Source organism: Neovison vison, chromosome 8, assembly GCF_020171115.1.
Source record: "Neovison vison isolate M4711 chromosome 8, ASM_NN_V1, whole genome shotgun sequence".
Lineage (NCBI taxonomy): Eukaryota > Metazoa > Chordata > Mammalia > Carnivora > Mustelidae > Neogale > Neogale vison.
The window spans coordinates 26,671,131-26,743,219 of NC_058098.1; the positions used below are offsets into that span (position 1 = coordinate 26,671,131).

At 39.2% G+C, this 72,089-nt stretch overlaps 2 protein-coding genes across 2 annotated transcripts in view; one reads left to right on the top strand and one right to left on the bottom strand.

The window, feature by feature from the left end:
* The first annotated feature begins 30,239 nt into the window (after positions 1 to 30,239).
* On the top strand, positions 30,240 to 36,581 carry DEFB116 (defensin beta 116). Its single transcript, XM_044262353.1, has 2 exons — positions 30,240 to 30,306; positions 36,343 to 36,581. Exons 1-2 carry the CDS (start codon positions 30,240 to 30,242, stop codon positions 36,579 to 36,581), a joined length of 306 nt encoding a protein of 101 aa, XP_044118288.1.
* A 32,737-nt stretch (positions 36,582 to 69,318) lies between these two features.
* DEFB115 (defensin beta 115) overlaps positions 69,319 to 72,089 on the bottom strand; it is a 14,679-nt gene continuing 11,908 nt past the window's right edge. Inside the window, exon 3 of the mRNA XM_044262194.1 lies at positions 69,319 to 69,401. Within this exon, the coding sequence (XP_044118129.1) occupies positions 69,330 to 69,401 (72 nt within the window). The 3' untranslated portion in view covers positions 69,319 to 69,329. The remainder of the gene's footprint in view (positions 69,402 to 72,089) is intronic.

The following is a 72,089-nucleotide window of genomic DNA, read 5'->3' on the forward strand; positions in this document are numbered from 1 at the left end:
TTAACGTCCACATACCTGTTTGGCCATAGAAGTACTAATAAACCTTCAGAGGAAGCACCTGATGCTCTTGGTCTAAACGTTTCCAGGTGGTTTATTTCTCTTGGTCATTTGAGGGGTGGTGGGGGAGAGCAGTTTCTTTCTAGTCTTAATAGACTATGGTCAGAAACTACAGCCTGTTATTCTTCAATTTTGGGAATTTTGTAATGATTTCTTTCCACCAATAAACCAGGTTCTTGGTAATGATCTGGGACAACGTCCCCTATTAAATTAAGCTTTTTTACTCTTAATCAAATTCTAATATTCTTACTTAATTTCTATTTACATGAACTATGAAATACTCACATAATTGTATTAAAATCCCCCAAGTGTAACTAAGAATTTAATCAAATTCTTCTATTAGATTTTACATTACAAATTAATTTTGTTGCTTTATTTTCTGCAGTATCAATTTTATGACTGTTACAACTTCTGTGTAGATTTTGAATTTACTTTTATTTATGTATTTTAATTAGCATAGAATGTTCTATTAATTTCAGGAACACAATATAGTGATTCAACAATTCTATATAGTACTCAGGGCTCATCATGATAAGTGAAGATTGTGAAACTTACTTTTACATAATAATCTACTTTGTCGTGTCCTTGAATTCCACTTTGACTTTTTAAAAAAATTTTATTTATTTATTTGCCAGAGAGAGTGAGGACAAGTAGGGGGAATGGCAGGCAGAGGGAAAAGCAGATCTCTGCTCAACAAGGAGCCTGATGTGGGGCTTGATCCCATGGCTCTGGGATCATGACCTGAGCTGAAGGCAGACGCTTAACTTACTGAGCCATCCCATCCACTTTGACTTTTGTATTCTGGCTGTGCATTTGATTTAGCACTTGCGGTTCTTTCAGTAATCTATAAAAAATTATTGTACTGTACTTCTGATTTCCAGAATTGCAGGTGAGAAGTCTGATGTTAGTTTGATCCGTTTTCCTTTGTTGTTATCTTGTTTTCCTTTGTTGTTATCTTGTATTCTTTTTCCTGGAAGATCCTGATATGAACTTTCTATCCTGAAAATGTAGATTTTTTGGTGATGTTGTTTTACCAGTTTATGTCTAGCTGTGTGCTTTCTCTCGTGAATATGTGTGGGACTTGGTGAATCCTTTCAAGGTTAAGAACTCACATTTTTCTTCAGTTTGGGGGCATTTCCTTCTATTATGTTTCTAATTATAAATTCTACATATTCCTCTTCTAATTCTTGGGCTCATTATTTGGAGAAGTAGCATGGAAGTGTTCTTTTTTTTTTTTTTTAAAGATTTTATTTTTATTTATTTGACAGACAAAGATCACAAATAGGCAGAGAGGCAGGCAGAGAGAGAGGAGGAAGCAGGCTCCCTGGCTGAGCAGAGAGCCTGATGCGGGGCTCGATCCCAAGACCTCGGGATCATGACCTGAGCTGAAGGCAGAGGCTTTAACCCACTGAGCCACCCAGGCACCCCGCATGGAAGTGTTCTTTAAAATACTTTTCCCTCCTGGAGCGGGTAGCAGAAGTCTTCCCATGAAAGCACGAGGAAAGTACAGGAAGCAGTCACTCTGTTAACAATTTTAATTTTGTTGTATTTTGTTTTGCATTGTAAAATATCTCTTCCATTTTATCATGGAGACCACCAGTTCAGTTCTTCTTGTGACCATCCATCCTTTACTTCTTTAAATACGATTTTAAACTGACCATATTGCTTTGAGATCTGGATGGCATCTTCTGTGTGTGTTCCATTATGTGAAAAATTAAATTTTATTTGATTCTTCCATTAACTGACTTCAAAGAGAATGTGGTAGGAGTAAACTGTTTTTGTCTCTTGGGGAAACTGCCTCCCTCGGTGAACCTGCTAATCACAGGACCATAACCTTATAACTGCTGGGGAGGACACAAGAGCTGTAATGTGGGAATGGGTTTTCTGTGTGGAATTAAGATCTCAAGAAGAGAAAACATGGAGACTGGAGGTCACATGTCCTCATGCTAGAGGGATGGGAATGCAGAATTGTGGCCTTCCCAGCTCAGGGGAAGGAGATGTGCTCTCTCACCTTGTCTCATAAGATACAGAATTACTCAAACATAAATTGGTTCAGATTTGGGGCATCAAAAACAGATGAGGGGCATCTGGGTGGTTTAGTCAGGTGTCTGCCTTTGGCTCAGGTCATGATCTCAGTGCCCTGGGATTGAGCCCTGTGTAGGGCTTCCTGCTTATTGGGGAACCTTCTTCTCTTTCTCTCTCTCTCTCAAATAAATAAATAAAATCTTAAAAAAAAAAAAAAACCAACAGATGAATGACCACTACTTCCCTTGATGTAGTAAGTGTCAGAACCAGATTCAGGCCCAAGTCTGTCTGACATCAGTTTTTGGTCACTAAAATTATCACTATGATACACTTACTGTGAAACACTCTTATTTTAAAAAAGAGAATGTTCTCGTGCTGTTCAGAAACTGTTTAGTTTGATGTAGTTCCACCTATCTATTTTTATTTTTATTGCCTGTACTTTTGGCATCAATTCCCAAAGATTATTGCCAATACCAATCTCAAGGAGCTTTCCCATATGATTTCTTCTAGGAGTCTTATGTTTTCAGATCTGACATTTAAGTCTTAATCCATTTCAAGTTATTTTTTTGTGAATGATGTAAGCTAGGGATCTAGTTTCATTCTTTTCATGTGAATATCTAATTTCTCAGGAGTCTGTCTTTTCACCTCTAAGTATTCCTGGCTCTCTGTCAACTATTAGTTGACTGTATATATGTGGGTTTGTTTCTGGGCTCTCAAGTCTGGTCCACTGGTCTATGTGTCTGTTTTAGGCCAGTTATCATACTATTTTGATTATTACAGCTTTGTAATATAGTTTAAAATCAAGAAGTGTAATGCCTCCTGGCTTATTCTTCTTTCTCAGGATTTGTTTTGGCTGTTTGGGGTCTTTTGTGGTGTCATATGAATTTTAGAATTGTTTTCCTACTTTTGAAAAAAACACCCTTGGAACTTTGATAAGAATTGCATTGACTCTATAGAAGGCTTTAGGTGGTATGAATGCACTAACTATATTAATCCTTTTAATCCATTAACATGGAATATCTTTCTATTTACTTGTGTCTTTTTCAGTTTCTTTCATCAATGTCTTAAATTTTTCAGAATAGAGATCTTTCACCTCCTTGGTTAAATCAGCCACTCTATGACTTTTGATTGGAGAATTTAATCCATTTACATTTAAAGTACTTATTTTTTTTAAGAGTTTGCTTATTTATTTAATTGACAGAGAAAGAGACAGTGAGAAAGGGAACACAAGCAGAGGGTGTAGGAGAAGGACTTCTCGCTGAGTAGGAAGCCCAATTCAGGGCTCAATCACTGGACCCAGGCATCATGACCTGAGGTGAGGGCAGGCATTCAACAACTGAGCCACGTAGGCACTCCTATTTAAAGTACTTATTGATAGGTAAGGACTTAACAGTGCCATCATATTATTTTCTGGCTATTTTGTAGTTCCCTTGTTTCTTTTTTCCTCTCTCACTGTCTTCCTTTGTGGATGGATTATTTTCTTTAGTGGTATGCTTTGATTCCTTTACCTCTTTCGTGCATCTACTGTAGGTTTTTGCTTTGTGGTTACCAAGAAACCATGTTTCTATGGGGGATGAAGGCTGGAAACTCCTATTCTGCCATCTTGCTGGTATTATCTCTCTAAATGATTTTCTAAATTTCTCTATTCTGTTTAGTTGGCATTTTTTATTTTTATTTTTTAATTTTTTAAAAAGATTTTATTTATTTATTTGACAGAGAGAGATCACAAGTAGGCAGAGAGGCAGGCAGAGAGAGAGAGAGGAGGAAGCAGGCTCCCTGCTGAGCAGAGAGCCCATGCGGGACTCGATCCCAGGATCCTGAGATCATGACCTGAGCAGAAGGCAGCGGCTTAACCCACTGAGCCACCCAGGCGCCCCTAGTTGGCATTTTTCTATAAAATTAAACCTTCCCTCATCAACTGGGTTTGGTTAACCTGACATACCATTACAATTGAAAAGTTGAATAAATACGTAATTATTTCCCTCTATTGCCAGTTTTCAGAGTAAGAAGTAGTTCAGTAGTCATTTCAAATAATAAAGTAATATCCAATAATTTTTGTTTAGAGGATCAGTATACATGAATTCTCATGATTCAATATCCTTTTTAAAATGTTAATTTTATTAAGGACATTGTTGCTATGAACATTGGGGTGCAGGTTTCACTACATTTGTATTTTTGGGGTAAATACCTAGTAGCACAATTCTTGGGCTGTGGGGTAGCTCTGTTTTTACTTCCTGAGGAATCTCCATTCTGTTTTCCAGAGTGGCTGTATCAGCTTGCATTCCCACCAATGGTGTAAGAGGGTTCCTCTTTCTCCACATCCTCGCCAACATTTGTTGTTTCCTGTCTTGTTAATTTTAGCCATTCTGACTACCGTGAGGTGGTATCTCATGGTGGTTTTCATTTGTATTTCTCTGATGACAAGTGATGTTGAGCATTTTTCATGTGTCTTGGCCATTTGTATGTCTTCTTTGGAGCCAGGCTCCCCTGGCTAATTGAACTTAAATTAAAAAATGTATATTTTATATTTATGCAATTCATGGTTTCCTCTGTATGGTTCTGTGACTATTATAAAATAAAATAAATCTAAAATAAACTTCATTTTTATTAGAGCTTTAGGTTTACAGAAAAAAATTAAAGATAGTACAGAGAGTTTTCATATACCCTACTCCCTGGTTTTCTCTATTAAGGTCATATTATTATGGTACATTTATTATATAATGTTGATATATTAGCATTAGCTAAAGTCCATACTTTTTATTTCCTTAGTTTTTACCAAATGTCCTTCTTGTGTTCCAAAGTCCCATCCAGATACATTACATTTAGCTGTCATGTCTACTTCAATAGACTTTCTCTGTTTTGGTGACCTTGACAGTTTTTAGAGGTACTGGTCAGGTTTTTATAGAATGCTCCTTTAATGGACTTTGCCGGCATTTTCCCCATGATTGGATGGGGTTATAGGACTTAAGAGAAGGATCAGAAAGGTAAAGTGCCACTCTCATCACTTCCTATTAAGAATATATTCTTTCGGGGGGCACCTGAGTGGCTCAGTGGGTTGAAGCCTCTGCCTTCGGCTCAGGTCATGATCTCAGGGTCCTGGGATCGAGCCCCGCATCGGGCTCTCTGCTCAGCGGGGAGCCTGCTCCCCCACCCCCACTGCTTACCTCTCTGCCCACTTGTGATCTCTCTCTCTCAGTCAAATAAAGAAATTAAAAAAAAAAAGAATATATTCCATCGGGCGCCTGGGTGGCTCAGTGGGTTAAGCCACTGCCTTCGGCTTGGGTCGTGGTCTCAGGGTCCTGGAATCGAGTCCCACATCGGGATCTCTGCTCAGTGGGGAGCCTGCTTCCCTTCCTCTCTCTCTGCCTGCCTCTCTGCCTCCTTGTGATCTCTCTCTGTCAAATAAATAAATAAAATCTTAAAAAAAAAGAATATATTCTATCAGCATGACTTATCCTTGATCACTTGGCTAAGGTAATTTGCATCAGGTTTCTTCTCTGGAAAGTTACTCTTCTGTCCCTCTTTCCATACTCTATTTTTTGGAAGGCAACCATCATATACAGCTCATATTCTAAGGGTAGAGAGTCTTGAAGAGTATTTTCATAAATTATTTAGGATTCTCCTGCATTAGATATTTTCCTCTTCTACATTTGTTAATTTACTTACACAAGCACAGACTTATGGATATTTATTTTATAGTTTTTGGTTGTAATTCAGTACTTCTTATTTTGTAAATTGTGCCAGTTTGGGACATTAGTATGTCTTTTGGTTGGCTTCTGTGCCCCTTTGATATACCTTCATTAAACTAAGTTTTGGATTTAAGGTACTTCCTTACATGTTGGTACTATAAGCTGCCTCCGGCTTATCTTATATAGTTACTGCCCAAGTTCTAGAAGCAACCATTTCTTTAGGGAGCCCTTGTTTCTTTTACAGAGAATTGTATTAGGAAACCAAGGTCTGAGCATTGGATATTCCTATGCTAAAGGGGTATCATCACTTCTAAGACCTCTCAGCCAATAGAACAAGAAATCCATGTATGCATTTTAACCCCCTCCCCCTATGTATATATAGAGATATGTGTATATCTCACTGTGGAAAATAATTTTATTAACCAGATAACTGTTTATATGCAGTTGCTTTTGCCTTTTAAAGACTCCATTTCTAAAGTTATTTAGGTCAGCTTTTATCCTCTCATCCCCTTTAATGAGGCTGTTTCACACATTGTAATACAAATTAGATTCTTTTGTCATAGTCTGCATTCCATCTTGGGAGGCCTTGATCTCCCAAATGATTTTTTTTAAAGTTTGTACACTCTTATTTGCATACCACGTCCTGAAAAATTTATAGGTTTTGACAAATGCATAATTTCTTCCACCCCCTCTTACAGGGTTATACAGAATAGTTTCACCACCCTAAATAATATTTCTCTGCCTAGGGGAAGAAAAAAAATAAACAAGCCACAGACTGAGAAATATTTGTAAATCACATAAGGACCTGTATCCAGATACATAAGCTCAACAATGAAAAATTCAATTTAAAAAATGAGCAAGACTCAGACATTTTACCAAAGTTATAAGGATGGCACATAAGCATATGAAAAGATGTTGAACATCATTAGTCATTAGGAAAATGCAAATTAAAACCACAATGAACTACCTCTACACACTTTGTAGAATAACTAAAATCCAAGAAACTAGCAATACTATTGTTTTTCACTTCCAAACTTTCCATTTTTAAAAATAGGGACACCTTGGTGAATCAATCAGTTAAGCGGCTGCCTTCAGCTCATGACCCAGGGTCCTGGGATAGAGTCTGGCATCAGGACCCTTGCTTGGTGGGAGTGTCTGCTTCTCCCTCTCCCTTTGTCTGTTTCTCCCTCTGCTTGTGCTCTCTCTCTTTCTCTCAAATAAATAAATAAAATCTTAAAAAAGATAAAACAGCAACTCTGTTTTATTAATGATATAAATGCTATGGGATTTTTCTTTGTTAAAGAGCAAAGAAGATTATTGGCATTTCCATATTTTCCACATGAATAGAAGAAAAAAAATGATTTGCTGTTTCTTATTTCAACAAAGTTTTGCCACTTGGGTCTTAAAAAACACTTCTAAAGAAGCATTTCCCCAAGAATCTATAAAGTCATTGGGAAAATTTTCTTAAAAAGTTGTTGTTGCTGATTGTGGGTTTATGGCTTTTGTCTCATGTATGTTCATGGAATATAGAGTTTTAGTTGAGGCTCCACTGGGAATGATCTCAGTGGAGGAAACCCTGTTTCTATCCTTCTGCAATGGATTTTGTAGTTTTGAGTGTTGGTTAGGGTAAAATTTTATCTGCTTCCAGGAAAATAAATTTTCTTTGTGAGAATGTGGCTCTACTGTTTGGGAACAAGGGCAGGAATACAGATGATCCCAAGAAACAAAACCTTAATTTGGAACTCTGCCTGTTTTCAGGATCAGAGAACTGCTGCCCCCTGGTGGTCAAGATTTGAGTCAGGATGCTCAAAGCAGCTAGGTAAGTATTTTCTTTTCTGAAGAGATGTTCATTTTTCTTCTTTTTCTTGAAAAATAAGGGTTGGTCTACAATATCCAACTTGCCCAGGAATTTGTAATTTCTTCTGTCGTTTGTGAGACTTTTTTTCCTATGTGTGAATATCATGTGAACCGAGAGACCGGGACTAGAGGATCCAGGAGGGGTTTGTAATCCCAGAGTCTCTGTCTTTATGATGCTTGTGATGTGACCGAATATAATATACTTGCAGAAGCCACACATCTTTGAATATTGATGTGGCATGGTTGAGAAAGGAAAGGAGTTTCCTTTAAAAGGTATAACTACTTTGGATAGATGAGGCTGCCTAAGGAGGTTATTGGTAACGGTGTAAAAGTTTTCTTAATGCTCAGGGGGGAAGAATTTAAAAACCACTACCAAATTCCTAATGCCTTAAGTCTGCTAGAACTTTAAGAAAAAAATCTTCAGCCTGGGAGAAAGTGGCAAGCACCTGTGGGACTGAACCATCAATTAAACCTTGTAACATAAGCAGATAGATTAAATAAGTTAAAGAAATCTGTCTTCAGAGGACTGAATGTCATAATGGTTTTTTTGTACATAAAAAGGTTCTTTGCGGGCGCCTGGGAGGCTCAGTGGGTTAAGCCTCTGCCTTCGGCTCAGGTCATGATCTCAGGGTCCTGGGATCGAGTCCCGCATGGGCTCTCTGCTCAGCAGGGAGCCTGCTTCCTCCTCTCTCTCTCTGCCTGCCTCTCTGCCTACTTGTGATCTCTCTCTGTCAAATAAATAAATAAAATCTTTTTTTTAAAAAAAAGGTTCTTTGCAAATGAAAAAATCAAAGTACTAAATTGTTTTAAAGAAGTCTTTTCACCAGAAAAAATATTACACTCTTTTTAGAATAAAATTTTAAAAATATATAAATAAAAATGTAAAAAGATCTTGCAAAATCATAAATTTATTTTTTGAAAAGATTTTATTTATTTGACAGAGATCACAAGTAGGCAGAAAGGCAGAGACAGAGGGAGAAGCAGGTTCCCTGCTGAGCAGAGAGCCTGATGTGGGGTTTGATCTCCGACCCTGAGACCATGACCTGAGCTGAAGGCAGTGGCTTAACCCACTGAGCCACCCAGGCACCCCGCAAAATCATAAATTTCTTAAAAGTGATTTAAATAGTGTTTCTGGGGGTGCTTGGGTGGCTCAGTCGGTTAAGCGGTTGCCTTTGGCTCAGGTTATGGTCCCAGGGTCCTGGGATTGAGCCCACTGCATGGGCTCCCTGTTCAGTGGAGAGTCTGCTTCTCCCTCTCCCTCTGCCTGCCACTCTGCCTACCTGTGCTTTCTCTCTGTCTGTCAAATAAATAAATAAAATCTTAAAAAAAATAGTGTTTCTATGTTCTAATATAAGTACTTCCACTTAACAATGCTTTTGGATGAGAAAAGGGAAAATCTAATTTTAGTTAAATGATCTGAGTGTTCCTACTAAGTATAACATAAAGAACAAAAGATATGGAAATTGACTTTAGATTAATAATGAGTAACTGTAAAAAGGCATTCTGAGATCTTCCGTGAAGTTTTTCCACATTACTTGGAGGAGAGAGAGATTTCACAGTTCCTCCTGTTCTCATCAGTTATCCCAAGCAAGGAATACATTTTAATTTTTAAAATTCTATTTATTTATTTTTAAAAAGATTTTATTTATTTATTTGATAGAGAGAGAGTGAGAGAGGGAACACAAGCAGGGGGATTAGGAGAGGGAGGAGCAGGCTTCCTGCTGAGCAGGGACCCCGATGCAGGGCTTGATTCCAGGACCTTCGGATCATGACCTGAGCTGAAGGTAGACACTTGTCCAACCGAGCCACTCAAGTGCCCCAATATATATATATTTTAATTGGACCAACGTCTCCTTATTAGAACAGTTTTCTATCTCTCTATGGTTTAACTGCCATATAACAGTTGGTGTGGCACCTTTTTCCAGTGAAGTCTGGACGGGGATTCTAAGGTGGGGCACCAGGGTAAGCACTGTGACATACGTAGTTGGAGACCTTTCTGGACCCTCTGGATGTTGACCAGTTAAGTCTAGTGGACACTCTGAAACAACTGTGGGAAACCAATACCCATGCTGTCCAGAAACTGGAAGAAACACTAAGAGCAGAAATGGATTTACTAAGTCATAGTTTGTCGGCTGGACTAAGGGGGTGTCAGTCTTGGGGATGAAAGGTGGAGTGGAAGCTGTGGTTTACAAATCCGTAACCAAAATGGGGGTCTTGAAGAAGGATGGAGGCTTGACATTAACGGATCTCTTGTAAAAGGTCACACATAAAGGAGATCTGGGCATTGACATTACCATCTGATGAAGGGATGATTCAGTTTTAGAAAGGTGTGAGGGAATGAAAGGAGAAGTGAAGGAGAAAGAAGTATGAAGGGGCCCTGAGGAGGGCGCGGGGGAGCTGGTAAAAGCAAAGTATATAATGAAGGTTTCTGAGTATTTGGATAAAAAAAAAAGGAATTAAAAAAGTACAACAGCTGTTCAGCTTGTGTTTTCTTGACTTTAAATTGTACAGTATAGGGGTGGCTGGCTGGCTCAGTCAGTGGAGCATGCAACTCTTGATCTCAGGGTCATGAGTTCAAGCCCCACATTGGGTATAGAGCTTACAAAAAATTTTTTTTAATTTAATTAAATTTTAAAAAATTTAAAAGTACAGTATAGTAATGGCATAAGAAGGAACCATTTATATGTAGCAGTGATACTTACGGAAGGTGACATAATTTGCAGCCCTAAAAACACCACAAACATTCTCATGTAGAAAATATTAAAGGGTAGTGCGTTCTAGGGGACCCTGGCTGGCTCAGTTGGGAGGGTGTACGACTCTTCATCTCAGGGTTGTGAGTTTGAGCCCCATGTTTGGGGTGGAATTTACTTAAAAAGGGGGGTTAGTGGGGCACCTGGATGGTTCAGTGGGTTAAAGCCTCTGCCTTCAGCTCTGGTTGTGATCTGAGGGTCCTGGGATGGAGCCCAGCATCAGGCTTTCTGCTCAGTGGGGAGCCTGCTTCCTCCTCCTCTCTCTCTTCTGCCTGCCTCTCTTCCTACTTGTGGTCTCTGTCTGTCAAAAAAAAAAATATATATATATATATATACATATACACACACACACACCATGAAATTACCTTTGTTAAAAAAAAGGGGGGGATAGTGCTTTCTAGAAAAAGAAGATCTCCAGAAAAAAGAAGCGATGGCATCTTGTGCACCTCAAGTCTAAAGGAAAGTGTCACTCAATGGCAAAAGAGAGGAGAATGTTAAGTGTAAAACATTACATGCTGATGTGGACAACAAAGGCAAAAGAAATACAGAAAAAAAAATTAAACTTCCTTACAACTTACAGCCTATTTTCAAGTACTTAAAACAGGCAGAGAGACCCTAGACATTAGCCAGACCTCCCAGATCCTGTGAATCTTCTTTAACATACGAAAATCCCTTTGGAAACTTTTTCTCTCTCTAGCCCCCCAAGACACAGGTTAGCAATCATCCTCCAAGCATATGTCCCACTGATATACATCTGAAGGGTCTCATGACTAAGGTTTTACTAGACAGTAGTAAATGATCTTATCCTAAAAAGAGCTAGCCCCTCAAGATCCTAGAAATATTCCTTTCAAATTCCTTAGAGACTTACACTATCCCTAAGACCCTCCCAATTTGAAAGTATATATGGGCCACTCCTCATGACCCCAGGGTAGCTCTTTCTGCCCACAGGTCCCGTCCCCATGCTTTAATAAAACCACCTTTGTGGGGCACCTGGGCGGCTCAGTAGGTGAAGCATCTGACACGATTTCGGCTCAGGTCATGATTTCAGGATTGTGAGACTGAGCCCTGCATCGGGCTCCATGATCAGCGGGGATTCTGCCTGAGATTCTCTTCACCCTCTGCCCCTTTCCCTGTTCATGTGCACTTTCTTGCTCTTTCTCTCAAATAAATAAATAAAATCTTAAAACAAAACTGAACACCCTTTTTGCCCCGAAGACATCTCAGGAATTCCTTCTTGACGGTTCACTCCCAGTGCCCAACAGTTCACATCACATGCTCTGTATTTCAGTAGTTAAAAACTCTTCCTTTGTAAATTTTCAACTGGCTTCTCTCTCCCTCTCTTTGTAATCATTGAGAGTCCAGGACTTGTCCTCAAAACTCTAACTCCTACTCACTGTTGGTGAAATAAATTTCAGCAAAGTAAGAAGAAAATGTTCCCTCCTCTCGAGCAGTCTGCTAGAAAAACAGATAATATCCAACTTGATAAAACCATTCATATGAAGATTAATGCTAACAAATTTCTGTAAACCACCCAAGCTTCAAAGTTTGTTGTTCTGTCTTATGAAATCAACCTTAACTCCAGCAGGTCTGTAATTCCAATTAGTTGTCATGTTTATTATATTTGTCCTGTATTATCTTTTCTTACAGATAAAAAAACCACAGGGGATCACTGGCTCTTCTAACTCCTCTCATGAAAGGAAACAAACAAAGAAAATGACCCCATCGTTTTCTCATCGGCACCAAAATTTTGATATATTTAAACTAATACTGGCTATTAAGAAAATATTGAATCAACAATATAATTTGATAAATATCTCTTCTGCTGGTTCCCACCTCACCCTATCTCTGTGAAGAATATGTACTTAAAGGCGGCGCCTGGGTGGCTCAGTGGGTTAAAGCCTCTGCCTTCGGCTCAGGTCATGATCTCAGGGTCCTGGGATAGAGTCCCACATCGGGCTCTCTGCTCCGCAGGGAGCCTGCTTCCTCCTCTCTCTCTGCCTGCCTCTCTGCCTGCCTCTTTGCCTACTTGCGATCTCTGTCTGTCAAATAAATAAACAAAATCTTAAAAAAAAAAAAAAAGAATATGTACTTAAAGACCTCAGATAAATCTGCATTCTCATCTCTGTTCTCAGCCGATGACCTTGGGAAAGTTAATACGCCTGTCTGAATTTTGTCTTCCTTATCTCTCTGCCTATAATTACTGCCCATGTTGTTTAGAATAGAGCCAGACACAAACAAGTTGCTTGATAAATATTAATTGACCTCACCTTTCTTTTCCCCTTGCTTCTTCCCCCCATCCCTCCCACCCCGCAATTTTTAAAAAAATTTTATTTATTTGAGAGAGAGAGAGAGAGTGTGAGAGTGGAGAGGTCTAGAGGAAGAGCAGACTCCCCGCCGAGCAGGGAGCCCGATGTGGGCCTCGATCCCAGGACTCCAGGATCATGACCTGAGCCAAAGGCAGTTGCTCAACCAACTGAGCCACCCAGGCGCCCCACCCCCCACCCCGCAATTTTTATTCCCACCTCACTGCCTTCTTTTTGCCAGAATGCGTAAGTACTCCATAACTGTCCCCTAACAGGAGGTGTTTACTTAAAAGTTTTCTTTTCTTGACAATTACCATATGATCTCTCTGATACGAGGAATTTGAGAAGCAAGGTGGGAGGTTTGGGGGGTAGGGAAGGAAAAAATGAAATAAAATGGGATCGGGAGGGAGGCAAACCATAAGAGACTCTTAATCTCACAAACAAACTGAGGGTTGCTGGGGGTGGGGTGGGGTAGGGAGAGTGTGGTTGGGTTATGGACACTGGCAGCAGGGTATGTGCTATGGTGAGTGCTGTGAAGTGTGTAAACCAGGCGATTCACAGACCTGTACCCCTGGGGCAAATAATGCTTATGTTAATAAAAATAATTTCTTTAAAAAAACATTTTGAGAGCAAGCACATGAGTATGGGTGTGTGTGTGTGGGGGGGTGGACAGAGGGAGAGGGACAGAGAGTCTTAAGCAGGCTCCATACCCAGCATTGAGCCTGATGCAGGGCTCACAGTCACAACCCTGAGATCATGATGAGTGGAAATCAAGTGTCGAATCCTTACTGGACTGAGCCACCAGGCACGTGTCGAATCCTTACTGGACTGAGCCACCAGGCACAATATTTCCCCGCAAATATTTCCATTGTTATTGCTGTCTCACACAAAAAGGCAAGTGGTTTGAATTTGTCCATTTGCCTTGCTAGGAGGGAGAGCCCACTTTTGTTCTGGGTGCCAGCCAGTATCCTATTCTGTCACTCAGTGCCTAGCTGTGACATATGTTCAATGTTGTCAGTCTGCTAGGGCAACTTCAGCTAAATTCCCTCCCTCTACACATCACTGACCAAAACTACTGTGCTTCAGAAGCAAATAATGTCAGAGTTCAGCTCTGCTGCAAAAACATTTTCCATCCTTCATGAATTAGTCACCCACTTCTCCTGGAACTCTGCAGCCATGGAGTTCCATATCCCGATCTCTGGTCTGTGGAACTCAAATAATACAGGACTCCCAGCAGTGGTCCTGATGTTATTCTAGGATACTGGTCTTAGGATAGTCTGCAGCTGAAGCCTGGTGTTAAAAGACAAAATTCAACCAAGTGAATTTGAGGATCTAATTGGTTTTGGTAAGTGATTAATGAATTGAGCAGCATCTCATCAAGTAAATAGAAGGAAGCTCTGAGATGTACAAAATGGGAGACTTTTATAGGAAAGGAAGCTATTAGCAAAAGAAAAGAAAGGATTGTTTTAGGCTACATCACTTTCCATGGCGGGGGGTGGGGAACAAGGGGTCCTACCATGCGGATTACCTCATCCTCCTTTGAGGGGCGTGGGGATAGAGAGGGCTCTTGTGAGTGATGACCTCATTGGTGTTGACCAGAAAATTCCTGACTGACTAGTTAAGACTGTATTTCTGGGGGAGGCTGAAACTGCAGTTCGGTTAGGTATTAAGCCCTGGGTTGGTGACATGGCTTAGCATAAGAGATTCCATTTGGGGGCCTGTCGTTTTCTCTGTGACGCTGGTTTCAGGCATCTTGGTGACTCTGCCCCCATGTCCACTTCATGTTAGTATCTCTTTCAGGCTCCTTTCTGCCAAGATGGATTTAAGAGACCGGGGCTGCCGTGCTGGAATGATAAGTGGCTCAGGCAGGTGTCTAAAGTTAGGGCGGACATTGGGCACCTGGGTGGCTCAGTGGGTTAAGCCGCTGCCTTCGGCTCAGGTCATGATCTCAGGGTCCTCTGATCGAGTCCCGCATCGGGCTCTCTGCTCTGCAGGGGGCCTGCTTCCTCCTCTCACTCTCTCTGCCTGCCTCTCTGTCTGCTTGTGATCTCTGTCAAATAAATAAATAAAATCTTAAAAAAAAAAAAAGTTAGGGCGGACACGGAGACCTACGCCACTTAGGCCGTTATCTCACAGCTTCAACTCCAAAGGTCGACATCCGCTTTGTGATGCCCGCACGCTGCGCAGGCAGTCCTCCTTTGCAGGTGCTTCCTCAGGCTCTGCCAATAGGGGGTGCTAGACGGACACTGCGAGGCTGTGGGGAGGAAAGCCGAGCTCATCCTATTTGCTTCCTAGGGACCTCGTCTATTTCCAGTCGTCAGCCGCACCGCCCGAGCCTTGATCTTCACAGGGCATTGGGATATTCCAGTATTTCCAGAGCCAGCCTCATTGTGCCTCATTGTGCCTGAAGGAGACACCAGCTCTGGCTGAGCAGAGCTCTTTCCTCAGAGGTCTGGGTTTCAGCTCTACAGGCCCCTTCAAGTTCCTAAGTTTGGATACTTCCAATCTCTTTTCTTGTTACCCCAGCCCTGGGAGTGGTGGCTGATTCCTGTGGTTGCTATCTCTGTGATAGTTTTGTGTCCTCATTTTTTTCAATTCTTAAGTGCCAAGTTAGCAATTCTTTATATTATATTTAATATTAAATTAGTTAATATTAACACGAATATTACATTTAAGTATTACATTCTCTCTGCTAAAACAAGTCCTAGGGCTCTGACTGATATAGTATGCACTTAGATCAAGGGCTAGGGGAGAGAGACTTAGTCTAAGCTGGGGAGAGGCAGGGATCTCCGAGGCATTACACAGGGCATGGACGGATGGACTGGGGAGGGCAGTGGGGGAAGGAGCTTATAGTTGGGAGATATTGGGATGATGGTTCAGGAGGATTCTTAGGTGGGGAGTTGTAGTAGGGAAGTTAATATGGTTTGGGGTGGTGTGGATACAGGATGAAATTTAAGGCCAGATGAACCTGTATGTGGGGATTAGGAGGGTAATGGGCCATGTTGGGGCTAGTGGTGGTAGTTAGGTTGTGGTTAGTTTAAGGTTAAACCTGAGTAGATACAGGATAGAATGGAGTTGGAAGTTGGAGTAGATATTGTGGTCGCTTGCCAAACCATTTGTTTTCACTCTGAGGCCAAAGCTTTTCCCCTTAATAAGTGTTCATAAGCTGAGGGCTATATACATGAATGGAGAAATAATGTCTTTATTGTCAAAAAACTCTAATTTAAATTTAAGCATTTCCTTGGTTTGTGAATGTGGACAACAAATCTCAGGGTGCCTGGGTGGCTCAGTCCATTACAGGTCTGTCTTCAGCTCAGGTCATGATCCCAGGGTCCTGGGAACAAGCCCTGAATTTGGGCTCCCTGCTCAGCAGGGGGCCTGCTTCTCCAGATGCAGGGCTCGAGCCAGATTGAGCCAGATGCGGGGCTCGATCCCAGGATCCTGGGACCATGACCTGAGCCGAAGGCAGAGGCTTTAACCTACTGAGCCACCTAGGCGCCCCTAATAAATAAAATCTTAAAAAACAAAACAAAAGACAAATTCATTAGTATTGGCTCTTCTTCTGACCCACCAAAAGAATTAAAATAACCTTGTTATATTAAAGATGTTGTATATATTGTGAGATATCATTTATGTTCACCACTGTTTTGAAGCTGCACTAGTTATCAGACCTGCTGTTTGAACTTATTTAAGACATTAATAAATATTTATAGTTTCATTGCGGTATTTTTAAAAGTGTGAGATCATAAAGGACACAGGACCCTGCTGGAAGAAATTTCTACTTACTAAGGATAATCTGGGCATCAAAAATAATGTCAAATATAATGGATTGAAATACACTGAATTAATGAAAAGACATAATTGCTTAATGATACTCAGAGATGGATAATCAGAGAAACTCATATGTCCCTCTTTGAGGCAGCCACAAAGCAAACTTCTTACTTTGAACACCAGTAGCTAATTTGGATGAATTAAGTATTCATCCTGCCTCTCTAGTAGGAGCTGTATTTCTAGTAACCAAATAGCTCTAGTTGGTAAGGGAAAGTTCTATTTTACTGAGTTGTATCCTGCAAATCTTAAAGAATTTGTTGACTCAGGCAAGGACTATAATTTGTGTTAAATCCATTAAATGTATGATTGACATGGGATGAGATATTTGTATAGGCAAAGTGGCACATATTGATTACTTTCAATATAAAAGGGGAAAACTAGCACTGCTCAATAAAAAGGACAATCATCACTCTAATTCAGTTGTGAAGCTAAATATTGAGGAACATGCAGATATTAAGTGACTCATGATATATTGTGATGTCAAGAACAGAGCTTCGTCTCTGATGTATTTTTGCCAAAAATATCAATTTGAATCAATAAAACCATTAAAACCAACCTCGTTTTTACATGATACATTGGTCAGCAAGCTAAAGAGAACCAGACAAAACAGAAGATGGGTCACTGTAAGAACAAGTAGCTCAATGTCTTCAAGTCAGTGTGTGACAAAATGGGGACTGTGCTAGGGTGAAAGAGGTTAAAGGGATATAAAAATCATGGTGGTTTGGGCATGCCAGCTCTACAGAACATTTTGCTCTGAGATGAACAGAAATGCGTAATAAATTTAAAAAATCCTTCAAAGAAAAGCAATCCATCAAGAGTACCACTGGAAGAAATATAAACCTGAATAGATCAACCAAGCATGAAGACCTTGGCATGGTACGGAGAGGACTCTCCTCCCACTAAGTCTCAGACTCATAAAACATTAACACTGAGTTCTAGTTTGTCGTCCTTAAAATAGTCCTTGTACACGCTCTTTTGCCCTAGCATAATTTTAATAACACTGTCCTTTATTCTCAAATGTGTCCTATTTACTTTAATTATGGTTGAGTTAGATGGTCCTCTCAGATCCTGTAAACTTTGAGGGAACAGTTAATTCCTGTCTTACACAAGTTGTTCCAGAAAATAGAGGAAATGTAAGAGCCAGAGTGGCCCAGATGATTTTAGGAGGTATTATCCTGATTTCAAAAACAGATAACAATTATGAACAGAAAAACAACAGAAGACTTGGTCTATTTCTTCAAATAGAAATCCATCTAGTTGATTTCTGAGAAAGTGGCACAATAGAGTATAGGAGAAAGGACACTATTTTCAATAGATGGTGCTTTGGATCTCCATATAGGAAAAAATGAAGCTTAGCCTCCCACACCATCCACTAAAATCAATTCCATGTGGATTATAGATGTTAATAAGAATGTAAACACTTTTTACTAAGTTTCTGGAAGGAACATAGGAGAATATGCTTATGACCTTCGCATAAATAAAGATTTTTAAACAGGACATAGAATATACTAATTGTAAAGGAAAAGAGACAAATTTGATCTCATTAAAATTACGAACACTTGTTGAACAAAAGATGTCAGTAAGATAGAGAAAAGAAAAGCCATGAAATTGTGGAAGTATTTTTATTTTTATTTATTTTTAAGATTTTATTTATTTGTTTTTAGAGACAGCATGCACGCATGAACAGGGAGGTGGGGAGAGACAGAGGGAGAGGGAGACGCAGACTCCTTGCTGAGCAGGGTGACGTGGGGCTCAATTCTAGGACCCTGAGATAATAACCTGAGCTGAAGGCAGAAGCTTAACTGACTGAGCCATCCAGGCACCCCATTTTTTTTTTTTAGTTTTAGAACATACAACCAACAAAGATATTCTATCTAGACTATATAAGAATTTGTTACAAATCATTAAGAAAAATTCAAACCACACTACAATAGAAAGTCAAAGTCTTGAGCAGACTTTTCACAAAACAAAAATAGCCAAATGACCAATAATCATAAGAAAAGTCTTTCATGGTTACTCAAAAACCAAATTAAAACCACAATGAGCTACCATTACATGTGAACACCAGAATGGCTAAAACTAATAAAGACTGACAATAGCAAATATTGGTGGGTTGTGTTAAAATGGTACAGCCACTTTGGGAAACTGTTTGACTGTAGCTTCAGAAGGTCATCACATGCACATCTATGATCTATCAATTCCTCCAACAAAATGCCTATATATGTGCATAAAAAGACATGAATAAGAGTAGTAGTATTCATAGTAGCAATATTCATAATGACTCTGAGCTGGAAAATAGCCAATGCTTATCATCACATGAATCTCAGAGACATAATGATGAGCCAGACACAAAAGTATACTTATGTATGATTCCATTTATATAAAGTTTAAAAACAGGGAAAACCAATCAGGGTATCTATGATAGAACTAAATTTGGGAGTGTGATTAACTTTGGTGAGGGTGTATGGATAGTGACAGGGTAGGAACAAAATCAGGCCTTCTGAGTTGGAAATAATTCATATTTCTTAACCCAAGTGGGGGTTACACAGTGTGTTCACCCTGGCGTAATTCCTGTGCTATACACTTCTAACTTGTTCACTTTACTGAATGTAGTAAACATACTTCCATAAGATAGTTCATTGAAAAAGTGAGCAAATCTGAATGAATGGTAGATATATTGCAGTTCTTTTTTTTTTTAAGATTTTTTAAAAAAGATTTATTTTTCCCATTCCGTGGGTTGCCTCTTTGTTTTTTTGACTGTTTCCTTTGCCGTGCAGAAGCTTTTGATTTTGCTGAAGTCCCAAAAGTTTATTTTCGCTTTTGTTTCCTTTGCCTTTGGAGACATATCTTGAAAGAAGTTGCTGTGGCTGATATCAAAGAGATTACTGCCTATGTAGGAATGGGAGAAGATATTTGCAAATGACAGTACAGACAAAAGGTTGATATCCAGGATCTATAATGAACTCCTCAAACTCAACACACACAAAACAGACAATCATATCAAAAATGGGCAGAAGATATGAACAGACACTTCTCCAATGAAGACATACAAATGGCTATCAGACACATGAAAAAATGTTCATTATCACTAGCCATCAGGGAGATTCAAATTAAAACCACATTGAGATATTACCTACACCAGTTAGAATGGCCAAAATTAACAAGACAGGAAACAACATGTGTTGGAGGGGATGTGGAGAAAGGGGAACCCTCTTACACTGTTGGTGGGAATGCAAGTTGGTGCAGCCTCTTTGGAGAACAGTGTGGAGATTCCGCAAGAAATTAAAAATAGAGCTTCCCTATGACCCTGCAATTGCACTCCTGGGTATTTACCCCAAAGATACAGATGTTGTGAAAAGAAGAGCCATCTGTACCCCAATGTTTATAGCAGCAATGGCCACAGTCGCCAAACTATGGAAAGAACCAAGATGCCCTTCAGCGGACAAATGGATAAGGAAAATGTGGTCCATATACACTATGGAGTATTATGCCTCCATCAGAAAGGATGAATACCCAACTTTTGTAGCCACATGGACGGGACTGGAAGAGATTATGCTGAGTGAAATAAGTCAAGCAGAGAGAGTCAATTATCATATGGTTTCACTTACTTGTGGAGCATAACAAAAAGCATGGAGGATATGGGGAGTTAGAGAGGAGAAGGGAGTTGGGGGAAATTGGAAGGGGAGGTGAACCATGAGAGACTATGGACTCTGAAAACAATCTGAGGGGTTTGAAGTGGTGGGGGGGTGGGAGGTTGGGGTACCAGGTGGTGGGTATTATAGAGGGCATGGATTGCATGGAGCACTGGGTGTGGTGAAAAAATAATGAATACTGGTATACTGAAAATAAATAAAAAAATAAATTAAAAAAAACTAAAAATGAAAAAAAATAGATTTATTTATTTATTTTTTTGACAGAGAGAGAGAGACAGCAAGAGAGGGAACACAAGCAGGGGGAATGGGAGAGGGAAAGCAGGCTTCCTGATGAGCAGGGAACTGGGTGTGGTGTGGGGCTCAATCCCAGGATGCTGGGATCATGACCTGAGCCGAAGGCAGACGCCTAATTAATGACTGAGCCACCTAGGCGCCCATAAGATTTTTTTTTTAAGATTTTATTTATTTATTTATTTGAGGAAGAGAGAGAGAAAGAGAGAGAGAGAGAATATGAGCAAGGTGGGGGGAGGGGCAGAAGGAGAGGGAGAAGCAGACTCCCTGCTGAGCAGAGAGCCAACGTGGGGCTTCATCCCAGGACCCTGAGATCATAACGTGAACTGAAGGCAGATGTTTAGCTGACTGAGCTACCTAGGTGCCCCTAAGATTTTATTTTTAAGTACTCTCTACACCCAACGTGGGGCTCAAACTTACAACCCAGGGATCAAGAGTCACATGCTCTACTGACTGAGCCAGCCAGAAGCCCCATGAATGATGTGTATATAAAACAGTAATATTAATATCACATGTATTTAAACTGTAAAAATATGACAAAAACCAGGTATAATTTGGAAGGGGAATATATGGGCTAACTTGTCGTAAAGCTCTTACATTGTCCAAGAAGTGGCCAACTTCCTAACTTATATTTTAAAAACTCGAGGATGTATATTTTAAGTTTCAATGGCACAACTAAGAAAATAATGAACGAATTTTTATGGACAATCTAATAGAGGGGTAAATGGAAAAATGAAAATACTTAAACTGAACTACGGTTTACTTTTAGCAAACAGGGGCTATCCAATTTGCATCAGTAATTACACTGAGCTCACGTTCATATCCTGTTTTTTATAATTCCTGATCAGGCTTGCTTTGATGTTCTAATTTTTATAATTCTTCATATTACTTCTCATGTTTGCCTCTGACAGTGTATGTAGCACCTGAGATTAGTCACATTTTTCAATATGCCCCAATAAGGTTTTATTAAGTTCAATTTCCCTACAATCTTTTCTCCTTAGACACTATCTTGTAGTAGCAGATGCTTCATGAAATTGGCACTGTAGTGTTGACTTCTCTTTGCACTCTTAATTAACATTCTATACATCCAACTAGCCCAAAGAAGCATACATAATAAAGCCATGGCTAATATTATGGTAGGATGATTTTTAAAAATAAAAGAATATTGGTTTTAAGTAAAATAGCCTTTGAAAAATATCATTTTAGAGATGTATAGCTAAAGCAGATTCTTGATTAGCTATGCATAAGAATTCTCCCTTGTCAAACTGTTGATTAGTTTCAGTGGCTTGTTTTTCTAACCGTTCTACAATTTGTGAGTTATTCATCAGCTCTCCTTTTAGCTTAACCCAACTGATACCTAATATATTATCAACATACGAGGCTTGGTAGTCTAAAGCTTTCTGTAGAAGTTTTTCTTTCATGGTCCAATATATTTCTTGTGACTATCCAACAATTATGCAAGTTATATTATCCTTACAAGTTAAACTCCTGCCTATAGAAACAATCTCATCTTTCCAACTAGGGTTTCTAATATAATACAATATCTTATATTATTATTAAAGTTTGATTATGAGGTGCTTATTGAAGAATACATGTAAAACTATTGAGTTGAAAGGAATTTGGCTCAGTTTCTTCCAAATCTTGGGGACAAATGTGTTGAGTCTGCTGTTTCTAACATCTATCAATATCAAGAGTAATATCTGAATTATAGTTCCTGTCTACCGTGTACCTGTGTCCTTGAACAACAGACACCCTTGAACACATGTGTTCCACATCAGTATGGGAGAAAACTTACATCTTTTAGTCACACTAGTTACATTGGTTCTATTTTCAGTAGTTTTGATTTGCAAATACCAACTTTCAGCTTTCATATCTATCGTATGATCCACATTGTTATACCATCCTTTAATCTTTCCATAGACAGTTCCATGCCCAGTACCAGTTGTTCCCATTAGTAGTACAATCCTGTAGTTCAGTCCAAGTAAGTATATTCTGTAATTTTTGAATAGCTAGTTGTTTGGTTATAGGGGTGAGGGCTTGTGACAATTCTTTAGCAATGTTTTGTTGCAACAGAATTTCATTTCAAGCTGTCCCAATTCCCAACTCTTCCTTGATTTCATTCTAATTTTGCTCCTACTGTTAATCCTGTATTAGACTATGATTCCATCCTTGTTGCCTTTGAATGACATGTTTCTGCAATTGCCCCAAGCTGTTAAACTGTTGGTGAACAAATATTTCTATACTACAAGAGTTTGTGATTTGAGTCCTGGTTCTAATTCTTCCTAAGATAATACTTAATCTCTCTTTTAGTTTGATCATGGCCCTTTTGACCCCTCTCTAAATATTCTCCAGAATGGTAAAGCCCATTGTGTACAAGTAATATTGATTCATATTAGCAGCAGTAATACTAAGAAATGCAGTTCACTTAATTCTCCTTGGGGCCATAAATATGGAGACTGAAGATTGCTAAGTAATAAACAGGATAAACTAATTTTTATGGGATGATATATTTTAGACCTTTTGGAGAAATCAATCACACCATTTGGGTTCAGATATTTCTTTTTCCTAATCTTTATATCTGTCTTTAGTTTTGTTAAACCAGGCCTCGATGGCTATAAAAGAAAATGAATAGTCAGAGTCCTGTGAAATATAATGTAGGTATAATTATATTCAGCCTGATTAATTAACAATTCTATCCAATTGATATATTCAGTACCACAATAGGAGGTGATATTTGGTATTATATTATTTAACGTTTGGGTAACACTGATTTTAGTCTGTGGGAAGATTTGAAATTTCCCATTTCCTTTAAATTCAAACCACCCAATCAGTATGTCTGAAGTGTTACAGACAAATAAAGGGATTTCTTGAGCCTTAACCCCATACTCAGGGTAATTTTCAGTTGGTACAAAATTCCCTGAGGTTGAGATACTTATTTTTTAAAAGAAGGAGACATAAAACTATAAGCTCCATATTTAGTACAAAATAAAATTATTAAAATTATACTGGTCAGGATAACTAAAAGGAAAATAACAGAATTATGCCTCCCTTGCCATCAGGCCATTAGAGACTCTTTTTTCTTCATCTTGCATATTATTATCAGTTACTGTCTGGAGAATGTAACTTTAAAGTCCTTAATGGAAATTACAAACCATTCAGTCATAGATGTTAGTCTCGCATGACAAGCTGTGTTGCTTTTTCACTTTGACAGTGGTATGAGTTATCAATATCATCTGGGAAGATCCTCTCCAGTAGAACAACAATCCAGCCAATTGTTAGAATACTTAGATGTGGACTTTGTCTCCTAGTCTGAATCAATGACACACCTTCTCAGAGGACGGCTTCCATCATCTGGCCACACGATGGCGTAATGAGCCTAGGGAAACAAGCAAATTCTTTGTATCTGATGTGCTTTTCATTGTATCAGGTCAAGGGTTAGACTTAACCTCTAAATTCATTGAACTTCCAAACATTAACTCAAAGGGAGAAGTACCATACTTGCTAATGGAAATTAACTTTAATTTTCATAGAACCAAGGCAAGGCTGTTGATCACCATTAACCAGTAATTTGATATGTTAGCCGAAGAATTCTTTAGAATGAGGTTCATTCATTTTACTTTTTCAGAAAACTAGGGACAATAAGGAATGTGATAAGTTATTGGTATTTGTAAGGTCTTATAGAGCTCCTGACTTAACATAGAAATAGAATGACTCCATCTTTTAGATTCAAGATATTCAGGAATTCCAGAGATTGGGATGATATAATTCCGTAAGACTGCTCATCATTTGTGCATCTACTTTAGCCAATGGCAACACTTCTGGCCTTCTAGAAACCATGCATACTACTACTAAACAGAATTTCTTATCTTCTGATGGTGAATATTCATTCGCCCCCCAGGTCATAGGTAATTTGGGCCCCAGTGGGCTTCCTTGAGGTAACTTAGTTGTTTCCTATAAAGAAATGTTCTGATAAACAGCACATTTGTATTCTTTATTGATTTGGTCCTTACATAAGAGTGTATAATTCCAAGACTTGCACTGAATTCATTTTGTTTGAATGATATTGCTGCTTGGTAGCATGAAAAGCTATGTATGCACACAATTGGGGTACAGGAATAATACCATGAGGTAATCTCCATATTCCTATGGTGCTTTTCTTAACTCTTCTTGATTTCTAATTATCGAAGTTGGGGAAGTTGCATATTTCTAAAACTGTGTATAGGAGTCTCTGGATAGTAGTAATAGGACTTCAATTTTCCCAGTCCAAATCTTAGGAGACATTTTCATGCAAATTCATTTCCTTTGGAGAGCTTCTCTCATCTGGTATGAGTTCTACAAAGAATTACATGAATCTGTTTGGGAGATTTCAATGACTCTATTAAATTAGCAATTCATTTCCATGTGATATTTTAGTTCTCATGGATGTTAGAAAGCTCTTTTCTTCCAGACAGTATGTAGGCCTCACACACGAATTTACTGTCAGTAGAGATACTCTCTTTAGGACTGGTGGCTAATTTAAAAACTCATGTAACAATTTACCCAAATTTTGGAAGGGGAGGTGAACCATGAGAGACTATGGACTCTGAAAAACAGTCTGAGGGGTTTGAAGTGGCGGGGGGGTGGGAGGTTGGGGTACCAGGTGGTGGGTATTATAGAGGGCACAGCTTGCATGAAGCACTGGGTGTGGTGAAAAAATAATGAATACTGTTTTTCTGAAAATAAATAAATTGGGGAAAAAAAAAACTCATGTAACAGCTCGAGTGCGGCTGCTTGGACAATTTTATGTCTGTAACAACATAGTCTCCAAAATCTCATGAGAACTTACTGTTGCGTAATATGCTTTAATATTCCCCTGTGTGCTTCTCATACAGGATCCATAAATCAGCATTGGGACTAGAAATATTAGCTTTAGCAGCCCGAGGATGGGTATCTTCTCCTAACTGTGAGGCAGTCATGTTCACTACTCATTTTGGATCTGGCAGTAGAGCAGCTGTGTTCAAAAGTTCTACCTGAGTAGAATAACAGCATTAGACAAACTGTGTACCCATTCAACATTAACTCTCCATTCTCCTCTTCTTTCCCCCTCCCTAGCCCTGGCAGCCATCATTCTACTTTCTGTCTCTAATGAGTTTGACTCCTCTAAGTACATAAGTGGGAGCACACAATATTTGTCCTCTTGTGACTGGCTTGGTTCGTTTACCAGAATATCTTCAAGATTCATCCATCAGCAGTGTACAAAGTTCCAATTTCATCATTGCCAACATTTGTTATTTTCATTTAAAAAAATCCTAATGGGTATAAAATGATACTGTGGTTTTGATTTGTGTTTCCTTAACAATTTGTGATTTTGAGCAAATTTTCACGTGCTCTTGGTCATGCGTAGATCTTCTTTGGAAAAATGTCTATTTGAGGTCTTTGTCCATTTTTAATCAGGGATCTGTTGAATTGGAGGAGTACTATATGTAATCTGGATATGAATATCCTTATCAGATATATGGATCATTTATCAGATATATGATTTGCTAATATGTTTGCCTTTTCAATCTTTTAATAGTGTTATTTGATACACAAAAGTTTTACATTTTCATCACGTCCAATATACCTATTTTGCTATTGTTATCTGTGCTTTTGTTGTCATATCCAAAAAAATCATCCCCCAATGTCATAAAGCTTTCTCCCTATGTTTTCTTCTAAGTTTTAGCTCTTATTCTTAAGTATTTTTATCAATTTTGAGTTAATTTTTGTATATGGTATAGGGTGGGGCTCCAATTTAATTTTTTTTTTGCATGGGAATAACATTTTCCCAACACCATTTATTGAAAAGACTATTCTTTCCCCATTGAATGGACTTCACATCCTTGTCAAAAATTACCTGAGCATATATATGGGGCTATATTTCTGGACTCTCCAGTTTATTCAATAAATAAAGACAGACAATATGTGTCTGTCTTTACTTTCTTTTTTTTATTAACATTTAATTTATTTATTTGAGAGAGACAGATAGTGAGCTGGGAGGAGAGGGAGAAGCAGACTCCCTGACCTAAGCCAAAGACAGATGCTTAAACGACTGGGCCACCCAGGTACCCCCTCCACCCCCCACCCAATTTCTAATTGGATTGTTTGTTCCCAGTCCCGCTCTCTCTTTTTTTCCTCTCATCTGGGACTTAGATGATTTGAACATCAGCTCTTTTATTATTGTCCCACAGGTGCTTGAGAATCCACTTTTTTTTTCCAGTCTATTTCTCCTCTGTTGCTCAGATTGGATAAATTCTATTGACCTTTCTTTAAGTTCATCAGTTCTATCATTTATCACCTCCACTCTACCCCTGAATGCCTCTAGTAAATTTTTAAAATTTCAGTGATTATATTTTTCTTTTCTTGATATTCAGTTTTTTAATAGCTTCTATTTTCTTTGCCAAACTTTCTTACCTTTTATGTGCTTCAAAATAATTATTAATTGCTTCTTGAAATATTTTATGATGACTGCTCTAAAATACTTGTCAGGAAATCCCAACATCTGGTTCATCTTGGTATTGGTGTTTATTCATTGTCCCTGGTCCTGCCCTCCCCTCTCCATTCATGTTGTTATTTTCTTGTTTCTTGGAAGAGTGATTTTTTTAAACATTGTGTTCTCGACATTTTAGTTATAATATTATGACACTCTGAATTCTTCTTCTTCTCCTCCTTCTCCTTTTTCTTCTTAGCAGGCAATCCTCAGCTGAGACATAATTTGAGGCTGGGGACTTGTATATATTTCATCTCCTCTTTGGATTATGCTGGTAAAGGAGGGTGGGAGAAAAGTAAAGTGCTTAGGAGCCATGATTTACACTATGTTATTCAGTCTCCATTAATGGTGGGTGGAAAAGGAGGCTCAGCTACCCCCTGGGCTTTGTTGACACTACTTTGCAAGAGAATCAAAGCAACCCCTGCTTCTGCCATTTAGGAGATGGAAGATTAAACATTGGGGTACAGATGGCCCTTCTTTTCACGACATCTGTATCTTTGGGGTAAATACCCAGGAGTGCAAGGGCGTTAGAGAGTAGTAGGGAATTTGGGTAAATTGGAAGGGGAGGTGAACCATGAGAGACTATGGACTCTGAAAAACAGTCTGAGGGGTTTGAAGTGGCGGGGGGGTGGGAGGTTGGGGTACCAGGTGGTGGGTATTATAGAGGGCACAGCTTGCATGGAGCACTGGGTGTGGTGAAAAAATAATGAATACTGTTTTTCTGAAAATAAATAAATTGGGAAAAAAAAAAAAGGAGATGGAAGATTACCTCCCCATAAGTCCCCACCAACAACAGCTGGTGAGGAAGTCTGAGCACTGCTTTTATAGAGAGGGGGTGAAAACCATGGGTAGGGTGGGAAAACCTTTTGAAGCCACGGGGAAAGGAGGACTGAGATTTTTTCCATTAGTGTTATTGGAATAGGGTGAGTATTGCCAAGATGGTTTTCTGTTGTTAGGCTGCCCTTTCCCTAGTCTTTTGGCCAGGTATAGGCTTTTTTTTTTTTAATTTTTTTTTATTTTTTTAAAGATTTTATTTATTTATTTGACAGAGAGAGATCACAAGCAGGCAGAGAGGCAGGCAGAGAAAGAGGAGGAAGCAGGCTCCCTGCTGAGCAGAGAGCCCGATGCGGGACTCGATCCCAGGACCCTGAGATCATGACCTGAGCCGAAGGCAGCGGCTTAACCCACTGAGCCACCCAGGCGCCCGAGGTATAGGCTTTTTTGGGGAGAGAGTTTCTTCATTCATTTATCTGTTGATGAATGCTTGGGTTGTTTTCATGTCTTGGGTACTGTAAATGATGCAATTAATAGGAAGCGCAGTTATCTCTTTGAGATAGTAATTTCACTTCCTTCAGATGTATATCTAGAGGTGGAATTCCTGAATCATTTGGAAGGATTATTTTTAATTTGAGAAACCTCCATATAATTTTCCATAGTGCCTGTCCCAGTTTACATTCCACCCATACCGCTCAAAGGGTTCGCTTTTCCTCATCCTCACCAGCACTTATTAACTCTTCTCTTTTTTGATTGTAGTGATTCTAGCCCGTGTGAGGTGGTATCTCATAGTTTCAATTTGCTCCCCGATGATGAACGATGTTAACCACCTTTTCAGGTACCTATTGACCATTTGAACATCTTTGGAATAATGTCTACTCAGTTTGTTTACCCACTTTTTAATTGGATGATTTGTTTTTTGTTTTTGAGTTGCATGAGTTGCTTATATATTTTGGATATTAACCCCTTATCAGATAGGTGGTTTGCAATATTTTCTCACATTGTAAGTTGCCTTTTCATTTCTGCTCTGCCTTTAATTCAGTAATTGAAATAGTTACTCTTTCTCTATTTTTTCAAGTGTTAGAGTTGCATGTAGTGGGATGGCTAGTACAATTCCATTTACCCTTGGGAGGACTAGTCCAGTTCCATCTGCCTTGTTGTGGCAAGATGTGGCAACCCTATTTAGACTTTTGAAAAGAACCTTTTCATTCATTTCCAGACTTCCATTCAAAAGACTGGATCCCGCCCATCCGCCTTCCACATGATTCCCTGGAGTAAAAAGTCAATGTGGTTTCCTCCAAAAAATCCTTTCATTCTCCTTTCTTTCTTTTTTTTTTTTTTTAAGATTTTATTTATTTATTTATTTGACAGCGAGAGATCACAAGTAGGAGGAGGCAGGCAGAGAGAGAGAGAGAGAGAGGAGGAAGCAGGCTCCCCACCAAGCAGAGAGCCCGATGCGGGGCTCGATCCCAGGACCCTGAGATCATGACCTGAGTCAGAAGGCAGAGGCTTAACCCACTGAGCCACCCAAGCGCCCCTCATTCTAATTTCTTAAGAGATGAGCACTGAATTCCCCAAACTAAATTTATTATGTTGAACAGTGAATCACTCTCTGATTTTTAGTGTTTGATTATGTTTTTGTCTAATCTCTCATTTCTGTCCTTCCACTCACAGGAAGAATGGAAAATCCCAAAGGTATATACTGTCAGACAGATATCATTTCTTTTTTTAAATTTTTTTTATTAGATAGATATCATTTCTAATCTAGGCTCTATGTGTCATCAGATGTGTGGCTTAGGAGTGTTATATCATCTCTTCAAATTTTCTTGTCCTTATCAGTGGAGTGGAAAATATTATCTAACATCACAGTATCCTAAGTGTTCGGGTCTAGCCCACAGTATTTAGTACAGAAACTGACATAGTTGATTTATGGTAAATATGAACTGCCTTTATCTCTGCCTCATGTCTTCCCTTTCCTTCTACCACTTACACTTCCCCTTCAGTTGATCTTCTCCATCTTTTCTTTGATCATCATTGTCTTTCCCTTCTCTTTTCTTAGTCCTTGATGCCTAGTATTGGATTGGATATGCAGTAAGTACTACTGACAGAGCTGGACACGCTTCTATCAGGATGATAAACACCAATGTTTAAGAAAGGACTCCTATTTCTTATATTTATGTATTAGTTTTCTCATTGCTTGCTTGATTCATTCACTCATTCAAATTTGTCTCACACACATTTGCCAACTGCCTCTATTTTGCCTTCGTTTCCTTTTGGGAAGGAAGGTGCACTTTGACATGGGTGCCTCTGGCAAACCTCCCACACTTATACAAAGTGCCCAGCTGAGATATGTGATACATGTTATCCTTCTGCCTGGCTGACCCCAGGTATGTCTCATCCCTTTTAGTTCACTGCACACAACCTTGGCCCATTTCCAAAACTAATAAAGGCAGGACATTTCTCTGTTCAGTCCTCTGCAGCACAGCCTTCCCTTCTCTCAGGACATGTCAGTCATGAAGCCCTATTTAATGACCATTTCCATCCTTCTGATCCTGGTTCGTAAGACTCCAGGTAACTCAGGCCTCTCTCAAAAGTTCTGGGGTCTTGCATGTCGTATTGTTTTCTTAGTGGCCTCTGAGATGATTCCCACTCACATACCACAGGCACTACCTATGGCCTTTCTGGTCTCAGATAGGTTGTGAATGTTACTTCCAAGGTCCATCTCCTGTCAAGATCTCCCCTGATTCTGCTCTGCCAAGACAAATTTAAGAGGCTGCTCCTCCTGCTGTTCCTGGCATAGTTGAGTATTGGAGCATGAAGAATTTTAGGTGGTGCTGTTGATAGGAGGGGAGCCTGATGCATGCATTAGATGTGAGAGATTGGATGTAATTTGGGAGCTATCAGAGGGAACAATGGAAGTTTGGGAGAGTGTGTTGTGGTGGGGATGGTATATGAGAAAGAGAGAGAGAATAATATCAGAAAAATGAGTTGGCATGAGGAGAGGGTGAAAAGTCTATTTACAGGATTGGGCTGGACTGATGTTTTGGTGTAGTCTTGAGAGAAAATGGGATTTTTTTTTTTTAATGGAGCTGGAAGTGGAGTTGGATAGAACTGAATTATGGTGAAGGTGGTGGTTGGCTCTGTTTTGGATTGATGCTGTAAATTGGGGATGGGTGGCTTGACTATTATCATGTTTGTGTTAAATTTTATAACTGAGCCTTAGGTGGTTAGAGAACAGTTGGAGTTAGGTGTTTGGTTTAAGTAGGTGTGTAATCAAACTGGGGATATGTGGGGTTTATCTGGGCAGAGATTGCCTTAGCCCGAGTTTGGGGGTAATTAAGCTTGAGAAAGACAATTTCATTCATCACAGCAGAGCTGGGGCTGTTGAAATGGGGAGAATGAATGCTGCACAAAAAAAAATCTGGGGGTGCCTGGGTGGCTCAGATCATGATCTCGGGGTCTGGGGATCGAGCCCCACATTGGGCTCTCTCTTCAGTGAGGAGCCTGCTTCCCCTGTCTCTCTGCCTGCCTCTCTGCCTACTTGTGATCTCTCTCTCTCTCTGTCAAATAAATAAATAAAATCTTAAAAAAAAAAAGAAAAATATCTGGTAACATTTTCAAGTTCTTAAAAAAGTTTCTTGAGTGTGATTTTCAGGAGCACTGAAAAGCAATAAATGTAACTGTAGGCAGTGAGGAAAGATGAAAGCAGGAGGCTGGGATGTTCTCAGGTGTCTCTCCTCAAAACCGGGCAAGTACAGAGAGACATGGGAGTAGTCTAATCCCAGCCTTCTAGAGAACTAAGGTTGTCTCTCCTTTCTTGGGACTGAGTTCAGAATCACTGCTTTTTCTCTTTCCCTTTCTCCTCCCTCTCCTATTCCTCCTTCCCCCTCCCATCCTCTTCCTACTGCACTTTCTCTTACCCCGTATTTCTCACTCTGTATCATCTTCTTTACTTGGGAGACACTTGTTCTCATTCAGTAAAGTTCAGTTTCCATGTTGGAGCAGCCGTAGAAACCACAGGTGGGTTTGCAAGTAACAACAACAAAGGAAGACATCAATCTATGCTTCGAAAGTTGTACATAGTGTTGCTTCCTTAGTAACGATTTAATGCTTTCACCTGGCAGAATTAATGGGCAGGAACTGTTCTGGACAAACTTTTCTAGAATAATCAAAGTCATTTTTTTCCTTTCATCACCCCAAACATATGCTTTGGAAATTCAACTGTTTGAAAGCCATGACTCTGTCTTTTTTTTTTTTTTTTTAAGATTTGATCTATTTATTTGACAGAGAGAGAGAGAGAGAGAGAGATCACAAGTAGGCAGAGAGGCAACCAGAGAGAGAGGGGTAAGCAGGCTCCCTGCTGAGCAGAAAGCCCAATGTGGGGCTCGATTCCAGGACCCTGAGACCATGACCTGAGCAGAAGGCAGAGGCTTAACCCACTGGGCCACCCAGGCACCCCTAAAGCCATGACTCTGTCTTTTAAATCTATGTATTCCCAGTGCTGAGGTGAGTGCTTTGCACAGAGTAGGTTTCAGTAAACATTTATTGAATGAGTGAATATATAAATGACTTATACCTAAAATGTAGGTAGGAAGAACCTCAGAAATGAGGTAGTGAAGGATCATGTTTGAGATGCACAGGTGGCAGAGAAATCATGTATTACATTGCTTTTGGCTTTGGATGGAACTGTTAGAAAGAGTCTAGGGCATAGGCTTTGTTTTTCAATTTTTGATATTTTAATTTGCTCCTAATACAAGTCCAAAGTGGGAAATGAGCTGGGCAATGTCTATGGGTCAATGTGAGAAAGTCAGGCAGTGTTGTGGCTCTCAATTCAGGCAGGAACAAATGCATATTTTCTGGGACACTTGTGCCAAACACCTTTGCTGTGGCATCTCCTCAGACCTACCAAATCAGAATCTTTAGAGACTTGATGTGAGTATACTTAACAAGTCTCCAAGTTATTATAAAGTATGACACATCTTATTAACAGCCTTCTTCACAAACACAGTTTTGATTTTCTGATTTCATGCCAACACTCTCATTCCCATTTCTCACAGTGGGAGACTGGGCACAGAGTACAAAGGGTAGAAGCAAAGCTGATATTTAATAGTTGGTCTCAAAATATGGAAAGAGCCCAGATGTCCATTGACAGATGAATGGTTAAAAAAGTTGTGGTTTATATATGCACAGTGGAATATTACTCAGCCATCAAAAGGAATGAAATCTTGCCATTTGCAACGACATGAATGGAACTAGAGGGTACTATGCTAAGAGAAATAAGTCAATCAGAAAAGACAAATACCATATGATTTCACTCATGTGACATTTAAGAAGCAAAACAGATGAACATAGGTGAAGGGAAGGAAAAATAAAATAAGATGAAAAAAGAAAGGGAGGCAAACCATAAGAGATTCTTAACTCTAGGAAACAAGGTTCTTGGAGGGGATGTGGGTGGGTAGATGAGGTAACTGGGTGATGGGCATTAAGAAGGGCGCTTGAAGTAATGAGCACCCGTTGTTAAATGCAACTGATGAATCACTAAATTCTACCCTTGCAATAATACAGTACATTGCTAATTAAATTGAACTTAAAGAGAAAAATTTTTTAAGAATTTAAAAATTAAATTATAAGAAAATCAATCAATCAATCAAATAAAAGCAGGTCTCTGACTTCAGTTTGGAGATGGAGGGATGATCAAAGGTGATGTTAACTTGATATGAGTATTAGTTTGTAGTGATGCAAAACAATACAGGGTTAGAACACCTGCAGGATTGAGAAGCTAGAAATATCTACAACAAAACCTTTGTTTATTTAGCCACAGTTAGCAGCATCCTTCTGCATCTGCCTTGACCAGTTTCCCATATAGAGAGTGTGAGGGAAATGTCAGCTTGCCAGATTCTCATTCCTACAAAGAGGAGATCTTGGATGTCCTGGCTTCCATCCACTGCATTTGGGAGAAAATGAAAGTCCACCAGTTCAAATGTCAGCCGGAAGAGTGTGGGTGTCACTCTAGTAAGACCCCCTGAGGACCTCCTCCTTTTTTAAGTAAGATGGTGCCAAAATAGAGGTTCCACCCAGCAATTGCACTACTGAATATTTACCCCAAAGACAGGTGTAGTGAAAAGAAGGGCCATATGAACCCCAATGTTCGTAGCAGCAATGTTCACAATAGCCAAACTGTGGAAGGAGCTGCTGAGATGCCCTTCAATAGAGGAATGGATAAACATGTGCTCTCTCTCTCTCTCTCTATATATATATATAACTCAGCCATCAGAAAGGATGAATACCCAACTTTTGCATCAATATGGATGGAACTGGAGGAGATTATGTTGAGTGAAATAAGTCAGGGAGAGAAAGACAATTATCACATGGTTTCACTTATTTGTGGAACATAAGGAATAGCATGGAGGACATTAGGAGAAGGAAGGGGAAAATGAAGGGGGAGAAGTCAGAGCAGGGAGAAACCATATGAGACTATGGACTCTAGGAATCAAACTGAGGATTTTAGAGGCGAGGAGGGTTGGGGGATGGGTGAGCTGGTGTTGGGTATTAAGAAGGGCATGTATTGCATAGAGCACTGGGTGTTATATGCAAACAATGAATCATGGAATGCTACATCAAAAATTAATGATGTACTGTATGGTAATTAACATAATAAAAATTACTTAAAAAAAAAAAGAAATAGAGACTCCATGATGAGGGTGAGAATTAAAATAGGAAATGCAGCAGTACCATGACGTTGGAACATGGATGAAGGGGTACCATTTTTTACCTCCTTGCTCTGGTTAACCAGCAGGCTGGCTGATGTAGCAGCCTTCCCTGGGCTGGAGTGCCAATTTCTGGGACAGTTCATATACATACCAGTGCCAAAATGCTATGGGATGTCTACCACTAAGGCATTTTCTTTTTTACTTTATTTCTCCTCACATTCTCTGACTTCATCTAAACTTGGAACAATTTACATTCTTTTCAAAAAATTTTCAAAATTTTTTTTTCCATGCAGAAATAATGTCAGACTTGCTTATCCAATTTTTTTTTTCAATTTTTATTAATGTGGGTGGGCACTGGAGTCCTCTGCATGCTTGGCACTGAGTACATGGCCTGGAACAGAGTGAGTGTTGATGAATGGGTGTGATATGAGGGGACAGGTGGAAAAGGTCCTGCAGTGCAAAGCTATGGATTTTGGACTATGTATTGATAACTGAAGAAGTCCTTATACCTGAAGACATCATGCAGGAAGATGCCACTCTGTCCTAGAAATCCTATAATATAGAGAGGCAATGTGACACACAGAGGAAAGTGCATGGGCTTAATATCATAGAGAAAAGAAATTGAATCCTACAATGGTCAAGTATAAGGTATGGAAATGTGGACAGAACAAGAGTTCTCTGTGAGCCTCAGTGTCTTCATCTAAAGAACAGGGATAACAATAGGTTTTTATGAAGTTTCAGTGAGATAACATTTGCAAAATGCCTGACACACAGTGGATGTTGGACGTGTGACAGTGATTGCTAGTATTGTTTTCTTTGGCTCCTTTGTCTTTGAAAGCTCCAATAAGTAACAAATACTGTTGATGACTAATATTTATAGAAGGCTTAAGTATCAGGAACTTTGTCATTGGGCATTTTCAGCTGAGGAACCTATATACACGTGCACATATCTGGATGACAGATACATAGCTATCAATACTCATGAATGGGTTTTAGCTGTATGTGGAAAGTGTGTGGTAGGGGTCTGTACAGTGAGCAAATGTATATATGCTCAAGTGATGTGAATATGGACGTGCATATGTGCCTGTGTGTGCACATCAGTGTGCTGCACATGTTATATGGTATCTGTTTCTGTGGGGCCAATGTACAAACATGTGTGGTACATGTTTGCTCAAATGTTTAGAAGCACAAAGGCATGCAGGGGCTCAAGTATGTGTGCTCTGCCTCAGAGTGGAGCCTGGCTGTCTCTGACAGAGCTCTGTGTGAGGAGCACACATCTGTATGGGCACTTGAAACTGCTCACAGGAGTTTCCCTTGAAGCCCTGGACCCTCAGGAAAAGACTTTTATATCAACACACTGCTTAATATCTCATTACTTCTTTTTTTTTTTTTAAGATTTTATTTATTTATTTGTGAGAGAGACAGTGAGAGAGAGCATGAGCGAGGAGAAGGTCAGAGGGAGAGGCAGACCCCCCATGGAGATTGGAGCCCGATGCAGAACTTGATTCTGGGACTCTGGGATCATGACCTGAGCTGAAGGCAGTTGTTTAACCAACTGAGTCACTCAGGCGCCCTATTTCATTACTTCTTATACTTATACTTATTATGCACCAGATACTCTCCTGAGCACTCTATATATGCTAAGCTAAACATCACAAATGGTAAGAACTTGGCTCTATTATGATACCCATTGTGAAAATGATGCAGTGAAGGGCCAGAGAACTGAACCAACTTGCTTAAGGGTGAGGAGCCATAATGACAGAGCCCAGATTTGAACTGAAGTGGTTTTTACTCTGGATCCTGTTAATATCCTCAGGGCTTGTTCTCTTTAAATCATGCTTCCCCATTCCTATTGTCACTGCTGCAAGGAAACTAAACATCGCTATGTTTTCCCCAGGTGGCCTGTTCAGATCCCAGTATGGCAAGAGCCAAGAGCCTTGGATTCCATGTCAGCTTTATCATGGCATGTGCAGAAACACCTGCAGAAAAACTGAAACTCAATACTTAACCTGCCCAAATGATCAAGAGTGTTGCCTGAAGTTTTCTGTGAAAACAGCCCGTTCTAACAATGTGAAGGATTATGACCCTGACTCCAAACTGTCAGTTACAAACACTTCAAGCTACTCTAAAATCTGAATATCACCACCTTACCCCCTCCTGGAGGGATTCTTGCCTCATTCTGGAACACCCTTTCCATAAAAATACATTCCGTCTAATGCGAGTGTCTTTCATCTGTAAGCAGTCATTATTGGACAGGGGAAGGTTAGGCTGGAGCTGGGGAGTTACAGAGTATAGGAAAGGACCCCGGCCAAGAAAGCAAACAGGATTCTAGAACAGCTCCATAGTGCTGAGGGTGCCAAGGAAGGAAGGAAATCACATTTCTGCTCTGCTTTGGTACCACCAAGAGGGTTGTGATTCATTCTGGAGGCTGCAGAGGGATAAATGACAACTAGATTGAGTCTGGATGATCCCATAAATAGATAGGGGAGATCTCTGAGTTCTCTGAGTAAACACTGAAGGATCTGGACAAGGACTAGAGGATGATCTCTGACATCTAGAGAACCATCCTAGTCCGTTTGGTATGATGTGGTGTCCTCAGGAAGAACCAGAACCAGACAGATGGAGGACTAGGACTGAGCATAGGAATCTGTTAGACAAATTAAGGCAACATTTTCTAAAGGGTAGAGCTGTTGGAAAGTGGACCAAGCAGGTTTGTCCCTCAGCATTCTCCCAGTGTTGAGTTTACAGGACCATTTCTGGGTGTGAGACAGAGATGGTTGTGGTTATGGTGTTAGAGAGGGGTTTGGAACAGAAGCTGGACACTGTACTCAGTAACCTTTTAAGTTCTTTCATTCCTAAGAATTTAAGGATATTGCTTTTCCACTCCAAATTAGTCACAACTAATAGTTGACATGCCATGGAATTTTCCTTGTGTTATGTATACTCCTCTTCCATGGCTAATGTTTCATCTCTCCTCCTCTTTGGATCCAAACTTCTAGAACCAATGTTACCAACTAAGTTCTCTAAATTCCAGATTCTTAATCTCACTTCAGCTAAGAGAAATCTGACTTTTGTGTATAACACTTCACTAAAATAGCCCCGGTTTTGCCAATGCCTTCTTTGTTGAAAAACTCAAGCATTCGTCAGGTTTTACCATTTACCACTTTGCCTCTAGCCACTATTTCAACATTATTTACCTTCTTTGATGCCATTATTATGTTTGCCTTGGCTTTTCTCTTGAGTGTCCTTTCCTAGTCATTTTTGGGGTTTCTTCTTCTGCCACCTGCCCCATACTGTTTCTTTGTCATCTTGCCTATTTTCTCTTTCACCAGACACTTTACCTGCATTTCCTATTATTAGACAAAAGATAATTTCAGCCTAGACCAATGGATCAAATGCCAGGTACTCACTAAATGACCAAGTTATACAGTTGGATTTTAATTTTCATGGGACTTAGAAGTTTGGTGGGAAAATTTAATAATGTTTATATCTTTGAGATTCACTGACACTCAGATGTATTTGTCAAGCAGGGAATACGGGCTTGGCAGAAGCCAGGTTTCAAGAAGGGACACAAATTTTCTGGCATAAGTAGCATGATTAGACAAAACTTTTAATATTTATAAGATAGTATTTGTCCCAGGTTGAGCACAGTAGCTGAAATGTAATATTTCAGACTTTCTATTTTAGCAGTTTGGGTAGAGGGAAGTGATTGTGTAATTCTAGGCTTAAAGCACAGATTCCCATTTCTTTGGGTTTTGCATGTTTTCAAGAAAGAAGCATGAATGTGGTCAGAGGGTTTTGTTCCCTGTTCTCCATCGCTGCTCAGAAGCTGTGTGATCTTGGGCAAGTTCTGTATTTATATCTTCAACCCAGACAACATCTTTGAGGCCCAGACTCCCATACTGGATTATGTATTTGCTAGGTTCTCTTGGGTTACTCAGCCATCACAGACACAATTTCCCAAACTGAATTCCAACTCTGTTTGTCTGGCTTTTCCCTCGTCTTCCCTTTTAAATAACCAACACCTACAATTCACCCTGTTGCTCAATTCAGAAATGTGGACTCATTCTGGATCCCTCAGTTCATCTCAGCTCATCATGTCCACATCGCTAAAATGTGCTTTTAGTTCCAACTCGACCTGATCTCCATTTAATGATGATATCAGCTTTTGCATAACCAAAAGGAGAGGGTTCACTATTCTTAAAAGTGAAAAAAGTCAATTAATTAAGAAGCCCTTAATGTCTCATTCCCTTGAAAGTACATTTTTACTCTTTTAAGGATCTTCCATGCCATTCACCTTTGCTTTTCTCAACAAGTGATGCGACTTCCTTTGTTCAAATGTGTATTTGTCTGTACTTTGATTGCTATTAGAACTCTTATCAAATAGTGTCTTTTTTTTTAAGATTTTATTTTATTTATTTGAGAGAGAGAGACAGTGAGAGAGAGCATGAGCGAGGAGAAGGTCAGAGGGAGAAGCAGACTCCCCATGGAGCTGGGAGCCTGATGTGGGACTCGATCCCGGGACTCCAGGATCACGCCCTGAGCCAGAGGCAGTGGTTTAACCAACTGCGCCACCCAGGCGTCCCTCAAATAGTGTCTTTAATGTTCACTATTTCAGGTCCGCGTCATCCTCCCCAGAAGACCACTAGTTTCTCTCATTGTTCCTTCTCCAGTTTCACTGTCTCCACAGCTCATCAACACAAGACTTACAGGGATTTTTAGGTACATTAAATTATAAGAGAAAACCTGTAATTTTGATGTATTAAACATGAGGTTGGAGTGATTTCAAGCCCCTGCCTGATGGGCATTCTACTTCTTCCTTCCTGAGAAACAATTCTAATAAATGGCAGACATTTATTTTAAACTTTTGAGTCTGGTCATTCTTATGCAACAAGTTGGCATAGTTTGTAAGATCCAAGGAAGTGTGGAGGTGGAGTGCAGGATGTGGACTGAATTCACACATGGCCTTACTTTTAGGTCTTCCTCCGTATTTCCCTTCAAAGGCCCGGAGGTTCCATGCCTCTACACTTGAGCTCAAAATCTTTGTATTTCAGGTAGGGACTATAAACTGAGTTCAACCATGTATTTTGGCTGTCTGTTAACACTTACCACCTATACCTGAGAAAATTTAGGTCTACTCTTTTTTAGGTAAGACTCTACTCTATGGGGTTGTCAGTCAAATGGTCAAAAAGAAAGTCTCATCTCTCTTTAGCTTATTTTTTTTTAAAAGATTTTATTTATTTATTTGTCAGAGAGAGAGAGAGAGAGCACCAGCAGGCAGAGTGGCAGGCAGAGGCAGAGAGAGAAGCAGGCTTCCTGCTGAGCAAGGAGCCCAATGTGGGATTCGGTCCCAGGATCCTGGGATCATGACCTGAGCTGAAGGCAGCCGCTTAACTGACTGAGCCACCCATGCGACCCTCTTTAGCTTACTTGAAATGACTATAGTATCACTTACTATAATGTGGAATTTCTGGCCAGAGATTATCTCCAAACTCATATTGTTTTCCTGCTTTATTCTTAGGGCAGGATGTTCCAAAATATTTAAGAGAAAAATCTGGAAATCTCCTATTTTGACAGAAAGTAGTCATGATATTTATGGGGAGAAGAAGTTTACAAAAGAAAATAAAAATTCTAAATTCTCGGGCGCCTGGGTGGCTCAGTGGGTTAAAGCCTCTGCCTTCAGCTCAGGTCATGATCTCAGGGTCCTGGGATCGAGTCCCGCATCAGGCTCTCTGCTCAGCTGGGAGCCTGTTTCCTCCTCTCTCTCTGCCTGCCTCTGCCTACTTGTAATCTGTCTGTCAAATAAATAAATAAAAATCTTAAAAAAAATTCTAAATTCTCTCCTTTATAGGTATATCTACAAGAGGTTGAAGCATCATTAATGAACCCAAAGGGGGGGGGAACCTATAAACCTTTTCAGATACACATAGAATACACATCTCTGACAAAATAATAATAATAATAATAATAATGGTTTGTATTTGTATTCAAAACCAACCTATTTCCAGAGTCTCTGTATGCTTCCAGATTTTCTACAGATTGACTCCAGATATTCTATGAAACCTGCCTCACTATAAGATTAAGGCTTCAAAACATTCTTACTATATAATTTTTTACTGTTTAAAAGAAATAATAGAACATAGATGCTATTCCATTTAGATTAAATACACTAAAGATGGGGTGCCTAGGTGGCTCAGTAGGTTAAGCTTCTGCCTTTGGCTCAGATCATGATCTCAGGGTCCTGGCATTGAGTCCCACATCGGACTCTCTGCTCAGCAGGGAGCCTGCTTCCCCCCTCTCCCTGCCTGCCTCTCTGCCTACCTGTGATCTCTCTCTCTGTGTCAAATAAATAAATAAAATATTTTTTTTTCAATTTATTTATTTTCAGAAAAACAGTATTCATTATTTTTTCACCACACCCAGTGCTCCATGCAAGCCGTGCCCTCTATAATACCCACCATCTGGTACCCCAACCTCCCACCTCCCCCCGCCACTTCAAACCTCTCAGATAAATACACTAAAGACTTCAGCAGATTCACTGTTTTATGGAAATCAACTCTCTTGTTGTCCAAAAACATAATAGATTAAAAAAGAGAACTTCTACTCAGAGTGCGTTTAGGATTATAAAGGGCAAAGGGGTAGAGGAAGTGACTGTATTTTAAACAACAAAAAATGAGTCTAGAAGGAGACAATGAGTACATGCTAACATTAAATACATGTAACGAACAACTGTGCTACATGTAAGGTAGTCTCTCTTTTAGAGATCAAAGAATTTATTCTTTTCACAGACAAAACAAAACACTGCCTTCAAGCAAAAGTATTTTGGAGCATTACATATGCATTATAAATTTTTTGAAATAAAGTTATGTTCAGAAAGGCACCTTCTATCAAAAAAACTGTAAAGAAAAATTATCTAAAATTTGGAAATAAATAAAAGAGATGACTGGTGTCTTTTCAGTGGAGTGCTGAACATGTTCTAGTAGATCCTCCTGGGATTATAAGTCTATTAGAGGTGTTTACAATTAAGTAATTTTCCACTGACTAAGCTATTTAAAAATTTTGTATAGGTAGAGATTAAATCATAGAAAACTCATATAATTGCAAAAAAATTCTTTTTTGAGAGTCATGCAAACTATTCCCTCCCATAACAATGCAATGGGACAGATGCAATTGTTGTGGTTGGATGCCCTTGTTTTCTGTTTGGTGGGAAAGAGTTCTGAATGTTTTAGTTCATTGCCCTTCAGAATATTAAACAGGTTTACATCTATTTGCAAATTTATTTCAGAGTTCATTGGCTGATTATAATTCATCAGTTTCTCTGAGCCAGTCTTAACATCTTACTGGTTTCTTCATTCTTTATGAGTTGAACAAAATCATTGAAATATTTTCATTTTATGTTTACATGTTACAGGTTTTTAACTTTAAGAACTTTATACTATGCTTTATGTTTCTTCACAATAAAGACACCTGTAATGGAAGTATGAAATGTGTGGAATTTGTATTTGTGGTTTGGTAATCTTTTGCAAGAGAAGCAGAGTAATACTGACTCTTAGTATGAAACAAAATTACATAAATTAAACTGTTTTTAGACTAATAATACATTTTTTCTAGTAGTTATAAAATCATAAAGACAATTTAAATTTTGGCTGGATAACAACCAAGCTATAGACCAGTAACTGACAAAGTAGTTGGGCCTCAGTCAGGGTCTCCTCACTGGATAGGACCACTCTGTTGTCAATTTGTCAGTCTTTTATTTAACAGTAGCATTTTCTGTTTTTTTTTTTTTAAAAGATTTTATTTATTCATTTGACACAGAGAGAGCACGAGTGAGGACGAGGGGCAGAGGAAGAAGGAGAAGCAGGCCCTCTACCGAGCAAGAAGCCTGATACGTACTAGATCTCAGGACCATGGGATCATGGCCTGAGGCAAAGGTAGACAGACACTTAACCAACTGAGCCATCTAGGTACCCTTTTCTATGTTTTCCTAAAGGAAAATTCTTTTTTTTTTAATTTTTAAAATTTTTAAAAAAGATTTTATTTATTTATTTGACAGAGATCACAAGTAGGCAGAGAAGCAGGCAGAGAGAGGGAGAGAGGAGGAAGCAGGCTCCCCGCTGAGCAGAAAGCCCAATACGGGGCTCGATCCCAGGATCCTGGGATCATGACCTGAGCTGAAGGCAGAGGCTTTAACCCACTGAGCCACCCAGGCACCCCAGGAAAATTCTTTTTTAAAATAAGGCCAGAAAGATATTAAGTGGATGTCCTGAATATTTTAGTTTGTCCTGTTTTCATTTATTGTTATTACTATTATTATTATTATTATTATTATTATTATTATTATTATTATTTTAAGTAGTCTATATGCCCAGCATGGAGCCCAATGTGGGGCTTGAACTCATACCCTGAGATCAAGACCTAAGCTGAGATCAAGAGTCAAATGCTTAACCAACTGAGCCACCCAAGCACCCCTTAGTTTCTTTTTTTATCTTTGAAGCTCCAGCTATTTCCAAAGGGTCTGGAATACAGTTGGTTTTCAGCATGCATTTGTGAATAAGTGAAAGAAATTAACAATATGTCAGCCTTGATTTCTTTGCCTATAAAGTTTTTAAAAATTTACTTTCTATATTAAATTTTTAACATGGGGTTTATTTCCTCTTATGTTTATGAGAGGCAGGAATATAACTGCACTTTCCTGATAAGTAAGCCCAAATTTATAGCTGCTCTTTTTCCCATTGATTTTCCACTTATGTCCATCATATGTTAAAATTCCCTATATATGTGCTCTATTTCTGGGCTCCCTATTTTGTTCCAGCAGTTATTATGATTATCCCTGCATCAATATTTCTCTATCTTAACAACCATAGTCATATAAGTAGTTCTAATATATGGAAGGGTAAGTCACCATCCTGTTTATTTTCTTTCAGAAGATCTTGGCAACATTTTTTTATTTTTTATGTTTTTCAGTGTTCTAAGATTCATTGTTTTATATACCACACCCAGTACTCCATGCAATATGTGCCCTCCTTAATGAGGACCAACAGGCTCACCCATCCCCCTCACCCCTCCCTTCCAAAACCCTCAGTTTGTTTCTCAGAGTCCACAGTCTCTCATGGTTAGTCTCCCCCTCCAATTTCCCCCAATTCACTTTTCCTTTCCTTCTCCTAATGTCCTTCATGTTATTCTTTATGCTCCACAAGTAAGCAAAACAAGGAAGCAGGGAGCCTGCTTCCTCCTCTTTCTCTGCCTGCCTCTCTGCCTACTTGTGATCTCTGTCTGTCAAATAAATAAATAAAATCTTAAAAAAAAAACCAATTTAGGTATTGCTTATTGGTAAGTCAATATGATAATTGACTTTCTCTGCTTGACTTATTTCACTCAGCTAATCTCCTCCAGTCCCATCCATATTGATACAAAAGATAAACTGGAAGTGGATAAAAGACCTCAACGTGAGACAGGAATCTATCAAAATCCTAGAGGAGAACAAACGCAGTAACATCTTCAACATCAGCCACAGCAACTTCCTTCAAGACATGTCTCCAAAGGCAAAGGAAACAAAAGCAAAAATGAACTTTTGGGACTTCATCAAGATCAAAAGCAATGTAAAGGAAACAGTCAACAAAACAGAGAGGCAACCCACGGAATGGGAGAAGATATTTACAAATGACACTACAAACGAAGGGCTGATATCCAAGATCTATAAAGAACTCCTCAAATTCAACACCCCCAAAACAGATAAACACATCAAAAAATTGGCAGAAGACATGGACACTTCTTCAAAGAAGGTGTACAAATGGCTATCACACACATGAAAAAATTCAAATAAAATGAAATTCAAATCAAAACCACACTGAGATACCACCTTACACCAGTTAGAATGCCCAAATTAACAAGATAGGAAACGACAAAAGTTGGAGAGGATGTGGAGAAAGGAGAACCCTCTTACACTGTTTGTGGGAATGCAAGTTGGTGCAGCCACTTTGGAAAACAGTGTGGAGATTCCTTAAGAAATTAAAAATAGAGGGGTGCCTGGGTGACTCAGCGAGTCAGCCTCTGCCTTCAGCTCAGGTCATGATCCCAGGGTCCTGGGATAGTGCTCTGCATTGGGAATCTCTGCTCAGCAGGGAGCCTGCTTCCTCCCTTCCTCTCTCTCTGCCTGCCTCTCTGCCTACTTGTAATCTCTGTCAAATAAACAAATAAAATCTTAAAAAAAAAAGAAATTAAAAATAGAGATAGCTTATGACCCTGCAATTACATTACTGGGTATTTACCCCAAAGATACAGATGTAGTGAAAAGAAGGGCCATATGTACCCCCAATGTTCATAATAGCAACAGCCACAATCGCCAAACTGTGGAAAGAGCCTAGATGCCCTTCAACAGATGAATGGATAAAGAAGATATGGTCCATATACACAATGGAATATTATGACTCCATCAGAAACAATGAATACTCAATCTTGACCTTTTATCCTCTACACAGTTATTGTTAATTTTTCTTCAATTTTATAAGAATATTTTGGAATTTTGTTTGGCATTCACTGAGTTTTCTGGGATTTTGATTGACATTACATCAGGAGGGTTTTGGGAAGGAGCAGGGTGGAAGGATGGGTGAGCCTGGTGGTGTGTATTAAGGAGAGCATGGAGCACTGGGTGTGATGGGTAATCAATGAATCTTGGGACACTGAAAAAATAAAATAAAATTTAAAAAACCAATTTAGGGGGCACCTGGGTGGCTCAGTGGGTTAAAGCCTCTGCCTTCGGCCCAGGTAATGATCCCAGGGTCCTGGGATCGAGCCCCACATCAGGCTCTCTGCTCAGCAGGGAGCCTGCTTCCTCCTCTTTCTCTGCCTGCCTCTCTGCCTACTTGTGATCTCTGTCTGTCAAATAAATAAATAAAATCTTTAAAAAAAAACCAATTTAGGAAGAAGTTGTATCTTTACAAAACCATGTCATCAAAAAGAATGAAATCTTGCCATCTGCAATGATGTGGATGGAACTAGAGGGTACTATGCTAAGTGAAATAAGGCAATCAAAGAAAGACAAATACCATATGATTTCACTTGTGTGGAATTTAAGAAACAAAACAGATGAACATAGGTGAAGGGAAGGAAAAATAAAATAAGATGAAAACATAAAAGGAGGCAAACCACAAGAGACTCTTAACTCTAGGAAACAAACTGAGGGTTGCTGGAGGGGTGGTGGGTGGGTAGATGGGATAACTGGGTGATGGGCATTAAGGAGGCCACTTGAAGTGAGGAGCACTGGGTGTTGTATGCAACTGATGAATCACTAGATTCTACCTCTGAAACAAATAATACAGTATATGTTAATTAAACTGAATTAAATAAAAATTAACAAAACAAAACTAACTATGTCTTAATGATCAAGGACCATTTGTCCATTTCTTTAGGATGTTTTAAAATTTCATTTTATTTTTTCAGTGTTCCAAGATTCATTGTTTATACACCACACCCAGTTCTCCATGCAATACATGCCCTCCTTAATGACGACCAACAGGCTCACCCATCCCTCCACACCCCTCCCTTCCAAAACCCTCAGTTCGTTTCTCAGAGTCCACAGTCTCTCATGGTTAGTCTCCCCCTCTGATTTCCCCCAATTCACTTTTCCTTTCCTTCTCCTAATGTCCATGTTATTCCTTATGTTCCACAAAGGGTCTTTAAAAACATTTTTAAAAAAATTATTATCACGTTATGTGAGGTACCATAGGATCTTTTAATGACTCCTAGTGGAACCACATCTGAAGACATAGCTCCTAGGTTTGCCAAGGTTAATTAAGAGAAGAACACGTAGGGCTTTAATGGTCAAACTTGGAAGTACATATCATTTCTCTCTTTATACCACTGATGATAATTGCATTGCCAAGAAAACCATAAGACTTTACTGAAAATTCTTTGGCTTTCTGAGAATTAGAACAACTTATGTCCACCATCTTTAAGCAGAAGGCAGGCTTTAAAAGCTGCTACCACCTCAAAGGGAGATGTGCTCCCTGACTTCAGATTTGGCCAGGAGGAACACTGGAAGAGATGAAAACTTCTACATAAGTGTCCATAGAGAACAATGACAATAAAGATTTATTTTTCCCAGAAAACTTGTGCCTTATAAATAAAATGTCCCTATTTTTACATTGGTGACTTCTGTCATACCTGAGCTATCTGGATTCAGAGTTTGGATTGTCATGCCAGTGACTATTGTGTGTCTTCTATTCTTCTCTTTTTTGAGTTTGAGTCTTTGTTGTAGTTGTTTTATCTCTGCTTCATCATTTTATGTCTAGTGTGTATATCAGGGGAAGGAGCAAAGAACTTGTCTTTTGGTTTATAGGTCACAGTTAAGAGAAGATAATGGTGAAGACTAATTACCTGGAGATCCTGGATTTTTGAGCGGGAGATAGTGACTGGAGAAGACTCTGGCTTGTCCTCTCAGAGGAGGAGGAGTGTTCTGCACATGGTGGGTGGGGAGAGTGAAACACATATTTGGTAGGCTGACAAGGAGCAGCTAGGTAATCTTAAATTCATAGGATTTTCTTCTGTTCATAGGAAGATGACACATTCCAGCCTCCTTCATAGTTAGTTAGCTAGAGGTCATGTAACTAGTTCTACCAATGGAACATGGACAAAAATAAAATATGCCACTTCAAGGCCTTGCTCCTAAAAGCTCTGGTGAGTCATCAGCTTTCCCTATCCCCCATACTGTGCAACTGGAAGCAAAGTATTTATTTATTTATTTATTTGAGGGGGAAAAACAGTATTTATTTTGTCTCTTAGGTATGTGACACATCTTTATTTTACAAATGAGGAATTGACTGGTTGTAAAGGAAGTTGAATGAACCCAGTTAACAGATGTTGTCTTACCCACTCATTTTTTAATAGACTTTTTTTAAATAAAAAGAACTGTTTATGATCATGAGTAAAACAAGAAAGGGAAATTGACTCCATGCCATTAACTCAAGAAATGATGGCCAAGGAGAGAAGCAAGTTTCTGGCAAAGCAAAGCACAGGATGGTGTAGGTCCTTTCCCTGCCCCGTTCCCCCAAATCAAAAAGTACTAAAGAAGGTATGTCAAGTCATAAAACCCTTCTCATTCCAAGGAGACAAACTGAGAGGGTGAAGCATCAGTACTGGGGAAGTTCATGGAACAGCTTCTGTAGTGCTTGATGTGCCTGCCATCCCAGAGCTACAACATATGCAGGAAGTGCTACCAAAGCCTTACAACCTTTCAGAAAAAACATGGTGTGGGGCAAGTGGGGGGGGCAGTTTGAGTGGGGGGTATATGCCCTGCCTGGGTGGAGTGGACCTTGCTCTCCCATTAGGAAGAAATGAGGTCTGGAGGAGTCTTTCCTCTTTTCATCCCTTGACCATTGCCTGTGAGTATCTGAAATAATGTCTTGATCCTATGGTGGAAGCAAAGTATTTAAAGACCACATGGCCTCAAAAGGGGAAGAATCAAAATGCCCGATTCACCACTTGGAATCACCATTCTGAGTTGTCCTAGGAGAGTCAGCTGACCAGGAATAGAGTGTGGTGTGAGCAAGAAACTAACTTTATTTTCTTGAAGAAATGAGTTTTCAGGGTTATTTGTTGTAGCAACTAGTATTAACAAGCATCCCAATCCATTATTTTTTAAATGACCCAAGAAGGATATTCTAGGCACTCCAATCGCATGGTCTGGTTCACTCCAGATTTCTGACATTCCATTTTTATTTGCAAGTGAGTTCTGTTAAATTGAGATCACCTCAATTTGCACTTTCAAGAAGTACTTATCTGTTGGATGGGAGGATGAACAGGGCCTGGCTGGTGGATTTTCTTGGGAGATAATGGAGTTGTTTGGGACAGCCTATGGTTTTTCTTGCTAGAAATTTTACCCTTTGTCACAGACTTTCTTTTCTTCCCTCTCTCTTTTTTTATTATGTTCACTTAGCCAACATATAGTACATCATTAGTTTTTGATGTAGTGTTCTACGATTCATTAGTTGCATATAACACTCAGTGCTCATCACAACACGTGCCCTCTTTAAGAAAGAGAAAGAGTTCACATGCAAGTGGAGGGGGAGGATAGGATAGGGGAGAGAATCCCAAGCAGGCCCCACACTCCAATTCTCACAATCCTGAGATCAGATCCTGAGCCAAAATCAAGAGTCAGACACTTCACCCACTGAACCACCCAGGTGTCCCATGTTTTCTTAACTAAACTTTCAGTATTTTCTGTAGTCTTCATAATTGTTGCAGCTATTTTTTGGTCTTTACTGCCCAGAGAGCAGAAAGGAAAACCAGCAATGACTCAAAGTTATCAATGAACCAATCATAATAATAAATGTCATAATGTAATAATACATGTGAAGAAGGATCTGTAAACTTAACTGTGGTCAATAAACATGATTATGTGTGTAACACATCTAGCCCAGGCCTGATGTATATTTCCTTGTAACTCAGACACATTTTCTTGCACATTTCAACACTTGTGAAATTCAGATGCACTGTACCATCAATGTTATGAGTACCTTGTTAATCACCACACATTGAAATAAGTTGTAAGTTATATATTTGCTTAATCGCTTTGAGAAAAATAACCAACACTATGGTGTCAGGTCTGGGATCAAGCCCTGCATCAGGCTCCCTGCTCAGCAGGAAGACTTCTTCTCCCTCTCTCACTCCCCTTGCTTATGTTTCCTTTCTGTGTCTCTCTGTCAAATAAGTTTTTAAAAAATCTTAAAAAAAATAATTACTGATAGGTGAGGAATCATTATTGCCATTTTGTTGTTTTGTTTTGTAGTTTGTCCCTCTCTCTCATGCTGTCTTTTGTTATTTGCTGATGTTTTTGTAGTAATTTGCTTTGATTCTTTTATCTTTTATATAGCTACTATGGGGTTTTGTTTTGTTCTTTTTGAGGTTAGTTTGAGACTTGCATGAAATATCTTGTAGCTATGATTATTCATTTTAAGTTAATAACAACTTAACTTTAGTCTCACATAAAAACTTTGTACTTTTATCCCCCTCTGCACATACTTATTGTTGTTGTAGTCAGAGTTTGCTTCTTTTTACATTGTGTATTCATTAACAAATTTCTGTCTTTTAACTTTTTTCCCCCAAGATTGATTTATTGATTTAAGTTTTATTTTACTTTTTCAGTGTTCTGAGGTTATTGTTTATGCATCACACCCAGTGCTGCATGCAATACATGCCCTCCTTAAAACCCACCACCAGGCTTTACTTATTTATTTGAAAGAGAGAGAGCAAGCATGTAATCAAGTGCGGGCAAAGGGAGAGAATTTCAAGCAGACCCCAAGCTTGGGGCCTGAGGTGGGGCTCAATCACACAACCCTAAGATCATCCTGAGCCAAAATCAAGAGCTGAATGCTCAACTGAGTGAGCCACCAAGGCACCCCTCTTTAAACTTATATTTTACAGTTTACATTAATTTATGGACCTCTTTAGTTTTATATTATTTTGTATTTGTCTATATATTTAACTTTACCAGTAAAATTTATGTTTTCACATTGCTGTTTAGTGTGTTTTCATATAAATTGAAGAACTCCCTTAAGCATTTCTTGTAAGGCAGATCTAGTGGTGACAAACCTTCTTGGTTTTTCTTCATCTGGGAAAAACTATCTCTTTTTCACTTTTAGAGGATAGTTTTGCTGGGTATAGTATTCTGGTAGCAGTGTGGTCTCTGGGCAGTTCTATTGGCTAGAATTAGCTTTAGTGAAAACTGCAAGGATCTTCAGTGGGAAAAGCTTCAGGTGTTTTCAGTGGCAGTGAGGGCTGCTTAATTCCTTGGGCAATGGGTTCTGGGGTCCTTCTTTCCCTTTCCCTTGCAGATGGAGGTAGCTGCTGAGGAGACCCCTTTTGTTGCTGAGGTCTGCTAGGCTGTGGGATGGGGTGATGCAGGTTAAATGCTTCCTATGCTTTTCTATGCAGGTATCTTTGTTTTTTGTGCTCCACTGAATTGTTGTAGCTTTTCCATTGTACTCTTGTGCTCCCCCAGAGCTATTTGTATCAGTGGAAACTTATTAAATGTTGTTGTTGGGGGATGAGTACTGGGATCTCCTACTTTGGCATCTCCCTACATCACTCCCTGACTTTTATTTTTTACCTTCCATCTTTTCCTCCCTTTCCCACCACTCCCATTTCCTCTCCTATATATTTTTTTCCTTTCTTTTGTTTCAATGGCTAGTACAGTGCTAGATAAACATTAAGTATTACTGATTAATGTGATATACTCCTAACAGGAGTATAAAGAAATATATTTTTTAAAGTTTCTTTTTTCCCTTATAATTATTAGATTTTTTCATTATTTAGTTTACTGATTTTTTTCATTATTAGTTTATCAATTTGTCTAATGTAAAATACAAACTGGCTCTAATTTTATTGTCTCTTACTGGGAAGAAAGGCCCACCTTTGTGTGGGAACTGGCAAGATCCTACACTCACACAGAGTGCCAAGATGAGATAAATAATACAGGTTATCTTTCTGCCTGGCTGACCTCAGACATATCCCATCCTTCTTAATTCACTGCCCACACCCTGGCCTACTTCTGAAACTAATAAAGCAGGACATTGCCTTGTTGAAAAGATATCTATTCTGTTCTCTGTGTGTGCTCTTCATCCTCATTGAATCAGTCAGTTATGAAGCCCTATTTAATGACCATTGTCATCCTTCTAATCCTGGTTCCTAAGATTTCAGGTAACTCAAGCTATTTTCAAAGATTCTGGGGTTCTGCATATGGTTTTGCAATTTTGATTACTTGGTATAAGACAGCTTAGAGATGTTAACCTCAAGTTTTTATCATTCTGGGATCTTACTGGTTTTGTATTGTTATGATTCATTTAAGGGTTTGGTGCTCCTGGATAGAGGTGCTCCAACAGAGTATTGGACATAGAGCATATTAGGGTAGCAAAATCATTGGGATGACAGATTGAGACATGGTTTAGGTGTGAGGAATTGAGTCCAAGTTGAGGATTTATAGGATCCATCAATGGGTTACTTTGGAGACTGGGAAATGAATTGTGCAGAAAAAACAGGACCTTTTGGATGGGATAATGGTAGAAAAAGAAATAGTAATTCAGTGGGAGTGAGTAATTGTATTTATGAGATCGGGTTGGGCTGATGGTTTAGGATACACTGGGCTGGGATTATTTGTGGTTGAATGAATCTTGCAGTTAAGTTGGGTGAAGGTAAGAATTGAAGTAGATGGAATTTCCATGTGGACTGGTTGTTTTGTTAAAGCTAGATGTTGGTGTTGGGTGTCTTCATTAGTGTTATGTTTGTCTTGGGATAGGGGATTGGGTGGCATGGATGGAGGTAGACCTGGGGTTTGGAGTTAGGTTTTGTCAGGTGTTTCAAGGAGACTGAATGTGAAGTTGAAATGGATAGAATTTGTATCAGGCTAGAGTAGAGGCTCACTGGACCTGAATGAGACATATGAGTTGATCACAGCAAGGCTGTTATTAAAATGGCAATCAATTGGCTCTGGATTAAACATATCCAATGTCCTTTTCCCATTTTTCAAAGACTTCCATAAATGTTACTCTCATGGACTATAATAGCCCTACATGTAAGAAAAGACAGTGCAGCTAAATGAAATCAGGGTGCTCAAATGTTCCCAGATCCTTTCAAATCTTGGCATTTAAAGTAAACACACACATCAGAATACAACAAAAGGCAAAAAAAAAAAAAAAAAAAAACAACCCAGAGAATCTTTAACCATCCCTAAAGAAAATCAAGGTTGTTGCTTCCTTCTTGGGTTTAAACTCAGTTACCTTGTTTAGCTTTTCCCATTCTTCTTCCCCCTTTAGTTTTCCTCTTCTATCATTCTTTCCTCATTACCACTCATTCCTTCTTGCTTTCCATCTTCCTATCTTCCTCCCCTTCCTTGACCTATTTCCTATCCCCTGTTCCTTAAGGTATAGATGTTACCATGCTCGGTAAAACACTGGAGTAGTTATGGTCACTGCAAGTGGGTTTACAAATAAAAGGAAGCCAAAATTTCATGCTTCAAAGATTATAAATGTTTCCACTTCCTTAATGACTTTAAGATTATTTAACATGTCCATCTGAAATAATTCATTGCCAGGAATTATCTTTAATTTAAATATAATTAAAAAACAGTGTTAGATTCAGATGTTTCAACAATTCTATGATTCAACAATTCTATGCATTTCTCAGTGCTCATCAAGGTATGTGTACTTTTTTTCTTAAGATTTATTTATTTATTTGTCGGAGAGAGAGAGAGATCACAAGTAGGCAGAGAAGCAGGCAGAGGCAGAGAGAGAAGCAGGCTCCCCACTGAGAAAGGAGCCCAATGCGGGACTAGATCCCAGAACCCTGGGATCATGACCTGAACTGGAGGCAGCTGCTTAACTGACTGAGCCACCTAGGTGTCCCAAGATAAGTGTACTTTCAATTTCCAATCCCATTTATCTATTTTACCCACCTCCCCTTTTGCAACTACCTGTTTATTTTCTGTATTTAAGAGTCTGTTTTTTTCTTGAGAGTCTCTTTTTTTTTCATTTGTTCAATTTGTTTCCTAAATCCCATGTAAGAGTGAGATCATATGGTATTTGTCTTTCTCTGACTTATTTCACTTAGCATTATACCCTCTAGGTTCTGCCATGTTGCAAATGGCGAGATCTCATTCTCTTTTATGGCTGAGTAATATTCAATTGTGTATATATATGCATACCATGTCTTCTTTATCCATTCATCTTTTTTTTTTTTAAAAGATTTTATTTATTTATTTGACAGAGAACACAAGTAGGCAGAGAGGCAGGCAGAGAGAGAGAGAGAGAGAAGCAGGCTCTGCACTGAGCAGAGAGCCCGATGCGGGGCTCGATCCCAGGACCCTGGGATCATGACCTGGGCCGATGGCAGAGGCTTTAACCCGCTGAGCCACCCAGGCACCACTATCCATTCATCTTTTGATAGACACTTGGGTTTCTTCCTTATCTTAGTTATTGTAAATAATGCTGCAGTAAACCTAGGAAAGCATATATCTTCTTGAATTAGTGTTTTCATTTTCTTTGGGTAAATACACAGTAGTGAAATTACTAGATCATATGGTATTTCTATTTTTAACTTTTTAAGGAGGCTGCAACAATTTGCATCCCAACAGCACAGGAGGGTTGCCAGGAACTATTTTGAACAATCTCTTCCCATAACAAAATCAAAGATATATACATATATATGTAATATATATGTATATATAACATATATGCATATGCATGCTCTGGATGGAGTTCTTAGAAAAAGCACATTGCAGGTTTTTGGTTATTGATGTAGTTGTTATTTAATTTATGACCTGTTAAATTGAGCTTAAAAGACAGATTATATGGTGAGGATAAGTGGAGCAATATCTAATGTGAGTGTTAGGTCAGGATTTGGAAGAGTTGAGAAATTCACATCTAGTAGAGGTTTATTATAGTAGGGGGGCCACTCTTGCAAAGCATCCTTCCTCTGGCCCTGACTTTACTTGTGATGAATTTACTTTTTCCTTTCTGATTTAGATGGCTTCTATTTCTTTTTCTTACCTAATCACTGTTGCTAGGACATCTAGTACTATGATGAATAGAAGCAGTGAGAGTATACACTCTGTCTTGTTCAGACCTTAGCAGGAAAGCTTTCAAACTTTCACTATCCAGTATGATGCTAGCTCTTGGATTGTCATACATGGCTTTTATTATGGTGATGTATATTCCTTCCATACCTAATGTCTTGAGAATTTTTATCATGAAAGTACTTTGAATTTTGTCAAATAATTATTCTATTTAGACAATCATATGATGTTTATCTTTCATTTTATTAATGTAATGGATCTCACTGATTTGCATATGTGGAAATGTCCTTGCATCCCAAGGATAAATCCCACTTGATCATGGTGTGTGATCCTTTCACTGTGCTGTTAAATTTGGTTTGCAAAGATTTTGTTCAGAACTTTTGCATCTGTATTCACCAGGGTTGTTGGCCTGTAGTTTCATTTGCTTGCAGTGTCCTTAACTATCTTTGGTATCAAAACAAGGCTGGCCTCATAAAATGAACTTGGGAGTGTTTTCTCTCCTCTTTGATTTTTTGGAAGAGTTTGAGAAGTATTGGTGTTAATTTTTCTTTGAATGCTTGGTGGAATTTGACCAGTGAAACCATCTAGTCCTGGGCTTTTTTTTTATTGGGAGGTTTTTAATTACAGATTCAATCTCTTTACTCATTACTAGTGTTCAAATTTTTTATTTCTTCATGATTCAGCCTTAGTAAGTTGGATGTTTATAGGTATTCATCTAATTTTTATAGGTTATCTAATTTTTTGGCATGTAATTGTTCATAATGGTCTCTTATGATTTGTTGTATTTCACTTCTGTGAGTTATTATTTCTTTCTTATTTTATTTATTTAATTGTTCTTTCTTTTTTTCTTAGTTATTCTAGCTAAGGGTTGTCTATTTTGTTTATTTTTTAAAAAACAGCTAAGATTTACTGACCTTTTCTATTGATTTTTTCTGCCTCTATTCCATTTGTTTCCATCTGATATTTGTTATTTCCTTACTTATGCTAATTGGGTGTTCATGTTACACTGTTTTTTTCACAGGGAAATTATTTCTTTCTGAACTGGGTTGCATGAGCTTGGGGGTAGTTGATGGGGATAGCGTGACTCCATCTTTCCTACCCTCCTCAATGGATTTTTTCTCATTGTTGTGCTTCACCAATGTTCTGTAATTGTTCACCTGAAATCCACTGGTTCTTACAAAGGTATTTTTGTGTGTAGGTAGTTGTTCAAATTGATGTTTTGTTTTGTTTTAAAGGTGGGGGGCAGTAGTAGAAATTCCTTTGTCTGCTGTTAAACCTCTGCCACGACTTTCATTTCAGTTGTATTTTTCGGCTCTAGATTTTCTGTTTAATTCTTTTTTCATAATTTCTATTTCTTTTTTGATATTTCAATTTTGTTCATGTGTCATTTTCCTGATTTTCTTTAGTCATTTGTCCATGTTCTCCTTTAGTTCATTGGATATAGTTGAGACAGTTGTTTTAAAGTCTGTTCAGTAAGTCTGAGGCCTGTTTCTTCAAGCTGAGTTTCTGGAGATTTATTTTGTTTCTTTTAGCTAGACATGTTTCCCTGTTCTTTGCACGACTTGTGTTCTTTTTCTGGAAAAGTGGTCATTTGAAAAACAGTTCCCTCTCCCAGTCTTTACATACTGGCTCTTTCAGAGGTAGATTTCACTGATCTTGTGAAAGCTCAACGTCTTCTCAAGCATTTTCCAGGAATGTGTCCTCTCTGGGCCTGTGCATGTGCTTCCCCCAACCCCAACTATACATGCTGCTTTTAAATGCCTTAATTTCTTTTTTTTTTTTTTTAAAGATTTTATTCATTTATTTGACAGAGAGAGATTACAAGTAGGCAGAGAGGCAGGCAGAGAGAGAGGAGGAAGCAGGCTCCCTGCTGAGCAGAGAGCCCGATGCGGGACTCGATCCCAGGACCCTGAGATCATGACCTGAGCCGAAGGCAGCGGCTTAACCCACTGAGCCACCCAGGCGCCCTAAATGCCTTAATTTCTGTTAGAAACTTACACCTGTTTATTTTCAAGGCCTTAAGTGTTCTATTGTATTCCTCTTTCCATAATCGCTTGTCCTGAGTCTCCCATGGGACTATTGTACCCTGGAACTCTCACAAGTCACAGTACTTGCCACTGCTTCAGCAGTCTCCAAACTATAATCCAAACTGTGCCTCCATTCTTGTCAAATGCTCTGAGTCAAGCAAGGCAGAAACGAATTCCTCAGGCAGCCCTGACATAAGCCAGAATACTGGAAGGAAATTTCACTTTTTTTCTTCCATGCTGAGAGAGGAGCTGGGAATTGGGGGTCTTCCTCCTGACCATACCGCCTTGCACCAAGGAATGGATGGAGCAAGAGTGAGCAAAAATTCCACAGATGTTCCTACCATTCTGAATGTGGCTTTTTCTCATTTAGGTGTTCCATTTATTGATATAACTACTTAACTGGTTTCTAGAATTCCCACAAAGCTACTTTGTTCCACATAAGGCTTATTTGGTGTTTCTGTGGGGGAAATGAGGGCCTGAAGCTTCCTAGTCTACTATCTTCCTGATGTCATTCCAGACTTCTGAGTCATATAGACCAGAAATAAAATCTTGGCTCACTCTTTTTCCACTTTGGGGACATTAGCAGGAACATGGTCTCTTTGTGCTTTAGTTTTCTTATTTGAAAAATGAAGATAATGACAGCATGCTGTAAATTTTCATTAAAGTAATGTATAAAATTTCTCAACATAAGTAGTTTTTAATATTTTATAGTAGTAGGGCCACCTGGGTGGCTCAGCTGGTTAAGCATCCCACTCTCGATTTGGACTCAGGTCATGATCTCAGGGTTGTGAGATAGAGCCCCAATGTGACGATGGGCATTGTGCTCAGCAGGGAGTCTGCTGGATGGTCCCTCTCTCTCTACTTCTGCCCTTTCCCCACTTTTGCATGCTCACACGCATGCTATCTCTCAGTAAATAAATAATGTTTAAAAAATATTTGATAGTAGTCATTTTCTTTCCAAAGAGCTTTTTTTTTTTTTTTTTGAGATGCCCAACTGTTTCTAACAAGTAATTCTTACAGAATGATAGCTGTATCACTAAAAGATTTTCAGGCAGAGGGCTTGTATACACATGTATGTATCTGAGTAACTAGTTTGCTGGCCTGTGCTTTGATACATGGTTATGAATGCACAACTATGGGTGTATCCATATGTGTGTGATAGTGGATCTGTGAATAAACTGAGTTGTATACATGCCAATGTGCACACTGATACACAATACCTGTTTGGGGGGTGAAGAGGGTTTCACCTGTAGTACATATTTATTATTTCAAAGCATGGAAACACTGATAAACATGTGCACCAATATGTGTGTGTCCTGCCTTACAGCAGAAGCTAGCTATCTCCAAGGATTGAGCATCAGAAGCATGTATCTGTTCAGGTAAATGGGAACTTGCCCAACAAGTGCTCACAGAGGCAAATTTTGTAGACTTAAATTCTCAGGAAAATACCACTAGTAATAAGAGAAATAGGAACACCACCACCAATAACTACAACAAAGGCTAATGTGTAGTCACCTCTTACTAAGTGCCAGACACTATTCTAAGTACTTAAATATATTAATTCACTTAATAATCACAACAATCTTAAGAAGTAGTCTCTATTATTATTTTCATTGTACAGATGGAAATGAAGGGGCAGAGAGCTGAAGTTACTTGTCCAAAGAACAAGATCTAGTGAAAAAGAGAGCCCAGGTTTGATTCTAGAGGACTTTGATCTGAGCTCTGTGCACTTCACATTCTGTCTTCTGTGATTATGGTTGCATAGAGACTGACCATAGCCATATCTTTCTCAGGAAGCATGAGAAAAACAGTCAAAAAATCGAAGATAGAACCTACAGTTAAATGTCACCAAGGCTATGGAGTTTGCAGAGAATATTGCAGACATGATGAAACTGAAGTTTACCTCTGTCGAAAAAAAGGAAAGTGCTGCGTTATCACCGATTCTATCAACACTACTCATGTAGGAGTAGAGGACGAAGTTTGGTGGTCGAAAACAATCACCACAAGTATGCCTTATTACTGAAGGCCCTCAACAATCTCCCCTTCTGGAAACCCTCCTGTCAAATATTTTCACTATAAAATTGCATTCCAGTCTCCCGTGTCTGTGTTTTATTCTATGAAGATTCATGATTGGAAGAGGGAAGCTAGGTAGAAGCCACAGAATTTGACAAAAGGCTCCAGTCAAAAAAGCAACTAAAATTCTGAGATTGTTCAGTAGATTCAGACAGTTCAAAGGAAAGGAGATTATATTTTACTTTGCTTGTTTACCACACAGAGTGAAAAAGACACGAGCAGGCACTTCACAAAATTGAGTATCTAAATGGCTACTAAACATAGGACAGGGTGTCAATACACTATAGCTATCAAGGAAAAGCCAAAGAAACCCATATGCCCAAGTGGCTGAACACAAGATAATTCCATATGTTGGTGAGAATATGGAGAGACTAGGACCCTCTTATACTACTGGTAGGGATATAAATGAAAAATTGAAGATATGAATTCCATATGCTTTACTATATCTATTTTTAGCATATACATAACAGAAATGAATACATACTTCACCAAAAGACATACAAGAATGTTCATAGAAGGATTATCTTAACTCTAAAGCATGTCAACAAGAGAATAAATATACTGTATTGCAAAGAAAATAAGACTATTTCTCCACACAACAACAAGGATTAATCTCAAGAACACAATGATGCATGAAGAAAGCCATGATTCCCTTCAAAAATAAGAAAAATTTTTATGACATTAGAAATCAGGATAGTGATAACTTTTGCAAGGAAAAATAAAATGAACTTCCATAATACTGGTAAAGCTCTATTTTTTTATTATGTTCAGTTAGCCAGCATATAGTACAACATAAGTTTTTATTTTAGTGTTCAATGATTCATTAGTTGAGTATAACACCCAGGGCTCATCTCAACATGTGCCCTCCTTAATACCCATCATCTGTTTACCCCATGCCTGACCCCCACTCCCTTCTGCAACCCTCAGTTTATTTTCTGGAGTCCAGAGTCTCTCATGGTTTGTCTCCCTCTCTGATTTCCTCCCATTCAGTTTCCCCTCCCTTCTTTTGTGGTCCTCCACTCTATTCCTTATGTTACACACATGAGTGACACCATATGATAGTAGTCCTTCTTGGCTTGACTTATTTCATTTAGCATAATCCCCTCCAGTTCCATCTAGATCAATGCAAATGGTGAGTATTCAACCTTTCTGATGGCTGAGTAATATTCCATTATATATATATGCACTACATCTTTATCCATTTGTCTGTTGAAGGGCATCATGGCTCCTTCCACAGTTTGGCTATTGCAGACATTGCTGCTATGAACACTGGGTGCATGTGCCCCTTCTTTTTACTACATCTGTATCTTTGGGGTAAATACCAAGTTGTGCAGTTGCTGAGTCATTGGGTAGTACTATTTTCAATGTCTTGAGGAAACTCCACTAGCCATCAGGGAAATACAAATCAAAACCACAATGAGATACCACCTTACACCAGTTAGAATGGCCAAAATTAACAGGACAGGAAACAAGTGTTGGCGAAGTTGTGGACAAAGGGGAACTCCCTTACACTGTTGGTGGGAAAGCAAGCTGGTAAAGTTCTATTTCTTGGCCAAGGTAATGGTTACATGGGCTTGTTCATTTTGGATAATTCATCAGACCATATACTTAAGACTTTTGCACTCTTCTATAGACAAGTTATACTTCAATTAAAATGGTTATTTAAAAAAAAGACCTAGGGGATTTAGGGTTATGGCCAGAATTCTCTGCAAAGGTACTCACACCATGCTGACTTCCAATTGTTATAGCCCTATTCTCTAAAGGCATGATTTTTTTTTTTCCTGAAACTTCTCAGTATGCAAGTAAGCCACATATCGGTCCAGGAGAGGGAAGCTTTGTCCTATATCTTTTCAGTTAAGCTAGGCTCTGCAAAGGTAACAAACCCTGAAATCTCAATATCAAAGATTTATTTATTGCTCAGAATTTCAGGCCCCAAAGTGAGTTGTTAATAATAATAATAATAATAATAATAATAATGTAGAAGATCTCTAAAGGAAATTCTGCCACTACTGAAGATGGAAAAAGGCTACAAATTCTTCCCCACTCTGCACTGATTCCCTTGCAATGGAGTGTTGCAGAGTCCCTCATTAAGAGGTAGAGCCTTTTTGCCACCACTGGACTGTGGGCTTGGCCATGTAATTTATTTAGGCCAATGGATGTTAGCAAAAATACTGCAAACATAGGCTTGAAAAATTCTCATGCTTTGGCCTCAACCTATTGCTGCACTTGTGATCCTGAGAGTTTGCTCAATTGATGAGCCCAAACCAACTTGCTAGAAGTTGAAAAGTTATGTAGAGGAGAACTAAGGTGCCCTAAATGACATCCAATCAAATGTCAGATATAAGAATAATGTTATCCTAGATCATCAAACAACTCAACAACCAGCTGAACACAAACTTATGTACAGCCCAATAGAGATCAGTCAAGCTTGTCCAGACCAGAAGAACTGCCAAGTCAATGCACAGAATTATGAGTGAAATAGAATGATCTATTCAAGCCTCTAAGTTTTATGGTGCTTTTTTATTCAGGAGATGTTAACTGATACATTGACCTTGCAACTGCCTGTTGGAAAATCAGCATTGGAGATTTTGATCCTGTCTACACATTTCCACTGGGGGACAGGAAGATGCTAATCCTAGCTATTAGTTATTCTATTAGGTGCCCCCCTAATATTTGTGGATAGAGAAAAAGAACAAATGGAAACAACAGTGCTGGAATACCCAATAGGCATTATAAATCTGCACTTAGAGCATGAGCAGAGACATCAAGAATGAAAAAAATGGGAAAAACTAATGATTTTTTTAGAGGAAATACGTAATCTTTGTCACTTAAAAAAGGTATAAAAATTCACGATAGACATTATTGGGATTTTGTTGTACTTCCTTGCATTTCCCTTTAGATGAATATTCTTACCTTGAGTTATAGGTAGCTGATTATGAGATGTGGTTGGAGTCTTCAGAGATCTTGATCAGGGTCAGAGTGACATGATAGAATGGCAGCAGATGAGGTCATGCCCATGGCACACACTATTCTTCAACAGTCCCATTTGTTCTTATTGGTACCTAGAAGGTAGTATCTCAGTCTCTCACAGTTAGGTGGAACAATAAGTCTAATTCTGAGCTGTGGAATGTGGGGAGAAGTGACTTCAAGGCCAGGATTCTAAAATCTTCCATGACATACCGTGATGTGGTTCCATTTTATTTTTGCTTCTGTTGCCTGTGGTTTGGGTGTCAAATCCAAGAAATAATAGCTAAGGCTAATGCCATGAAGTTTTCTACTATGTTTTCTTTCAGAGTTTTACAGTTTGAAGCCTTGCTTTTAAATGTTAAGACTATTTTGAGTTAATTTTTGTGTCTAGTCTAAGAAAAGAGTCCAACCTAATTCTTTTGCAAGTAGATATCCAATTATTCTAATATAATTTATTGAAGAGACTATTCTTTCCTCATTGTTTAGTCTCAGCACTCAGGTCAAAGATCGGCTTTTCTTCATTCCTTCCTTAGTTCATTTTTAGTGTATAGAAAGACAACTGAATTTTTTTTTTTTTTACTCAACTAAGCACTTTATTTATTTATTTATTTTCCAATTTATTTATTTTCAGAAAAACAGTATTCATTATTTTTTCACCACACCCAGTGCTCCATGCAAGCCGTGCCCTCTATAATACTCACCACCTGGTACCCCAACCTCCCACCCCCCCGCCACTTCAAACCCCTCAGACTGTTTTTCAGACAACTGAATTTTGTTTATTGATTTTGTATCCTGGTTTTTCTTTTCCTGCTTTCAAGATGTTCTCTTTGTTTTTTCCTTTCAAAAATTTAATCATGATGATAATGATTTGTTTAGGTGTGAATTTATCCTACTTGGGAGTTTACTAAACTTGTTTAATACGTACATTGATGTTGTTCTCATTGTTTTAATAAAATTTAAGAAGTTTCTTACCATTAATTCTTCAAATATTTTTTGTCTTTCTCTCTCCTGTCTCCTTCTGAAGCTCCCATTACACATATATTGATAATATTCATAGTATCCCACAGATCTTCAACGTGCTATTCATTTTTCTCATTTTTTTCTGCTCTTCAGACTGAATAATCTCTATTGAACTACCTTAAAGTTCACTGATTATTTCATCTTCCAGATTAAATCTTCTGTTAAGCCCTTGTAATGTATATTTAATTTCAGATATCGTAGGTTTCCAGTCCAGAATGTCTATTTGAATGTCTATTTAGTTCTTTTTAAAAATTTTCTATCATTTCATCTATATCACAATTTTTTTCCATTTGCTAGTATTTTATTGATAATTTTTGTTTTTTTATTTTTTAATTTTTTTATTAATTTATTTATTTTCAGAAAAACAGTATTCATTATTTTTTCACCACACCCAGTGCTCCATGCAATCCATGCCCTCTATAATACCCACCACCTGGTACCCCGACCTCCCACCCCCCCCGCCACTTCAAACCCCTCAGATTGTTTTTCAGAGTCCATAGTATCTCATGATTCACCTCCCCTTCCAATTTACCCCAAATCCCCTCTCCTCTCTAACTCCCCATGTCCTCCATGCTATTTGTTACGCTCCACAAATAAGTGAAACCATATCATAATTGACTCTCTCTGCTTGACTTATTTCACTCAGCATAATCTCTTCCAGTCCCATCCATGTTGCTACAAAAGTTGGGTATTCGTCCTTTCTGATGGAGGCATAATACTCCATAGTGTATATGGACCACATCTTCCTTATCCATTCGTCCGTTGAAGGGCATCTTGGTTCTTTCCATAGTTTGGTGACCATGGCCATTGCTGCTATAAACATTGGGGTACAGATGGCCCTTCTTTTCACGACATCTGTATCTTTGGGGTAAATACCCAGGAGTGCAATTGCAGGGTCATAGGGAAGCTCTATTTTTAATTTCTTGAGGAATCTCCGCACTGTTCTCCAAAGAGGCTGCACCAACTTGCATTCCCACCAACAGTGTAAGAGGGTTCCCCTTTCTCCACATCCTCTCCAACACATGTTGTTTCCTGTTTTGTTAATTTTGGCCATTCTAACTGGTGTAAGGTGATATCTCAATGTGGTTTTAATTTGACTCTCCCTGATGGCTAGTGATGATGAACATTTTTTCATGTGTCTGATAGCCATTTGTATGTCTTGATTGGAGAAGTGTCTGTTCATATCTTCTTCCCATTTTTTGATATGTTTGCCTGTTTCGTGTGTGTTGAGTTTGAGGAGTTCATTATAGATCCTGGATATCAACCTTTTGTCTGTACTGTCATTTCCAAATATCTTCTCCCATTCCGTGGGTGGCCTCTTTGTTTTCTTGACTGTTTCCTTTGCTGTGCAGAAGCTTTTGATTTTGATGAAGTCCCAAAGGTTTATTTTCGCTTTTGTTTCATTTGCCTTTGGAGACATATCTTGAAAGAAGTTGCTGTGGCTGATATCGAAGAGATTACTGCCTATGTTCTCCTCTAGGATTCTGATGGATTCCTGTCTCATGTTGAGGTCTTTTATCCATTTTGAGTTTATCTTTGTGTACGGTGTAAGAGAATGGTTGAGTTTCATTCTTCTACATATAGCTGTCCAGTTTTCCCAGCACCATTTATTGAAGAGACTGTCTTTTTTCCACTGTATATTTTTTCCTGTTTTGTTGAAGATTAATTGACCATAGAGTTGAGGGCCCATATCTGGGCTCTCTACTCTGTTCCACTGGTCTATGTGTCTGTCTTTATGCCAGTACCATGCTGTCTTGGTGATCACAGGTTTGTAATAAAGCTTGAAATCAGGTAATGTGATGCCCCCAGCTTTATTTTTGTTTTTCAACATTTCCTTAGTGATTTGGGGTCTCTTCAGATTCCATACAAATTTTAGGATAATTTGCTCCAGCTCTTTGAAGAATACTGGTGGAATTTTGATCGGAATGGCATTAAAAGTATAGATTGCTCTAGGCAGTATAGACATTTTAACAATGTTTATTCTTCTGATCCAAGAGCATGGAATGGTCTTCCATCTATTTGTGTCTTCTTCAATTTCTTTCATGAGTGTTCTGTAATTCCTCGAGTACAGATCCTTTACCTCTTTGGTTAGGCTTATTCCCAAGTATCTTATGGTTCTTGGTGCTATAGTAAATGGAATCGATTCTCTAATTTCCCTTTCTGTATTTTCATTGTTAGTGTATAAGAAAGCCACTGATTTCTGCACATCAACTTTGTATCCTGCCACGTTAATGAATTGCTGTATGAGTTCTAGTAGTTTGGGGGTGGAGTCTTTTGGGTTTTCCATATAAAGAATCATGTCATCTGCGAAGAGAGAGAGTTTGACTTCTTCATTGCCAATTTGGATACCTTTTATTTCTCTTTGTTGTCTGATTGCTGTTGCTAGGACTTCTAATACTATGTTGAACAAGAGTGGTTGAAGTGGGCATCCTTGTCTTGTTCCTGATCTCAACGGGAAGGCTGCAAGCTTTTTCCCATTGAGAATGATATTTGCTGTGGGTCTTTCATAGACAGATTTGATGAGGTTCAGGAATGTTCCCTCTATCCATATACTTTGAAGCGTTTTAATCAGGAATGGATGCTGGATTTTGTCAAATGCTTTTTCTGCATCAATTGAGAGGACCATGTGGTTCTTCTCTCTTCTCATATTAATTTGTTGTATCACATTGATTGATTTGCGAATGTTGAACCATCCTTGTAGCCCAGGGATGAATACCACCTGATCATGGTGGATAATCTTTTTAATGTGCTGTTGGTTCCTGTTTGCTAGGATCTTGTTGAGAATCTTAGCATCCATATTCTTCAGTGATATTGGTCTAAAATTCTCCTTTTGGTAGGGTCTTTGCCTGGTTTGGGGATCAGGGTAATGATGGCTTCATAGAAAGAGTCTGGAAGTTTTCCTTCTGCTTCAATTTTTTGAAACAGCTTCAGGAGAAAAGGTGTTATTTCTTCTTTGAAAGTTTGATAGAATTCCCCAGGGAATCCGTCAGGTCCTGGGCTCTTGTTTTTTGGGAGGTTTTTGATCACTGATTGAATCTCGTTATTAGATATCGGTCTGTTCAGGTTGTCGATTTCTTCCTGGTTCAATTTTGGTAGTTTATAGTTTTCCAGGAATGCGTCCATTTCATCTAGGTTGCTAAGCTTATTGGCATATAACTGTTGATAATAACTTCTGATGATTGTTTCTACTTCCTTGGTGTTAGTTGTGATTTCTCCCTTTTCATTCATAATTTTATGAATTTGGGCTTTCTCTCTTTTCTTTTGGATTAGTGTGGCCAATGGTTTATCAATCTTATTGATTCTTTCAAAAAACCAGCTTCTAGTTTCATTGATGCGTTCTACTGTATCTCTGGTTTCTACCTCATTGATCTCAGCTCTAATCTTGATTTCCCTTCTTATGTGTGGAGTTGGTTTGATTTGTTGTTGATTCTCCAGTTCTTTAAGGTGTAGAGACAGCTGGTGTATTCTGGATTTTTCAATTTTTTGGAGGGAGGCTTGGATGGCTATGTATTTCCCCCTTAGGACTGCCTTTGCTGTATCCCATAGGTTTTGGACAGAAATGTCTTCATTCTCACTGGTTTCCATGAATTGTTTCAGTTCTTCTTTGATTTCCTGGTTGATCCAAGCATTCTTAAGCAAGGTGGTCTTTAGCTTCCAGATGTTTGAGTTCCTTCTGAACTTTTCCTTGTGATTGAGCTCCAGTTTCAAAGCATTGTGATCTGAGAATATGCAGGGAATAATCTCAGTCTTTTGGTATTGGTTGAGTCCTGATTTGTGACCCAGTATGTGGTCTATTCTGGAGAAGGTTCCATGTGCACTTGAGAAGAATGAGTATTCTGTTCTTTTAGGGTGGAATGTTCTATATATATCTATGAGGTCCATCTTGTCCAATGTGTCATTCAATGCTCTTGTTTCTTTATTGATTTTCTGCTTCAATGATCTGTCTATTTCTGAGAGAGGCGTATTAAGATCTCCTACAATTAGTGTATTCATATCAATATGACTCTTTATCTTGATTAACAGTTTTCTTAAGTAATTGGCTGCTCCCATATTGGGAGCATAGATATTTACAATTGTCAGATCATCTTGGTGGATAGTCCCTTTAAGGATTATGTAGTGTCCTTCTGTAACTCTGACTACAGTCTTTAGTTTAAAATCTAATTTATCTGATATGAGAATCGCTACCCCAGCCTTCTTTTGAGGCCCATTGGTGTGAAAGATGCTTCTCCATCCCTTCACTTTCAGTCTGGGTGTATCTTTAGGTTCAAAATGCATCTCTTGTAGACAACATATGGATGGGTCCTGTTGTTTTATCCAATCTGCAACCCTGTGCTGTTTGGAACTCATTGAGAGCATTGTGAGCCTCATCCCTGGTAGCTTTAAGCTCCGCCCTAACATTGTGAACATCCTGTCTGGTCGCTTTCAGTTCGGCCCTAATCAATTCCATTTGGTCGTCCATGGTTTTCTCCAACCTAGCTATTGCCTGGATAATTGTTAGCCTGAATTCTCTTTCCGACATATTGTCTATGTTGATAGCTGTTAGCTCTGTTGCAGAAGGTCCATCCTCTGTATTTTTCTTCTGTTGGGCATTCTTCCTCCTAGTCATTTTGGTGGGAGATGACTGAACAGATGTAGCTGGATGTATCAACTCTGGTGCAGTCAAGGCACCCTGGAACACTTCTGAGCAATCAGGATTCCCCACCCAAATGAGAGACAAAAGAAAAGAAAAAGAAAAAAAAAAGAGAGAGAGAGAGAGAGAGACAGGAAAGAAAGGGAAGATGAAAGAGAAGGTTTAGCCCAGATGGGCCCCAAGGTAAGATTTATGAAGTAGACAAACAAAAAGAGACAAAAAGACTGATACAAGTATATGACAAGAGAAAAAAAAATATATGCAAATAAAGGAAGAACCTCGTCAAAAAGAACCCCAAGTGTAAGATTTATATGCTATCAGGACAAACACAAAAACACAGAAACAGTGGTGGAAGAAGAAGATGGGAGTGTTCTTATAAATTCTCAGTGTGTGCGAGGAAGGTTGTTTTGATTCTTCCTGGATGTATCTTGATATCTTTGTTAAAGGACTCAACTTTCCTAAGATAAGGGGGATTAAAAATTGGTTTACCTATAGGGGTAGTATTGATTGGGGAAAAGGGATTACTTTGAAGTTTAACTCTATATGAATATTAGAGGATAAAAATAAAAAGGAATAAACTAGACTAAACTAAACTAAAATTTTAAAAAAAGGAATTCAAAAAATAAAAATGCAAAAGAAAACATAGGTGTATGTATCAAAAAGTTCAGGTTAGAAGGGTATTATGGAATTTGATGTACTGTACAGCTCGCTGTGATGGTAAATAGGTTAAAAAATTACCTATGTGTTAAAAAAAAAAAATGAACCGGAATAGTGGGCACGAGTGAACAATACAAGTTTTCCTATGAAGTAGTGGTTGTTCTCTTGTAGTCCTTTTTTTTTTTTTTTCTTCTTGGTTTGTTTTCTGGGGGAGGGGCCTGCCACGTGGGTTGTCAGTCAATGATGTTTCTTGAGTTAAGTCCTTCCGCCCCCCTCAAGGGGTTGGGCTCTGAGGAAACTGTTTTTTTTTTTCAGGCTTTTGTTCTCTGGCGGTTTTTATGTTAGTTCACTTTTTTTTCTCTCACCTTGACCGCCTTTGATGGTTTTTGTAGTTTTAGAGGAAAACAAACTGCACCCTGATCTCCCTCTCAGAGAGAAGCCTCAGTCTGGGTGCAGAGCCTAAATAAGTTCCCCCTTGGCTGCTGGCAGAGCAGGTTCCAAGTTGCAGACCCTGGGGGTGCAGGATCTTTTGCTTGTACCCAAAGCCAATGCAGTGGCGGCTCTCTGGGAGCTCCCGACTGCCAGAGAGGGTCCAAGCGGCAATTGCACACTGAGATTTTGCCGCTGGGCTGGGAGTGCCTGGTCTTGCTGGGTCTAAGACAGCCCGGCTTGCACGCACCTCTTTCAGGGGTGGCTATGGGTCGTGCGCATGTCTCAGGCACTGAGAACGGGGCGCAGGTCCGAGAGCACCGGGCTGGGCTTTTGCGCACCTCTGTCAGGGGAGAGTTTGGGGCGCGCGGCTTAGGCTTTGAAACAATGGCACGGGTCAAAGAGTGCTGGCCCGGACTTTGTAACTCTCTCAGGGGAGCATGAGGGATGTGCGTGCGTATCTCAGGCTTTGTAGTAGGGCTTGGGAGTTCTGCCCACCCGCGTGGCTCCCATCCCCTCACAGGACCCAGAACCCACGCATTCTCGGGCGCGCTGGCAGCTTAGGGACCAAGACCTGGTTTCTCCACCGCACTCCCTCTGCCTTAGCGCAGGGGAGGCTGTTGGGGGACCAGGGACTTAAGTCCCTGTTCCTAGCCGCCCCGATTCCCACAATTTCCCCCCCGCGATCCTTTGCTCTTTTGGAGTGCTTTCAACCAGTCTCCAAGTTAATGCTGGTCCCCAGACGCAGGGCACTGTCGCTCATATTGGGGTATTAATTTCCAACCGGTCGCCTCTGGTGGCTCCCTGCCCCTTTTGTTTATCTTCTGATATCAGTCCGCCTTCCCACTCCGCTTTACCTGCCCACTGGTGTCTTCTGCCCCTGTAGAGATCCAGATGTGTATAATTCTGATCTCAGGCTGATTTCATGGGTGAATGGAGTTCTTTGGTAGGTAATCAGCTCACTTTGGGGTACCGGCTGAAAAGGTGCCTCCTCCTACACCCCCACCATCTTGTCCCCCCTCTATATCACAATTTGATAAGCTAGTATCACATATTTATTTTGTTATCATTCTATTTTATGTTAATTCTTTAAGTGGTTTCTTTTAGTTCTTGAAATATTTATTTGACTTGCACTGAAGTCTTTCTTTGCTAAGTCCAATATCTTACCTACTGTATTCGTTTTCTATCAGTGTTGCAATAAATTACAACAAATTTAGTGACTTAACACAGCAGAATTTATTATTTTACAGTTCTGTATCTTAGGATCCAAATGAGTCTCATAGGGCTGAAATCAAAGTGCTGGCAGGGCTGAATTCTTTACTGAAGGGGATACCTGTTTCCTTGCCCTTTCCAGCTCCTAGAGGCCTTCTACGTTCCTCAGCTTCTGGGTCCTTTCTTCCATCCTCAAAGCCACCAACGCTGGGTCTTATCATATCATTCTATCTCCTTTTTCTGCCTTCCACTTCCATATTGAAGGGCCTATAATTCATTGTTGAGGAGAGGATTTGCTGAGCTTCTCATTCAGCTCTTCTGGAAGTCTCACATCCAATGCAGATTTCAGAAAGAATATGTTTATGTCTTTCTAAATCCTGCATTTAAACAGAAGTTGATCAATTCAGTATTCAGTCATCAGATGTTATTTTTATATGAGATGATTGAATTGTCACTAGTGTTTATAATTAAGTATATGAAATTAAACAGGTACATTAATACTTTATTGTTACCTATTATTATTTTCATATCTTTTTAAAATTTAAATTCAATTAGCCGGGGCACCTGGGTGGCTCAGTGGGTTAAGGCCTCTGCCTTCAGCTCAGGTCATGATCCCAGGGTCCTAGGATTGAGCCCTGCATCGGGCTCTCTACTCTGCGGGGAGCCTGCCCCCCCCCCCACGCCTGCCTCTCTGCCTACTTGTGATCTCTGTCTGTCATATAAATAAATAAAATCTTTAAAAAAATAAATTCAGTTAGCCAACATATGGTACAATATTAGTTTTTGATGTAATGTTCAATGATTCATTAGTTGCTCTGACACCCAGTGCTCATCACATCACATGCCCTCCTTAATGCCCATCATCAAGTTACCCTGTCTCCCTAGTTACCTCCCTTTTCAAACCTCTCAGTTTGTTTGGAGTCAAGAATTTTTCATGGTTTGTCTCCCTCTCTGATTTCTTCCCATTTCACTTTCCCTCCCTTCCCCTATGATCCTCTGTGCTGTTTCCTATGTTCCACATATGAGTGAAACCATATGATAATTGTTTTTTTCTGCTTGACTTCTTTCACTTAGCATAATACTCTCTAGCTCTATCCATGTCAATGTAAATGGTAGGTATTCATCCCTTCTGATGGCTGTATAATATTCCATTGTATATATGAACCACATCTTTTTTTTTTTAAGACTTTACTTATTTATTTGACAGACAGAGATCACAAGTAGGCAGAAAGGCAGGAAGATAGAGAGAGGGAGGAAGCAGGCTCCCTGCTGATCAGAGAGCCTGATGCAGGGCTTGATCCCAAAACCCTGGGATCATGACCTGAGCCAAACGAAGGCAGAGGCTTAACCCACTGAGCCACCCAGGCTTCCTGAATCACATCTTCTTTATCCATTTGTCTGTTGAAGGACATCTTGGCTCCTTCCACAGTTTGGTTATTGTGGACATTGCTGCTATGAACATTGGGCTGCATGTGCCCCTTCTTTTCACTACAGTTATATATTTGGGGTAAATACCCAGTAGTGCAATTGCTGGGCCATCGGGTAGCTCTATTTTCAACTTCTTGAGGAATCTCCATGCTGTTTTCCAGAGTGGCTGTACCAGCCTGCATTCCCATCAACACTGTAAGAGAGTTCCCTCATATCCTCATCAACTTTTGTTGTTCCATGTCTTGTTAATTTTAGCCATTCTGACTGGTGTGATGTGGTATCTTATTGTGGTTTTGATTTGTATTTCCCTGATGACGAGTGACGTGAAGCATTTTTTCATATCTATTGGTTATTTGCATGTCTTCTTTGGAGTAAATTAATTTAAATGCAAATCCACTAAACACTCCAATTAAAACATATTATTTCCAAGCTGGATAAGAAATAAAGCTCAACTACATGCTGCTTACAAGAAACATGCTTAACTATGAGGATACAAGACTTTGAAAAAAAAGATATTATTTATTTCTTTGATACAGAGAGACACAGCAAGAGAGGGAACACAGGCAGAGGGAGTGGGAGAGGGAGAAGCAGGTTTCCTGCTGAGCAGGGAGCCGGATGTGGGGCTATATCTTAGGACCCCGGGATCATGACCTGAGCTGAAGGCAGCCAGTTAAGGACTGAGCCACCTAGGTGCCCCAAGACAAGATATTTTATTCCATCTTGGTCACAGAGAGTCCCTTCCTGACTTTAAGATTCTATGATATTGTTTACATTCAGCAAGGAAACACCATGGCCTAACTGGTAGCAACTAGTGCAGATACCAGACATTAGCTGTGTTTTTTCTTTCTGAGTGCTGACCAAAAAGGAAAAACAAAACAAAACAAAACAAACCTACCAAACGATACCATTGAAAGAAAGAAAAGGCAAGTCAGAGGATGAAGAAAATATTATAATATATATGCCTATAATCTGACAAAGAACTCATACCTAGAATATAAAAAGGACACATACAAATCAATAGGAAAAGAGAGACAACCCAGGAGAAAAGACTTGAACAGATATTTCACATAAAAGAGTAACCAAGTGGTTAATAAATACATGAAAATGTGTCCAAGTTAATTTCTACATCAGGAAAATGCAAATTATAGCCATAATGTGATACCCCAGTACAGTTACCAGGTGGTTAAATTGAAAAGGTATACAATAACAAGTGTAGGCAGAGATGTGTAGCAACTAGAACTCCCATTGTGGTGGGAGTATAACTGGTTCAGCCAAATTGGAGAACTGACAATATCTACTAAAGATGACCAATTATATGCCTGTGATCTACTGTTAGTAGATACATCCTCAGCAATAAACAATATGTATGTATTTCACTGTAAAATATGTTCCAAGGATGTTTCTAGTAGTATAATTTCCACTAGTCAAATAGTGGAAACAACCTAATGTCCATAAAAATTAGGATGGATAAAACACTTTTGGTGGAATTCTTCAAAGAGCTGGATCAAATAATCCTAAAATTTGTATGGAATCAGAAGAGACCCTGAATTGCTAAGGAAATGTTGAAAAACAAAAATAAAGCTGGGGGCATCACGTTACCTGATTTCAAGCTTTACTACAAAGCTGTGATCACCAAG

Bases quoted from the DNA above. Each gene is read 5' to 3' on its own strand.
- DEFB116 (XM_044262353.1), top strand. From the start codon at position 30,240: ATGTCAGTCATGAAGCCCTATTTAATGACCATTTCCATCCTTCTGATC. The intron at 30,307-36,342 runs GTAACTCAGGCC...TGTTTTCCCCAG, and splicing joins CCTGGTTCGTAAGACTCCAG to GTGGCCTGTTCAGATCCCAG.